Source organism: Pongo pygmaeus, chromosome X (assembly GCF_028885625.2).
Source record: "Pongo pygmaeus isolate AG05252 chromosome X, NHGRI_mPonPyg2-v2.0_pri, whole genome shotgun sequence".
Taxonomy (NCBI): Eukaryota; Metazoa; Chordata; class Mammalia; order Primates; family Hominidae; genus Pongo; species Pongo pygmaeus.
Window position 1 is genome coordinate 24,505,606 of NC_072396.2, and position 72,089 is coordinate 24,577,694.

Here is a 72,089-nt window from a genome sequence, read left to right on the forward strand (position 1 = left end):
TGTCGCCAGGCTGGAGTGCAGTGGCCCGATCTCAGCTCACTGCAACCTTCGCCTCCCGGGTTCAAGCAATTCCCCCTGCCTCAGCCTCCCAAGCAGCTGGGATTACAGGCGCATGCCACCACGCCCGGCTAATTTTTTGTATTTCAGTAGAGACTGGGTTTCGCCATGTTGGCCAAGATGGTCTCCATCTCCTGACCTTGTGATCCACCTGCCTCAGCCTCCCAAAGTGCTGGGATTACAGGCGTGAGCCACTGCTCCCGGCCTACAGTCAAATCTTAAAGCTCCAAAATGATCTCCTTTGACTCCATGTCTCACATCCAAGTCACACTGATGCAAGAGGTGGGTTCCCATGGTCTTGGGCAGCTCCCGCCCCTGTGACTTTGCAGGGCACAGCCCCCCTCCTGGCTGCCTTCATGGGCTGGTATTGAGTGTCTGCGGCTTTTCCAGGTGCATGGTGCAAGCTGACAGTGGATCTGCCATTCTGGGGTCTGGAGGACGGTGGCCGTCTTCTCACAGCTCCACTGGGCAGTGCCCCAGTGGGGACTCTGTGTGGGGGCTTCAACCCCTCATTTTCCTTCCACACTGCCCTAGCAGAGGTTCTCCATGAGGTCCCTGCCCCTGTGGCAAACTTCTGCCTGAACAGCCAGGCATTTCCATACATTCTCTGAAGTCTAGGCAGAGGTTCCCAAACCTCAGTTCTTGACTTCTGTGCGCCTGCCGGCTCAACACTACGTGGAAGCTGCCAAGGCTTGGGGCTTGCACCCTGAAGTCATGGCCCAAGCTGTACCTTGGCCCCTTTTAGCCACAGCTGGAGCAGCTAGGATGCAGGACACCAAGTCCCTAGGCTGCACACAGCAGGGGACCCTGGTCTCATGAAACCATTTTTTTCCTCCTAAGCCTCTGGGCCTGTAATGGGAGGGGCTGCCACAAAGGTCTCTGACATGCCCTGGAGACATTTTCCCCATCGTTTTTTTGGGATTTTTTGGCTCCTTGTTAATTATGCACATTTCTGCAGCCAGCTTCAATTTCTCCTCAGAAAATGAGTTTTCTTTTCTATCGCATCTTCAGGCTGCAAATTTTTCAAACTTTTATGCTTTGCTTCCCTTTAAAACTGAATGCTTTTAACACCACCCAAGTCACCTCTTGCATGCTTTGCTGCTTAGAAATTTCCTCTGCCAGATACACTAACTCATCTCCCTCAAGTTCAAAGTTCCACAGATCTCTAGGGCAGGGGCAAAATGCTGCCAGTCTCTTTGCTAAAACATAGCAAGAGTTACCTTTACTCCAGTTCCCAACAAGTTTCTCATCTCCATCTGAGACCACTTCGGCCTGAATTTCATTGTCAGCATTTTGGTCAAAGCCATTCAACAAGTCTCTAGAAAGGTCCAAACTTTCCCACATTTTCCTGTCTTCTTCTGAGCCCTTCAAACTGCTCCAACCTCTGCCTGTTACCCAGTTCCAAAGTCACTTCCACATTTACAGGTATCTTTACAGCAGCGCCCCACTCTACTGGTACCAATTTACTGTATTAGTCTGTTCTCATGCTGCTGCTAAAGACATTCCGAGACTATGTAATTTATAAAGAAAAAGAGGTTTAATGGACTCACAAATTCCATGTGGCTGGGGAGGCCACACAATCATGGTGGAGGGTGAAAGGCACATCTTCCATGGTGGCAGACAAGAGAGAATGAGAACCAAGCGAAAGAACCATCATATCTCATGGGACTTATTTACTACCAGGAGAACAGTATGAGGGAAACCACCCTCATGATTCAGTTATCTCCCACCTGGTCCTTCCCACAACACGTGGGAATTATGGGAGCTACAATTCAAGATGAGATTTGGATGGGGACACAGCCAAACCATGTAACCAGACATTGTTTTGTTTCCAACATTTGCTATTATCCACTATGCTGCAATAAACATCCTTGTCAGCCTATATCTGCAATTATTTCCTCAGGATAAAATGCCACATATGTAATTTCTGTGCAGAGAGAATGTACCTTTTTAAGGATTTTGATACTGATTACCGAGATGTACTTGAGAAGTCTACAAATTTGTTTCCAAGAGCAGTAAATAAAGGGGCCTATTTTCCCTTAGATCCTTGCTGACACTGGATATTAACATTTATTTTAATCAGACTTAGATTCTAAAAAAAGTACCTTGTTTTAATTTGCAATTTTGATTACTTTTTATTCATCATACTCATTCAATTTTTGAATTATAGTCCAAAAATGGAGTTTATACAGTTTCAGCTTTTTGGAAATTATTGAGAGTCTTAGTGTCTTGCTCTTGTGCTGTAAGGGTTAATCACAGCAGGTCTGTAGTTAGCCTGAGCTATTTGGATAAAGCTCCTGCTTGACACTGACTCCTGGTCAAAGCATGAAACATACCGATTTTTTTTTTCAGCCTGTCGCCCAGGCTGGAGTGCAGTGGCGTGATATCGGCTCACTGCAACCTCTGCCTCCCAAGTTCGAGTGATTCTCCTGCCTCAGCCTCCCAAGTAGTTGGGACTACAGGTGCCTGGCACCATACCCAGCTAATTTTTGTATTTTTAGTAGAAACGAGGTTTCACCATATTGGCCAGGCTGGTCTTGAACTCCTGACCTTGTGATCCGCCCTCCTCGGCCTCCCAAAGTCCTGGGATTACAGGCATGAGCCTCTGTGTCTGGCCAAAACATATTAATATTGTCTGTATGTAGCCATGAGCCCGAAGAGTTTTCAGGGCAGTTTGATCGAGCTTGTCAGTATTGTTTATTGATAACAATGAGATGGAAGAGTAGCACCTGGTCTTGATGTGATACTTCGCCCCCGCAACCTCCTTCTCCTCCCCAGGGTTCTGTTGGTTATACAGCAGACCTGCAAACTACAAACCACCTCCGCAAAGACATCATTTTAGTCTCCCTGGTTCTGAAATGTTCTGTGCACACATTAGTGGCCCTGGATCCAGGAGACATCTGGCCTGGCCCTACGGAGAGAACAATGGGAGCCTGCACCTGGCCTCTCCAGGCCCCTTTTGGAGTCGTCTGCTTGGTATATACCTTGACTTTCATGCTCTTGCTATAGTGGGTCCTTTCCTTGTAATAAAGCGTAGACTTGTAAGCTTTATCATTTCGGGTCCTGTGAGTCTTCTTTAGCAATTGAACCCTGTTTTTAAGTGTCACTGTTAGTGCAGCTATATAGTCTATTTTTATAATTGTTGCAAGGGCACTAGACAAAAAAAGGTTATATTGTCTGCTGTACATGCTTCTGTCCAGGAAGCTATTAAGTAAGCCTTTTTAATCGTACTACTAAGTGAGTCTCTATCCTTCATATTTTGGCTTTATAAATTTCAATGCCATTTTATTCAGGGTTTTTTTGATCTCAGATTGTACCAGTTTAAGTGTTTTAGTCTTTCATTTCTCTTAATTTGGATCTGTTTTGTATATAATGTTTTTCCTATTCTCTAACATTGATCTTTTTTTGCCACTGTTCAATTCTTTTAAATAACATATAATTGATTTTTAAAAATGCAATCTAGAAATGTTTATTTTTAAATACGAGAGTAGGTTCCATTTATATTTATCATTCTAACTACTACATTTAGTTTATTATGTTTCATCTTTTGAATAGTATTTTTAATGCTTCTTTGCCATTTCTTTTGTTTTATAATTTTTTTCTCTTATGAGTATTTTCGTTGCTTTTATCTTCTTCATTACTACGGAGAACATATATATTCCTTTTAGGACTAGTAAGTATGATTTTTTTTTTTTTTTTTTTTTTTTTGAGACAGAGTCTCCCTGTCTCCCAGGCTGGAATGCAGTGGCGCGATCTCGGCTCACTGCAAGCTCCGCCTTCCGGCTTCATGCCATTCTCCTGCCTCAGCCTCCTTAGTAGCTGGGACTACAGGCGCCCATCACCACACCCGGCTAATTTTTTTGTATTTTTAGTAGAGACGGGGTTTCACCATGTTAGCCAGGATGGTCTCGATCTCCTGACCTCGTGATCCACTCACCTCGGCCTCCCAAAGTGCTGGGATTACAGGCGTGAGCCACCGCGCCCGGCCGTAAGTATGATTTTAAGTGTTCTGTGAGTCTGGGGAAGAACACATACGAGACGTTTTGAGAGCAAGAAAGTTATCAAAGACTACTAGGTCATGGCAAAATGACTCAAGAGCCAACTTAAACAAGTTCCCACTAACCACACTTGGGATAATTTGAGCATCAATAGAGATGATTGCAGTGGGAGCCGGGCGCAGTGGCTCACACCTGTAATCCCAGCACTTTGAGAGGCCAAGGCGGACGGATCCCCTTAGGTCAGGAGTTTGAGACCAGCTGGGCCAACATGGTGAAACCCTGTCTCTACTAAAAATACAAAACTTAGCTGGGTTTGGTGGCGCCGTGCCTGTAGTCCCAGCTACTACAGAGGCTGAGGCGGGAGGATCGCTTGAACCCAGGAGGTGGAGGTTGCAGTTAGCCAAGATTGCACCATTGCACTCCAGGCTGGGCAACAGAGTGAGACTCTGGCTAAAAAAAAATAAGTAAATAAACAAAAAAAGAGATAATTGCAGTCGATTGAATCACATCAAGTAAGTGTGAGTCTGTGAGTTCATAATATTACCAGAAAAGAAACACTTATTGTTTACCTTTTGTAAAACAACATATTGTTTCCTTTAGATAAGTTTATGTCACTAACTCTATTTGGAAAACTGCTGAATAAAATATTCAAGCAGAAAAACAATAATTTTTATTGTGACATATTTGTACATATTTATGGGGTAGATGTGATCTTTTGTTACAGGCATAGAATATGTAATAATCAACTCAGGGTATTTGGGGTATCCATCACCTGAAGTATTTATCATTCTGTGTGTTGGGAACATTTCAAGTCCCCTCTTGTAGCTATTTTGAAATACACAATATACTGTTTAACTATGGTCAGCCTACTCTGCTATCAAACAGTAGAACTTATTCCTCCTATCTAATTGTATGTTTGTGCCCAATAACCAACCTCTCTTCACACCCCGACAACTACCCCTCCCATCCTCTAGTGTCTATCATTCTACTCTCAACCTCCATGAGATTGACTTTCTTAGTTCCCACATATGAGTGAGAACATGCAATATTTGTCTTTCTGTGCCTGGCTTATTTCACTTAACGTAATAACCTCCAGTCCACAAGAACAACAATAATTTTTAAAAAGTATTCTGTGGCCTATATTTCTTAAATTGTCAGAATTTTATAAATGAAATGGTAACCTTTTAGTTCCTCCTCATTTGGCTGTGTTGAGCTCACTTTTTACTTTCCTCATTCTTTGTTAATAACATCTTAGATTTAGACACAGATTATTTTTAGACTTTTAAATTTGCCTTTGAAGTCTGCACAAGTTTCTCTCCTTTTTTTTTTTTTCTTGAGACAAGGTCTCATTCTATTGCCCAGACTGCCATCTCAGCCTCCAGAGTAGCTAGGACTATAGGCGCGCACCACTACACCCAGCTAATTTTTGTATTTTTTGTAGAGACGCGGTCTTGCCATGTTGCCCAGGCTGGTCTCGAACTGCTGGGCTCAAGTGATTCTGCAGCCCACAGCCCTTCCAGTAGCTGGAATTACAGGAGCACGCCACCACACCCGGCTTAGTTTTCTTGATTTCTTGTTATTGTGGTGTATGTTTTTACTAGATTTTTTTCACGAAGTGGGCATTGATTGTACATATATACACGTATATATACGTATATACACGTATATACACATATATACGTATATACATGTATATACATATACACATATATATACGTATATATGTGTGTATATATATACATATATATACGTGTATATATATATTCCTTTTTTTTTTTTTTTTTTTGAGACAGAGTCCCGCTCTGTCGCCCAGGCTGGAGTGCAGTCGTGCGATCTCGGCTCACTGCAAGCTCCGCCTCCCGGGTTCACGGCATTCTCCTGCCTCAGCCTCCTGAGTAGCCGGGACTACAGGTGCCCGCCACAACACCCGGCTAATTTTGTTTTTGTGTTTTTAGTAGAGACGGGGTTTCACCGGGTTAGCCAGGATGATCTCGATCTCCTCACCTCGTGATGCGCCCCCCTCGACCTCCCAAAGTGCTGGGATTACAGGCGTGAGCCACCGCCCCTGGCCAATTATATGTTTTTTAATTCTAGCATCATAGCAATTCACAGGAAGGCTCAGAAGATTAGACTGGCTAGGCTCAAACCTGACTCTTAGGTAAGTTATCTCCTTCCCTGGGTTTTGGTTTTCTCATCTATAAAATGAGGATAATTCCTGTCTTATAGAGTTGTTCACGGAGTGAATGGCTCAGTATACATATAAAGCACTTAGAGGCCGGGTGCGGTGGCTCATGCCTGTAATCCTAGCACTTTGGGAGGCCGAGGCGGGCGGATCACGAGGGCAGGAGATCGAGACCATCCTGGCTAACACAGTGAAACTCCGTCTCTACTAAAAATACAAATAAATAAATAAATAAATAAATTAGCAGGGCGCGGTGGCGGGCGCCTGTAGTCCCAGCTACTCGGGAGGCTGAGGCAGGAGAATGGCGTGAACCCGGGAGGCGGAGCTTGCAGTGAGCTGAGATCGCGCCACTGCAGTCCGGCCTGGGTGAAAGAGCGAGACTCCGTCTCAAAAAATAAATAAATAAATAAATAAATAAACAAATAAAGCACTTAGAACAGTGCCTGTCACATGGTGTGTGTTTAATCTTTTTATCCTGAAATTGTGAAAGACAATTTGGCAGAGTGTATGAATCTTCAGTTACAATCTTTTTCTCCAGAAAGTCCAGCTGTTGCTCCATTTTCTTCTGAAAGCTAATGTTGCAGAGAATTCTGAAACCAAAGAGGCTCTGTTTCCTTAGAGCAGGGTGGTTAAGAGTCTGGGGTTGGACTGCCTTGGTATGAGTCCTGGCTCTCCCATTTACTGGATGTGTGACCTTGGGCCAGTTGATCTCTCCTGTAATGTGGGGCAACTCATAGACCCTCCCTTTCGTGGACCCTTTGCATTTGTTGGCCAAACCATCCTTCCTCCCTTTTAGTTGTTTGGGTTTTTTTCACTCCAACCTTTTGATTCAGGTGGGACTTCCATTCATAGCAGCTTCACCCCCTTACCAATATCTCACTGAATTCTGTTGGCCACTGTGCTGGATCTAAGTGTTGAGCATGTACCCTGAAGACAACAGGAGTCCTTCTATGGGCAAACCAGGTGGGAGGCTCTTTCTTCCTTCTGGGGTTCCTGAGCTAGGATTACGTGAACCTGGAGCTGCCTGGGCCTCACCTGGAAGCCTGTCTGCAGTAGGAGAGGCTCAGGCTACCACACAGAACCAACCGGAGCTGAGCAGCTGGAGAGCAGAGGCACCCCGACAACACGGGTTGAGTTCCTGCATCCAGCCAACTTCCAGGCCGGCGCCGCCACTTTATTGGGATGCTGTGTGGTTTAAATAAGAGAATTCGTGTAAAGCACCAAGTATGTGTCAGACACAAGGCAAGTCCTCAAGAAAAGATGATCTGTCTCCTCCTGTCATAATGATTGTAGGAGTTTTTTTCCTTGTAGTTAAAAATTGTTGGGCCTGGGGCAGTGGCTCACGCCTGTAATCCCAGCACTTTGGGAGGCCAAGGTGGGAGGATCACTTGAGGCCAGGAGTACGAACCCAGACTGGCCAATATGGTGAAACCCCGTCTCTTACTAAAAGTACAAAAATTAGCCAGCCGTGGTGGCATGTGCTTGTAGTCCCAGCTACTTGGGAGGCTGAGGCAAGAGAATTGCTTGAACCTGGGAGGCGGAGGTTGCAGGGAGCCGAGATGGCGCCAGTGCACTCCAGCCTGGGCCACAGAGCAAGACTCTGCTCAAAAATAAAAAAATAAAAAAAAAAATTGTTGCCAAATGTGTGTACGTGTAGGTAGCTGATTCTCCTGAAATGTGGTAAATTCCTTCAGTCTGCAGATACTGATCTTTCTTAAGCTTAGGAAAATTGTTTCCAAAGCTCTTTCATGATTGCATCTCTTGGCCAGGAACGGTAACTATCTGTGTGTTGGTGCCGCATTCTCTGTTCTCCATATCTGTCATCTCTCTCATAATTTTCTCTCTCCTCCACCTCCGAATGTGGGAATTCCTCAGGGCTTGGCCTTGGCGAAAGTATTAATTATGAGAGCAGTTGACTCCTTGTTCCACCCCAACCTTCCATCCAAGGGACAGGGGAGGAATCTTAAGCCACCACCTGCTGCGACCCCAGCCCCTTCCCACAGGCCACCTGAGGAATGGGTTTCTGTCTCATCCAGGTCCCCCATTGTCTTTCTAGCAGTGGTGCTGGCAGGTGTGGGTGATATAGGACTTGATGACACAGACTTTCTGCAAAGCCAGTGGGAAATGCAACAGCTCTGCAGGATCCCAGAGACCCCCGCTGTGCAGCCCAGCAGCTCCAAAAGCCGCACCTGAGAGCCTGTTGGAAACGCAGACTCTCAGGCCCTAGCCTGGACCCCTGAATCAGAACGAGCATTTCCACAACATCTGTGGGTGATTTGTGTGCACATCGAAGTTTGCGAAGCTCTGCTCTAGGATGCAGGATCAGTTTAACCTTTTTCATAAACCATTTTTTGTCTACCTACGAAGTTTTTTTTTTGAGATGGAGTCTCGCTCTGTCACCCAGACTGGAGTGCAGTGGTGTGATCTCAGCTTACTGCAACCTCCGCCTCCCAGGTTCAAGTGAGTCTTCTGCCTCGGCCTCCTAAGTAGCTGGGATTACAGGCGCATGCCACCATACCCGGCTAGTTTTTGTATTTTTAGTACAGGGTTTTACCATGTTGGCCAGGCTGGTCTTGAACTCCTTACCTCAGGTGATCCGCCTGCCTTGGCCTCCCAAAGTGCTGGGATTACATGCATGAGCTACTGCACCCAGCCTCTCGAAGTCATTCTTTACAGTGAAAACCCCCAACTCCTCACCAGACCAGATCACCTAATACTGTCTTTACTATTAATACCTATTTCATTTTCATGTGATATTTTCCCTCAATATAATGTTTTTATTTTTATTTATTTATTTTGAAACAGAGTCTCGCTCTGTTGCCCAGGCTGGAGTGCAGTGGTGCGATCTTGGCTCACTGCAAGCTCTGCCTCCCAGGTTCACCCCATTCTCCTGCCTCAGCCTCCCGAGTAGCTGGGACTACAGGCGCCCGCCACCACGCCTGGCTAAATTTTTTTGTATTTTTAGTAGAGACGGAGTTTCACTGTGTTAGCCAGGATGGTTTCGATCTCCTGACCTCGTGATCCCCCCACTTTGGCCTCCCAAAGTGCTGGGATTACAGGCGTGAGCCACCGCGCCAGGCCAAAACTCAGAAATTCTTAAGAACAATATAATGTTATCACCAAAAAGTGAGAGCTCTGTTGCCAGGGCACTTTGACATTTACTTCATTTTCATGTGATATTTTCCCTTACTCTAATGTTATTACCATGAATTGGGGGCTTCGTTGCCAGGGCACCTAGTAGTCACATATGCACAATTCAGACTTCACTGAAACCTTAATTCTACTTGGTCTCTGTTACTGGGTCCTTTGGCTTGCCTCTCCCTTGCGAGAATGCCAAGACATGACATAGTTGTGTTAGCAGCTTCTGTTTTGTTCTTCTATCTGTAAGAGTCACTGATTCGAATACTTTCCTCCAAGTTTAAAAAGTTAACTCATTTTGTTTGTACCCACAAACCTTGATATATTTTCTTTCTCCTATATTGGATCAATATTGCCCCCACAACAATAACAAAATATTACCGGCTAACATTGGTTACTGTACATCATTGACGTGGTTAATCTCACTTCATCCTCACCAGAACTCCATGAGGTAGATTGAAATATTCCTTTTGCAGATGAGGAAACTCAGGCTGGAGTAATAAGTGGGAGCTGGCTCCTTCTCTTTAGGAGACTTTACCATTCTCATGGGAAAATATTGCTTGTACCATGATGGGTGTATAGAGAATCATTATATTATTTTACTTTTGTGTTTGTTTGACTATTTCCATAAGGAAAAGGTACATAAAACCAAAATAAAGAAGCATTATCTGTAATAGTGGGCGACTGTCCAATGTGTCTCTCCTGTTCTGACCTCTCTTCTGAGCTTCATCCAGATTTATAGACCTAGGACTTTTTCGACCTCCTCACTCTTGTACACCTCACAAGCATTGGAGGCCTAATGCACCTTTCACTTGTCCGTTTTCACACTGCTGATGAAGACCTATCTGAGACTGGGCAATTTACAAAAGAAAGAGGTTTAATTGGACTTACAGTTCCACATGGCTGGGGAAGCCTCACAATCGTGGCAGAAGGCAAGGAAGACCAAGTCACGTCTTACATGGATGGCAGCAGGCAGAGAGAGAGAGCTTGTGCAGAAAAACTCCCCCTTATAATAACCATCAGATCTCGTGAGACTTACTATCACAAGAACAGCATGGGAAAGATATTTCCCATGGGAAACACCTGTCCCCATGATTCAATTACCTCCCACCAGGTCCTTCCCACAACACATGGGAATTCAAGATGAGATTTGGGTGGGGACACAGCCAAACCATATCACACCCAAACCCATACTCTTGCTATTTTCTCCCCAAATTGCTCTTCTCCCCATCTTTCCCATTTTAATTAACAGCATCATCACATGCCCTGGGCTCAAGTTGGAAATCCAGGAGTTGTTTTGGGTCTCTCCTCTCTAGCACCTCCAATATCCACTCTTATCACCACGTTCTGCCAGTCTTAACCTCCAGAACATGTCCTAACTCCATTCACTTCTTTTTGCAGTGTCAGCCACCACCATTGCCCAGGACATCATCACCCTTCACATTGCCCTGACCCCCTCAATGAGCTTCCCAATTCTATCCTTGCCTCCCTTCAGGGACCAGATGACCTTTTAAAATATAAATTGCAGCTGGGCTTAGTGGCTCACACCTGTAATCTCAGCACTTAGAGAGGCAGAGGGGGGTGGATCGATTGAGCCCAGGAGTTCGAGACCAGGCTGGGCAACATGGTAAAACCCATCTCTACAGAAAAATTAAAAAATTAGCCAGGCATGGTGGTATAAACCTGTAGTACCAGCTACTCAGGATAGTGAGGTGGGAAGATCACTTAAGCCCAAGGAGGTCAAGGCTATAGTGAGGCAGGATCGTACCACTGCACTCCAGCCTGGATGACAGAGTGAGACCCTGTCTAAAAAATAATAATAATAATAATAAGCCGGGCATGGTGGCTCACGCCTGTAATCCCAGCATTTTGGGAGGCCGAGGCAGGTGGATCACCTGAGATCAGGAGTTCGAGACCAGCCTGGCCAACATGGCAAAACCCCGTCTCTACTAAAAATACAAAAAATTAGCTGGGCATGGTGGTGGGTACCTGTAATCCCAGCTACTTGGGAGGTTGAGGCAGAGAGAATCGCTTGAACCCGGGAGGCGGAGGTTGCAGTGGAGCGCCATTGCACTCCAGTCTGGGCAACAGAGCAAGACTCCGTCTCAAAAAAATAAATAAACAATAAATAAATAAAATTAAAGTATAAATTGCATAAGGCACCTATTAGTTAGAACCCTTCAATGCCTTCCCACTTGCCTTAGAATAAAATACACACTCCTCATGGCCCCTTATGTGACCCTGGGTGTTCTGGCCTTAGTTCCTCTCCCATCTCATCTTCCATCACATTCTCTGCATTCCTTATCTCAACCAGATGCCCTGGTTCTCTTTCAGTCTCTTGGCTGCCCCAAGATTTTTTGAGACAGGGTCTTGCTCTGTCACCCAGGCTGGAGTGCTGAGGTGCCATCTCAGCTTACTGCAGCCTCAATCTCCTGGGCTCAAGGGATTTTTCCCACCTCAACCTCCCGAGTAGCTGGGACTATAAGCACGCCACCACGCCCAGCTAATTTTTTGTATTTTTAGTAGAGATGGGGTTTCACCATGTTGGCCAGGCTGCTCTCAAACTCCTGACCTCGTGATCCACCCGCCTCCACCTCCCAAAGTGCTAGGATTACAGGCGTGAGCCACTGCGCCTGGCCAAAAAAAAGTATTTCTCCAGTTACTCTCATGAAGGGAAGCCTGGGTATTCCATAAGGTGAACTATGGATCTGCTTCTCTCAGTCTAACCCCACTGGCCTTAAAATTATTTTCAAGGCAGCTCACCATTTTATATGATGTTTCAGTCAATCTCTATTTTAATCGGTTTTTATTCTTTTCCTATAAGGTCATGGGATATTTTAGTGAAAAGTTGTGAGTCATTTTAATGGGGGGCTGTAAAATCCTATTTTTTCTTATCCTCTTTTAACAAAGTAATCTGCAGATCCACAGAATATTCATGAATATGATTTTGTTTTTGCTTGACATCTGCTCTCATAGCTCTGTCAGTGAGGAATTCATCATTCCCAAAGTATTCCATATGCTTTTCCACTCTGCATTTACCCATGCAATTTCCCCTGGCACAAATCCTCTTCATTTTTGGCTGCTAGCAACTCAAGAACAGGATGTTTCGACCTTCCCCTTGTTTGGAGCCTGAGGACACTACACTGTGACTCCATGTTTCTAAGTGCAAACACTTAAATCCGAATTCTACCAAACTCTGGCAGGGCACGGTGGCTCACGCCTGTAATCCCAGCACTTTGGGAGGCCGAGGCGGGCAGATCACTCAAGCTCAGGAGTTCGAGAGCAACCCAGCCAACATAGCGAAACTCTGTCTCTACCAAAAATACAAAAATTAGCTGGGCGTGGTGGCACACGCCTGTAATCCCAGCTACTGGGAGGCTGAGACAGGAGGATCGCTTGAGTCCAGGAGGTGGAGGTTGCACTGAGCCAAGACTGTGCCACTGCACTCCAGCCTGGGCAACAGAGAGAGAGCGAGCCCATCTCAAAAAAAAAAAAAAAAAAGAAAAGAAAAAAAAGTATTTCTCACGATAGGGGGCATGGTTAGATAAATGATGGTATAACCATATTATGGAACACTAAGTAATCACTAAAAATATTATTTTCAGGTTAAGCATGGTGGTTCACGCCTGTAATCCCAGCACTCTGGGAGGCCAAGGTGGGTGGATCACCTTAGGTCAGGAGTTCGAGACCAGCCTGGCCAACGTGGAGAAACCCTGTCTCTACTAAAAATACAAAAATCAGCCAGGCGTTGTGACACATGCCTGTAGTCCTAGCTACTCTGGAGGCTGAGGCAGGAGAATCGCTTGAACCCAGGAGGCGGAGGTTGCAGTGAGCCGAGATCACACCACTGCATTCCAGCCTGGGCAACAGGGCAAGACTGTCTCAAAAAAAAATATATATATATATATATATAAATATAATTTTCATAGAAATTTTAATGACTTATGAAATTGTTTCCAATATAATGTGAAAATACAGGATAAAAAACTATAATTGCACTGATCGCAATAACACTGACCCCTCAGAGGCAGTTTTCTGGTGACTCCTAATTTTCCTGAGTGTGGGTCACACTTTGCTGTTTCTTTGTACATCCTGTTTCTTTTAGATAATATGTTGTAGCAACTCTGGACTCTGTATTAACCCACTCCCAATCCAGGTGGTGGTGGAGTTTGCTATTTTTAGATTTGTTGTTTGTGTGGTGGTCAGCCTAGACTAATTCTGTGACGTTGATTCCCCACTCACTCCCCGCCTCCAGTGTACAGCCACTGATCTCTCCGCTGTTTTCAAAATTCTTGTTTTTAAGACTGGATTCCTAGGGATCACTTCTGAGTCGGCATAGGTCAGCCAATGATTGGTCAGAAGTTGTTTAAACACCTTGAGCCAGTAAAGCTCTCACCCTCTGCTGATGAATGCGTGTGACCTGGGGAAAGCATTCAAGTCAGAGCAGTTTCCAAGTCTATTTATTCCAGTTTTGATTTTCTGTTTGCAAGGCTTCACATGCAGGGAGGGACAAGTAGCTTGTTAGGGCCCTTTTAGGTCTCTTCTTGGGTGCACATGGCCCTGCACATGATGAGCACAGCCTTCTGGACCACTAGGGATAAGTGGGATCTTATCAAGCCTATTTTGCTGTTACATTCCCAAGACCTCCCTGTTAAACAGCTCGCTGCTCTGTCTGCTTCTCTATTGCTAGCCCAAATCACTATTGAGACCTCAGGCTAGCTGCAATGTTGGCCACACTGAAATATGGGATTCTCCACACTCTATTCCAAATAGTCAGCCCCCTCCCACAGCCCTAGAACTTCTGTGACACAGAGCCTGGGGAGAAGGGAGTTGGGATGGGAGCAGCCCCAGGTTAAAACATCACAGACTCCTACTGTTCTTAGAGAGAGGTTCAGTAGATTTTCTTGAATAAACACTCCTCAATTTGTTGTATGCCTTTGGTCAACTTCCAGTCTTAATTTTTTTTTTTTTTTGACAAGTTTGTTGTTTTGTCATTGCTCTTTAGGGAGAGGATTTGCTGAGCTCCTTACTTGGCCTTCTTGGAAGCACTGCTCCTTAAACCATACGAGTCGTAAAAATTAATTATACTGGCCAGGCGTGGTGGCTTATGCCTGTAATCCCAGCACTTTGGGAGGCTGAGGTGGGAGAATCACTTGAGGCCAGTTCAAGACCAGCCTGGCCAACATGGTGAAATCCTCTCTACTAAAAATACAAAAATTAGCCAGGCGTGGTGGTGGGTGCCTGTAATTCCAGCTACTTGGGAGGCTGAGGCACAAGAATTGCTTGAACCCAGAAGGTGGAGGTTGCAGTGAGCTGAGATTGCACCACTGCACTCCAGCCTGGGGGACAGAGTGAGATTCTGTCTCAAAAAAAAAAAAAAAAAAAAAAAAAAAGTGGATGATGGAGGTAGATGATCAGAAAGCTCCAGAAGGTCAGCAAGAAGGACAAGGGTCTGAACTAGGACAGTATGGATGGAAAGGAGAGGGCAGTTGAGAGTTTAAAGTGCTAGAACTGGATGAACTAAGATGTTGGGGTTAAGTGGGAGAGAGACATTCCGAGGTTATACATGAACAATCGTAGGCAATGGTAAAGCCAGATAATACAGAGAAGATACGCGGCATGTTTTGCGGGAGTAGACAATGTATTCAGATTTGCACTTGTTCAGTTTGAAATTCCAATACAACAGTGAGAGATGTTCAGGAGATGGCTGGAACTCTGCGTTGAGAAATACAGATATGATGGGTATCAGAATAAAAGTTGTAGGCCAGGTGCAGCGGCTCACACCTGTAATCCCAACACGTTGGGAGGCCGAACGGGTGGATCATCTGAGGTCAGGAGTTCAAGACCAGCCTGTCCAACATGGTGAAACTCCGTCTCTACTAAAAATACAAAATTAGCTGGGCATGGTGGCGCATGCACCTGTAATCCCAGCTACTTGGGATGCTGAAGCAGGAGAATCACTTGAACCCAGGAGGTGGAGGCTGCCGTGAGCCAAGACTGCACCACTGCATTCCAGCCTGGCGACAGAGCAAGGCTCTGTCTCAAAAAAAAAAAAAAAAAAAAAGAGTAACAGTTGTAGATGAAGCCATAGGTACACGTATGGATGAGATAGTACGGAGTGTGTAGACTGAGATGCAAGCAGACACAAAACCCCAGGGCATTGTAATCTCTCTCATCTGAATATCTATACCATTTGTCTGTTACATATGGAATTTGTCATATGCTGCAATAAACATTTAGCTCAGTGCCTACTGTGTACAAATGCTAGATATGAGGGTACAAAGAATCAAAGATCTTTTCACCCAAGGAGACTATGATCTAGTTGTGGAGAAAGAATCATGCCCAATTATTATGCAAAATGAAGTTAAATAGAAACTGTAAGTGTGTTGAGTGTAGAAGAGGCAATTAATTCAGCGGAAGAGCTAATGCAGCTTTCAGGAGGGGAGGGAAACATTTGAGTTGGACTTTGCAAACATAAGTGGATTTTAACAAGCAGTGCAGGGGAAAGAAAGGCAAGTAATTTTAGGCTGGAAAGGAACACATGTAAAGATCACAACAGAATGGAGTGTAGGAAGTGGTGGGGAGAAAGAGGCTGGAAAGGTTGCCTGAGGCCAGGATCCAGGTGCTTGGGAATCCTGTTGAGGTTTCTTAGGTGTCCATTTGAAAGATGGCACACATGTGCTGATGTACCCAAGGCCTCCACCTAGTTCTGAATTTCAGAAATGCCTGGAAGACCAATGAATCAAAAATGCTTAAGGAAATCTAAAAATCACCAAACTAAGGCTTGAGGCTTGTAAATGCTTTTTCTCAGTTCTATATTTTCATTTTGCAAGACTGCAAAACTCTGTGTTAGCAGAACTTTAATTACTTGGCTTCATTATAAAATTTCCATTGCATATAAGAGTATAAATAATTTCACTCTAATGCTCTCATTTGAATCTGCGGCTGAAAGCACTGGCAGAAATCACATTTTCATGGCACTTCCTTGGCATGTTGAAGGAAAACAAAATGTATTCTGCTAATCAAGTCATTAGTGACTTTGAAAGTGATGGATTATATTAAAAAACAGCAAATAATCAGAGATGAAGTATATTTTAAAGATTAAAAATATTTTATTTAAACTTTTCTTCATAAACACTTTTAACATTTTTTTCAATTTAAAAACAGAATGGATAGCATAAACATGTTTGAATAGATTATATCCACGGCTTGGGAAAAATTACCTGACAAAAATGTAAAGGCTTTCAAAACAGGTATAAAAGGCAAACCTTAAATTATTCTAAGATTTTTATATCGGCCCTAGGATTATTTGACTACTGGCCCAAAATGTACCTAAAGGTCAAAATATTTTTCTATAGACAAAGTATGCCCAAGAGGTATAGGGCATATACAAGTTAGGTAGAAAATAACCTCTCCCAATCACCTCACTGGACCATTCCTTCAGAAAGCAAACACCTAATCCTTACTATGTACTGATTAATAACATTTTAAATGCAGTTGTTCCCAAAATGTAAAAAGAAAACCTAAGAATTTAAGGGAGAACAAAGCTGATGGCATTCTCCTCAATGTTACTTGTATAATATTGAAGTTATACGGTGTACTGAAAGGATATGATTTCCATGAATTTATCTATTCCAGTCTATGCCTAGTGAATATTTGACTTTATAAACTCTGGATAAACTAATTTTTAGGACTTCCATTTTTAAGATAAATCTCTTTTTAGAAGATATTTATTCCCAAACCAACTCTAAATGTAATTGAACAAACATATGATCTCTCAAAATGTTCAGAATACAAAACAAAAATCAAAAATGTATAACAGGCAAACAAGAAAACTGGCACTAGCAGTTTTACTGCCATATAGCCCTCAATTATATCTGATTTACACTATTATCTATGTTGCATTTTACTTCGGTCTAAAACCTTAAATTATGAATTCTCAAAAGAGCTAGTCTCCTCTGAGAGATAGCTTATAAACTGAAATAACAATTTATATTATAAACTGAAATGTTATGACCTACACCCACATATACATATATAAAAATAGTCCCACTGAACGTTTGACATGTTTAGATTATGCAGCTCAAATAATCTGTTATAAAATATTTTAAAGCTTAGTTTCATGTAATTAAGACAAAACTCCATTTTTACCACTTCTCCCCACATAAAGCGTGTGTCCTTTACTAAGACTCGAGCAGGCTTCCCAGAATGAGGTGTCCAAAGGTGCTGCTTTAGAAAAGATAAGTGAAGGGCTCAGTCAGTATTTCACAAATTCTAGTAACACTCACACAGAGCAGAGTAATGAGGACACAGAAAGCTGTCTCAAGAAAAGCTAATAATTCTATTAGTTAAGCTTTGCTTTTTAAAAACCAGTAGCATTTCTTCCAACACGAAACCTTCAAAGTGAGAATCTTGCATTTTAAGAAAAGGCTGTAGTGCAAGGAATTTCTTTAAAATCAAAACTTAGAAGGTCAAAGACACGGAAGAGAACAAATGGTTCTAATTAAGATGTAATTAATGAAGATCAGCTATTTTTGTGAACTCTAGCATTTAAGATATAAAGTGAAAACAACACGCATAAAGGTCATAACAGTTAAACTGTATAGATTCAAATCTTACTGAATTTTTCAAAAAACTACTTTTTTGAGCGCAATGTATATAAACAAAAACTCCAAATGAAGCACACAAAAAATAAACTTGAAAAAAATGCTATGAAAAACTTTTCCATAGTTTAGTATAACAAAAATAAATCTCTTGCAGCAATTAAACCATAATTTTAAAAGGGAATGTAAGTTAATCATGGATTTAAAATAACCTAAATTAGAACTACATATAAACAGGGAGTTTTCTCATACATTCAGAACCCAAGCAACAGCAACTATCCTTAAAGCTCAAAACTGATTACAGCTAACATCAGGTCCGACATGACTTACGTAAAGCTGAACCCAGAGTTAGTTCAAGTTAAGATTTTACGAATTCTACAAAACATGAACTTTGATCTTGGCCTCTGTCTTTAAAATGGAAGACCAAGAATACTCAAATGTTTGCCCAGATGTCACCCTAACTAGGGTCATCAAGTCATATCTAAGCAATTAAAGAGAACCACGACTATAGTGTAAAGCCTTTGATGTGGATACCTGGCCTGATGGCTCTTTCTTGGTCTTTTCTAGCAAAAGACATCAAAGAGGAAAATAATGAAGACGTTATTTTCTTTAAAGCAAAACAGCACACATACAAAGCCACTAAACTAATGTAGAAAAAAAATTAAATGGCTAACTTATTCCTAACTTTCAAAAATAATATATTTTTTTTAATGTAGAAAAAGACTTTTACCCATATTACCATGGGAAACAAGATACCAAATTTCATGTTTGGAAACTGTAAGTAAATGACAGGACTAATTAATGAAAATTTAAGTCTCATATATAAAATAAGATTATTATTGATTTCTGAAATCAATGCCAATGGTTTTTTCAAAAGCTACTTATGTACCTGACTGTTTCTTAAACCCAAATGCCTCCAATTTTGGAGTTTGAAGATCAGGTTTAATCTCATAGTATGTCTAATAACTGCCCAAAAAACCCCCAAAAACCAAAGTCTTCACATTTCCACGACTTCACACTTCCATTTTATGTTCAATGGTGGCAGCAGCAAAAAAACAAACAAACAAACAAACAAAAACAGAAAACACCAAACAAAGTGAAACTAGAAAATTTATACATCAGCAGCCATATAGAAGGCATTGCAATATTGCACCAATATTCTAAGATCTGGCAAGTTTTGCCAGTACAGATCTAGTCTGTATCAGATATAGACTACTCATGCACAAATGGCATCAATTTCAATGATCCACTCCCAGGTTATTCTTGCTTAACTTTGTCAACTATGTTTTTTCCTCTGCATTTAAAGAGTTGAAAGGTGCAGCTAATCCTAAAACACTTATTATAAATGCTTTTAAAGAGCTATTCTTGATCCATTCTGAACTTTGTGGTTACTATCCTTCATGCTAATAGCTTTCAGTAAATAAAACAAAAACTGAGGGCTTACATCCCTAGTGTCGCTGGGTATTTTGTACAAAATAAACAAGCAGATAAAACCAGTAACATTATAATTATAATTCTATTTCTTACCTCTAAGTCAAAACTGAGCTCAAATTTTGTAAGAGTTTCTACCTTCCATTCAATAACAAATGCAGCAGCCTTACTGAATGTAAAAAATGGGAGTTGCACTTACTTTTAAGGGGCCTTGATTTAGGAGTCTGGTATTACCTAAATGCTCTTTAAAAGTGCTTGCATGCTGCAGGGCCAGAACTTGTCATATACCACTCCGATTCTCACTAAAAACAGGGCAACGTTAAACAGACTGCAAAGAAAAACATTTTCAAAAAGAAAAGACATACATCGACAAAGAACACTAACATTTACTTTTGAAAATAAAATATAAAATGTTAGTTTTCATAACCATACATGTTTCAGAAATATAAGGAGTTCAAATATTACTGAATCAGTATGGACTGAAGATAGGCTACTTTGACAGCAAATGAGGACTCCAGTTATTTTAACTTACTAAAAATGTTAATATGTGAAAAGACGTTACATCTAAAATTCAACAAGTATGGCGAACTGTGTGTGCAAGTGCACTAGCTTAAAAATATAGAATCCTAACCACGCATAAAAGGGATGTGCCTTGTGTATTTATAGGTTGTATGCGAGTATGAATATGCTTTCACTAACACAATGCGGATAAGAGAAGGCAGCTTAGAAATAGTGTTTTGAATATAAAAAGTTAATTTTGTAGAAAATTTATATTTTTGCATTTTCAGCAAAAAGCCATGCAAAAAGGTCAAGAGTTTTAAACTTTTAAATAATAAAACTAAAAAGTGTAACAGACTGAAATACACTGAAATAAATCTTCAAAAAGGTTTCAGATAGAGACAGAGACTGAAATCACATCCAGTGACACTTATCGGGTCTTCTCTTAGAAGACACATGACTCCTATGCTAACATCTGAAAGAAATGTTTAAAGCAGAAAATCAATTTCCCAGATAAGTGGAGCATTCTATTCAACTGCTTCTGGAAGTAGTTTCAAGAGCTAGCACTTAGTATTAACTTATTGCATGAGTTTGAGGCCACTGAAAAGAAAAAAAGGATGCTAGCACAGAATGAAAAATTCTTACAATGTTAGACCAATGGCTTTGATAGTAAAACTGGTGAGGTTTTTCTTTATATGTTTTAATTAACTACTCTGCACAAACAAATACTTTGTTTGCCTCTTTTTTTAGGGAGGAGGATGTCATTAGTTGCAACGCCTGACCTCATCCAGTACATAGTCCGGAAAATGCAGGTTGCATACTTGTAAACCATCCAGCTTGCAGGGCATCCGAGGGTACTCATCTTCCTTCCACTTGTTTTCATCCGGATCAAAAGTGAGAATGGAATCGCTGTAATGACCATTATAACAAAGGCCTCCAAGAACCATTATTTGTTTGTCCAGCACAGTCACACCATGGCCACTTCTACCAATCGGCATGGATGCCAAGATGGTCCACTGATCAGTCTCTGGGTTGTATACTTCTGTAGAAGGGCATCCCTGAGATTCGAAAGAGGCCCTCAAGATCACACAGACGCCACCGAAGACATAAAGCTTGCCATTGTAAGAAATCATCTTGTGAAAGCATCTCGCGTAATTCATCTTGCTCTTATTCTCCCAGCAGTTGGTAACCACTTGAGTTCTCCTGGTCCGCTGTTCTATGGTCCCTTCTTTGCTGGGGTCAAACACGCACACTTGCTTGGAGGTGGAAGATGAGGTGATTCCACCAGTGATAAACAATTTGTTATTGAGCACTGTCCCCTCATGTCCATATTTGTTAACTGGATAAGGATCCACAAATTCCCACTTATCATTGGTGATGTCATATCTCTCAGTTGAATAGAAAGTCTCATCTCTGGTTCTGCCTGCTACGGCGTAAATAAACTTCCCAATAACACCTACAGCAAATTCAGAGCGTGGTACAGACATATCTGCCATCTGCAGCCAGGAGTTCTGTCTTGGGTCATACCTGAATACTTTGGAAGAAGCATGGAATTCACCATCCGGGCCCAGCTCTTCCCCGCCTAACAGGAACACAAAATTATTGACGATAGCAAGGCAGTCAGGTCGCAGAGGTACTTGTGGGCCTTCTAGCTCCCACCAGACTCTTGGTTTCTTTAAGAGAAGTATTTTACTGTTAACCATGCTATGTCCAATCATTCCTCGAAATACTGTAGTTTGCGGTTTTGCAGAACGGATGCGGCTTGACTTCATATCCAACAAAGGCTGCTGGTGAACATTCTGAAAGTAATTCAATGCTTGGTCAACTTCGTAACGGAGCTGTCGGGAGTATCTATAAAATTCTGATGTCTTAACCTAAGAACACAAGAAAAAGAATTTACCCAAAGGAAAAAGCATCAGCTGCAAACAAATTATCAAAGCTGACTAATACGATCATCTTAGGCTCACTTTACTAAAACTGCTTTTCCTGCTAAGATCACCTACTTTCTTTTGTTTTCTACAAAGCTTTTAAAAAAATCCTTTTTTTTTTTTTTTTTTTTTTGGAGATGGAGTCTTGCTCTGTTGCCCAGGCTGGAGTGCAGCTGCATGAACTCAGCTCACTGCAAGCTCCGCCTCCCAAGTTCAAGCACTTCTCTGCCTCAGCCTCCTGAGGCGCCTGCCACCACGCCCAGCTAATTTTTTTATTTTTAGTAGAGATGAGGTTTCATCATCTTTACCAGGCTGGTCTTGAACTCATGACCTTGTGATCCACCCGCCTCAGCCTCCCAAAGTGCTGGGATTACAGGCGTGAGCCACTGCACTGGGCCTCCTATGTTTTCTTAATTTACAATGATCTATGTACATTCCCAAGTTTTTAAGAGTAAACAAACAATTAGGCACCTATTATGTGAAGCCCTGGGCTACAAGTACCAGGTATGAGGACAAGTACAGGGCTTCACAGTAGAGGAAACCATATCCACAGTTTTCTTAACCACAAGTAACACCATAAAGCTGTGACTGAATCATTTGGGGAGTTAAGTTAGTGAAAATTTAAATACATGTAAAATTTCGGGGTTTTGACATAAAGACTTGGTCTGATATCAACTCCTGCAAGAATTCAGTAGTTATGTCAAACTTTTTCCTTTAATTTTTAAAATTTTAAATTATTATTACTATATATTTTTAGAGATGGGGTCTTGCTCTGTTGCCCAGGCTGGTCTTGAACTCCTGGCCTCAAGTGATCCTCCTGCCTCAGCCTCCTGAGCTGCTGGGATGACAGGTGTGAGTCACTGTGCCTGGCAAACATTTTCCTTTTTGCTTCTGGAGCTGGAGCTACCTAATTATGATGACTACCAAGATTTTATAAAGCATTTTTGGCCAGGTGCAGTGGCTCATGCCTGTCATCCGAGCACTTTGGGAGGCCAAGGTGGGAGGATCACTTGAGACTAGCCTGGGCAACAAAGCAAGACCTCATCTCTACAAAAATTAATAAAACAAAATAAAAATAAAGCACTTTTAAGTATTGTCCTAAGTGCTATAGGGAGAAACAAAAATAAGTATAAGATATGATCCGTTCCTTAAAGAACCTAGAATGTATTTAGGAAAGTGGAAACAAATACAAATTTACCAGCAGGTAAATTAGTCAGGTGACAATTAGGTATGAAGCCAAACAGCACATCTGTGAGTGCGGCAGAATTAGAGATAGAGACTATATTAAACTGGCCCAAGACATTCAAGAGATACTTTGTGGAAGATATAAGAAGTAGGGGACCAAGCAGAAAAATCCTTTGCCATAGTAAGGCAAGGATAAGAGGGTCTTAAATTTGGGTAACAGGAATTAGATAGCGTAGAGATAAAATCTACAGACAACTATGACTGATTTGAAATAGGGTGAAAGAATGAGGACTCAAATGTGATTTGAGCATTTAGACTTGAGGTGATGGAGAGAGTGTTGATTATCAATAGGGAAAGCAGGGAAGATGAGCTGGTTTGGGAGAGGTATTCAACCTCCTTGATAGGGTTCTGAGGCAGAAATGTGTAAGAGCCTGTTGGAAATCTGGGATGACAGCTTGGGAGGGAGTCAAAACCAGGTGTATATATTTATGAGCTTCCTCCCCGCCTTCCTTCTCTTCTCTTTCCTTTCCTCCTTCCTATCTTTCTTTAGCCCATTCAACTAATTTATTCCTCGCCTTAGTCCAAAACAGTGGTCAAAACAAAAGACGTCACAAATTTAAGTATTTTGAAAACTGTATTCAGTATAACTGGTTTCCTTTGTAATGTCAGGCATTTTATCATTAAAATCATTATTTTAAGAAGGGGTCCTTCCATGGGCTTCACAACATCAGCAAAGGGGTAAATAGCACAAAAAAGGCTGAGAACCCCTTGTCCAACTACATAAGAGAGAAAACTAACATTGGCCGGGCACAGTGGCTCATGCCTGTAATCTCAGCACTTTGGGAGGCCGAGGCGGGCAGATCACCTGAGCTCAGGAGTTCAAGACCAGCCTAGCCAACATGGTGAAACCCCGTCTCTACTAAAAATACAAAATTTAGCTGGGCGTGGTGGCGGGCACCTGTAATCCCAGCTACTCGGGAGGGTGAGGCAGGAGAATCGCTTGAACCTGGGAGATGGAGGTTGTAGGGAGTTGAGATCGCACCACTTCACTCCAGCCTGGGCGACAGAGCAAGATTCCGTCTCAATGGAAAAAAAAAACAAACTAAAAACTAACATTGTTACTGCACTGGGTGCTTTACATGTGCATCTCACATTAAATTATTTCTCTTGTGATAGTGCAGTAACCATCCCTGTTTTCCTGATAAGAAAACTGAGGCTCAGAATGTGAACTGATTTGCCCAAATTGTTCACGTAACTAAAACTGGTAGAGCTGTGATCTGAACCTTGAATGAGGACAATTTTACTTCAAAGCTCATGTAATTTCCAGAATGTTACAACACGGCTTCCATTATTCTTTAGAAAAATCTTTACATTATATACTCATTTATTAAAACAATAAGTTCAATGAATAAGCCTAATGACCCTTCTCAAATAAAAGACAGTAGAATTGCTCATAATAAAAAAAAAAATCAATCATATGAATCACAGTGATTGGGCATCCAGCCCAATTCTTCCTAGCAAAAATAGTAACTCTGGAAAAAAATCACAGCAAATGATGAATACTAGTAAACAAGTAACTTCAATAAAACAAATAATATAATAAAGGAAAAAAGGTGAGGACAACTTAAGTTCTTCTATTTTACTACCTTTACTTCACACATAAAAAGTTAAAGTGGGCTGGGCACGGTAGCTCACACAAACATTTTTGCATTCTTTGTTTTTTTTATGTATCTTATTTATAAACAGAAAGAGTTCTTGCCATTCAAAAAATGGTTCTCCATCAAAACGATTTTAAAAGCCCAGGAGTTCAAGACCAGCCTGGGCAACATTGTAAAACCATGTCTCTACAAAAAAATACAAAAATTAGCTGGGTAGTGGTGGCACAGGCCTGTAGTCCCAGTTAATTTGGGAGGGTGAGGTGGGAGGAGCACCTGAGCCCAGGAGGCAGAGGCTGGAGTGATCTGAGATCATGCCACCACACTCCGGCCTGGGTGACACAGGAGGACTCTGTCTCAAAAAAAACAAAACAAAAAACAGGCCGGGTGTGGTGGCTCACACCTGTAATCCCAGCACTTTTGGGAGGCCAAGGTGGGTGGATCACCTGAGGTCAGGAGTTCAAGACCAGCCTAACATGGTGAAACCCTGTCTCTACTAAAAATACAAAAATTAGCTGGACATGGTGGCAGGTACATGTAACTCCAGCTACTCAAGAGGCTGAGGCAGGAGAATCACTTGAACCTGGGAGGCGGAGGTTGCAGTGAGCTGAGATTGCGCCATTGCACTCCAGCCTGGGTAATAAGAGCAAAACTCCATCTCAAAAAAAAAAAAAAAAAAAAAAAGCCCGAGTGTGGTGGCACATGCCTGTAACCCCCAGCTACTTGGGAGGCTGAAGCAGAAGAATCGCTTGAACCTGGGAGGTGGAGGCTGCAGTGAGCCAAGATCATGCCATTGCACTGCAGCCTAGGCAACAACAGGGTGACAGAGCAAGACTCCATCTCGAAAAAACAACAAAAACCTGAAAAAAACAAACAAACAAAAAACAAAACTGAGTATTTTCCATTCATTTCTTCTATAAATTGCCTAATAGTGTGCCTTACCGATTTTTCTCATCTTTTTCTTATTGAGTTGTAGAAGCTGAAGGGCAATACTCTGAAAATCAGCAAGAATCATAAACCTCAAATTAAATATTTAAGTGCCTACTGTGCACAGCCAGTGGTCTGAGAGCTACACAGGTTTTCAAGTAACAGAATCCTGTCCAGCATGGTAATTAAGCACCACATCTGGTGATTAAGGATCCAATTTACGAAATTTCTGACTTTGGCATTCATGAGCTGTGGCAATCTTGGGCACATAGCTCAATATCTTTAAGCCCATATCCTCAACTGTATTATTGGGATAACACATTCATAACCCTATGATAGAAGTGAGAGTACTTGAAAAGGATTTAGTATGGTGCCTGTCATGTGCCAGTGTGCAAAAAGTATCAGCTATTATTAGCTATTATTAATGACCAGGGGACATTTGCGAAAGTGTCACTCAGCTTAAATCAGTGCATCTCATGACATGCTTTTGTCTGTGTAAAAATTTAGTCTTTCAGAAGATCGAGGAGAAATGAGAGAAACTGTTACTTTGGACCTAATCCTCACTGGTGAAACATGATTGGTAATGTGCAAATGGGAGGAAGCTTTAGAGAAAGAAGCCATGTTGTTTGGAGATCAAGAAACAAAGGAAGGAGAATGCTGCACATATTGGATAGGCAGATTTCAAGTTTTTCAAAGGAAAATTAGGATCAATTCCAAGATCAGAAACTGTGTAAGGAAGCTCAAGAAGGCTTGGAAGCTCTCAAAAACATAACGCTGACTGCATAATTACAAAATACACTGATAAGAGGAAGAAAAGGGGAATGTATCTAAAAAATCTGATGCGCTGCACAGAGAGCTTTCTGGAATTCAGATGTTAAAAAACCACTTACAACAGATGGTAAAAATTGGGCACATAAAACAAGTATTATAACGAGTGAAATAGAGCTACAAGAATATAGTGAATAAGGCTAAAGCCTCAGGATGAACTGTGACTTGACGAAGTAAGAGATGTGGAATAAATGGCATTTTATAGGTTAAAGGAAGAGTGAAGCCCACCCCAATCCCATGGGGTGGTTAATGTAATATTAACAAATAACAAAGAGAAACAACCCTACTCCTATTTGATTTCCATTCTTAGCTAATGTCTTATTCTTTCTAATCTGAAGATTAAATACAATTACTAAGAAGAAACTTAAATCCAAGATGGTTGAGAACAAAAAGAAAAACTAGCTAGTTATTCTCAGCAAGTTCAAGTCATTCGATCTCACAAATAATGTCCTGGGATCCTGAGGCTTCGTAGATAAGGCTGCTTAATTGCTTTCTGCAATCTGTGTGGAATTGCCATGAATGGGAGAGGACTAGAAGCCAGACAGATTCCTGAACTACAGACTGGTTAGCCTGAGGTAGATCCTGTATTGTTGAAAAATAGCCCACCAAAACAAAAAAGCACCCCACACTTGGAGGCAGCATGAACTCACTGGGTAATGCCAAGGCTGACTCAGTTTCCTGTTTAATTTTTGATGATGTAACAGCACTGGTAGAGAATGAGAGAACCTACGACTTCAGCAAAGTAATCAACAAGGTCTAATCATAAAGAAAAGAGAAACACCAGGGACCCATGAACCACATGAAATTGCAGCAATAATTGTGTGTTAATGCATTTGGAGGGTAGGGTGAGGTGACTGAAGTTCACAGTTTTTATGAAGTGCTCCAGGGACCCACGAACTCCAAATGTAAAGCTTCGACTGACTATCCTCAATATGAACTAAAGTGATATGGCAGCTGTAGGAACAAAACTATAAACTAAATTAAAAGGACAGACAATCCTGGTAGGGCACGGTGGCTCACACCTGTAATCTCAGCACTTTGGGAGGTCGAGGCGGGCAAATCACTTGAGCTCAGGAGTTTGAGACCAGCCTGGGCAACATGGCGAAATCCCGTCTCTACAATAATAATAATAATAATAAAAATACAAAAAATACCTAGGCGTGGTGGCATGCACCTGTGGTCCCAGCTACTCGGGAGGATGAAGTGGGAGAATCGAATAGCTTGAGCCCAGGTTGAGGTTGTGTGAGCCATGACAGTGCCACTGCACTCCAGCCTGGGCAACAGAGTGAGACCTTGTCTCAAAAAAAAACAAGAAAATAGGCAAGCCCACCCTCTCTATTCAGGTAAAACCACAACCAAGACAGTGTTAAGTTATATCACTATACTATTAAACACTGACAAAGTGGACCACATCTGGAAGACAGTGAAGTGATCCAAAGGGAGAATGGTCAAATGGGTGAGGAATGTTTCAACACAAGAGAAGACTCAGAAAGATGGCAACTATTTTCAGGACCAGTAAGTGGAAGTTAAGAGGAAGATTTTATGCCAATGTAAGAAAAAGTTCTGTGGTAAGAACTGTCAAGAGAATGGATGCTCATTGTATTATTGTTTCTAAGAGCACAAAACCTGGGATAACTCCAATCACCTATCAATAAGACATTGCTTGGATACACTCTGGTATATACCATATGCAGCTGTGAAAAAGAGTGAGGTTAATCCATATGCACTAACAGATATTCAAAATGTTAAATGAGAAAACTGCAGAACAGTATGTGGCTCATCTTTTCATAGAGAAGGCACTTCTCCCATCCTTCATTTCTCACATAACAGTTTAACTATCTGTGTATCAGGTACTCTCAAAGAGGTATGGAAAGAATGACATTTCTTTCATGTTCTGAATTACTTTCCTTTGCCTTTCATAGGATTAAATAGCTGTCATGTTTTAAAGCTTGGAAAGAATGTTACTACTTTTCTTGCTCTGATACTTTAAAAAAACTGTATAATGAAAAACATTTTGTCTTATTCTGAATATATCATATAATTATATATAATTTCAGTGGTCTGAAAAAAATTTTTTTAAATTTACTGATTATTTAATAAAATAGAGATTGGGTCTCACTATATTACCCAGTCTGGTCTTAAAATCCTGAGCTGAAGTGATCTTCCCACCTCAGCCTTCCAAAGTGCTGGGATTACAAGCATGAGCCACCATGCGCAGCCTGAAAATGTAAATTGGCCATTTCCTCTAAACATCTTTTACTTTAATTGTGTGTGCATGTATGATATAGTTGACAATGAAGTATGAGAAATGATTAATTTTGAATACAGTTCCTGTAAATATGTATACACACACACGCATATATACACACACACAAATATATAAAGTTGGAGAAATAACTAGCCATTACAGCTGGGCAAAAATTTTATGTTTCTCCATTCACTGTCAAAATGTTATATCATAGTGAAACCCAGTCTCCACTAAAAATACAAAAATTATCCGGACATGTTGGTGTGCGCCTGTAGTCCCAGTTACTCAGGAGGCTGAGGCAGGAGAATCGCTTGAACTGAGAAGGCGGAGGTTGTGGTGAGCCAAGATCACGCCACTGCACTCCAGCCTGGGCAACAGAGCGAGACTCTGTCTCAAAAAAAAAAAAAGCTGGCTAAAAGCCTAAAATAATTCTAGACTGTAGCCAGTTAGAGTACTTTTTTTTTTAATTCCAGATTTTTTAATCAAATAAAGGTAGTAAACTCTGTGGAAATCCCTATTTTAATTATATTGCAAGTTACATTTTAATTCTCTCAAAATTAAAGACAGTATATACAAATTACCTTTAAAACTTAAGAATTTGAATACCATGTGGCCAGGCTGGTCTTGAACTCCTGACATCGTGATCTGCCTGCCTCAGCCTTCCGAAGTACTGGGATTACAGGCGTGAGCCACCGTACCCAGCCTAGCCAGCCAATTTAAGATACACTTTTTGGAAAAAAAAAAAAAAAATTTTTTTTTTGAGACGGATTTCACTTGTTGCCCAAGCTGGAGTGCAATGGTGCGATCTTGGCTCACTGCAACCTCCACCTCCTGGGTTCAAGCGATTCTCCTGCCTGTCTCCCGAGTAGTTGGGATTACAGGCACATGCCACCATGCCCGGCTAATTTTTTGTATTTTTAGTAGAAATGGGATTTCACCATGTTAGCCAGGCTGGTCTCGAACTCCTAACCTCAGGTGATCTGCCTGCCTCGGCCTCCCAAAATGCTGGGATTACAGGCATGAGCCACCACACCTGGCCACAAAATAATTTTTAAAATATCCAATATGCTTATATTAAATCAAAGAAACAAAATACCTTTTATTAGTTTATCTATCAGAAGGGGTGGGAGTGGGGGAGCAATTCCTGAACTTAAGATGGTGCCCAGCCCTATAAAAGAGGTTACCTGTGTGAACAGGCACCTCTCTGGCCCTTTCTACATCCAAAAAATGCTAACCTAATCGCTCGAATGACAAGTACAAGGAGGTATCAAGACTGAGTCTTGTTTGTCAGTTTTATCATCTCCTCTCCACCATGATGCAATCTTCCCAAGTAGTTACTATCGTGGTGCTTTAATGCTAAAACAAACCATAACAGGCTGGGCATGGTGGCTCACGCCTATAATCTCAACACTTTGGGAGGCCAGGCAGGCGGATCAGGAGATCGAGACCATCTTGGCTAACACGGTGAAACCTCATCTCTACTAAAAATACAAAAAATTAGCCGGGCACAGTGGCGGGCGCCTGTAATCCCAGCTACTCGGGAGGCTGAGGCAGGAGAATGGCATGAACCTGGGAGGCAGAGCTTGCAGTGAGCCGAGATAGTGCCACTGCAGTCCGGCCTGGGCGAAAGAGCGAGACTCCGTCTCAAAAAAAAAAAAAAAAAAAAATAGAATCAGCAAGTAAGATTGAACTTTTACATTCCAATTTTCAGTAGGTTCCTGTCTGTCTAATACACTCCCCAAGATACTATCTTTCCTAAGGCCCTAATAGTAGTCAACACCTAGATTACAGGCACTCTTCAGGAATCTGTGAACCTGGAGTGAATGCAAGTCAAAGGTAGAAAATAAGAGCACTCTACATCTATACATAAAAGGCAGAAAACTTCAGAGGAGAAAAACACCTTGCGTGATTTCTAAAGAACTGCACATGCGTTAATTACAATCTTCCAAAGTCCATGGGGTTGGGGAGGAAGGGTTGGCAAAAAGGAGTCTGATGCAGAAAAAGACATTAATTGAGAAAGTACACTTAACCCACTGACCTAGTTTCTAACAGAAAACCTGCTTATCTCTATGCTTTCACTCCAAGAGGTGAGTTCATTGTTAATTTAAGCAATTTCAAGTTCTAGCTGCGTATTATCTGGTATCTGAAGGAGATTTAAAACTTTTTCAAAAACAACTCAAGCTTATTAGAAATTTTGATCAAACTTCACATTTGAAATAGAGGTTACTATCTTTAAAAAAGTTGGCCCGGCCAGGTATGGTGGCTCACACCTGTAATCCCAGCACTTTGGGAGGCTGAGGCGGGCGGATCACGAGGTCAGGAGATCGAGACCAGCCTGGCCAACATGGTGAAACCCCGTCTCTACTAAAAATACAAAAATTAGCTGGGCATAGTGGTGCGTGCCTGTAACCCCAGCTACTTGGGAGGCTGAGGCAGGAGAATCACTTGAACCAGGGAGCTGGAGGTTGTGGTGAGCAGAGATTGCGCCACTGCACTCCAGCCTGTGAGACTCCATCTCAAAATAAATAAATAAATAAATAAATAATAAAAAAAGTTTGTTACTGTCAAACACAGCACTGCTTATATTTCTCACATACTTCTAAAACTGAGGGCTTATATTTCTCATGTACTTCCAAAACTGAGGGTCAGAGGGAAATTTCTACTTCTCTAGATTTATCTGGCTCTAGCTGAAGTCATTAGATATAAATGAACTGTTTTTTTCCAAAGAGTTTTTGGCTAAATTATGGTAACCCTGCAGGTGATGGTTTCCTGAACGGAAATTTTGCATTGGTCAAGTGCTGGATTAGTTAAAACATGTTCCAATGCCTAAGTGAAGGAATTCTGGAGGGGCATACAGCACCTACAGTTTACATAGATGTGGCTTTGCCCAGGCAATTTCATTTACCAAATGGGTTGTGCCTCAATTAACCAGAACAGCATACCACCTAAGCATGAGATTATATTAAGGACAATAAATGTCCTTATGTGTCATAGGCTATTGTTAATACTATATAGATCAACTATGCTCATAGAGAAAATATGTGGAAGATTACCAGTGTTTTGTGAAGACCAGTTGTGGGAGCTACTACATTCCAAGTAATGTGTACTTTGGATGCCTAATTTGTCATTTTGAATTCTGTCAGTTTCAAGGTGAGTCCAGGACACCTTATCCCCATTTTAAAATGTAGCTTTTAAAGCCACAAATTCAGCTTGGGCAACATGGCAAAACCCCATGTCTACAAAAAATTAGCCAGGCATGGTCATGTGCACCTGTAGTCCAAGCTACTTGGGAGGCTGAGGTGGGAGGATCACTTGAGCCCAGGTGACAGAGCGAGAACCTGTCTCAAAAAAACAAAAAAAACTAATTCTGCTCCCTAAATTAGATATATTTTTAAAATGTTAAAAAAGCTTTTCCAGCCAGGCACAGTGGCTCACACCTGTAATTCCAGCACTTTGGGAGGTCGAGGTGGATGGATCATTTGAGGTCAGGAGTTCAAGACTAGCCTGGCCAACGTAAAACCCCGTCTCTACTAAAAATACAAAAATTAGTTGGGTGTGGTGGTGCACGCCTGTAATCCCAGCTACTAGGGATGCTGAGACAGGAGAATTCCTTGAACCCAGGAGGCGGAGGTTGCAGTGAGCGGAGATCACACCACTGCACTCCAGCCTGGGTGACAGAGTGAGACTCCATCTCAAAAATATACATAAATAAATAAATAAATAAAAAGCTTTTCTGAGGCATTAATTTTTACAGATGCTTAGATTTTCCAAAATAGTGAAGTCATCTTTATCAGCTATCAAAATTATCTGAAAGCTGTGAATATTCTTTTTTTTTTTTTTTTGAGACGGAGTCTCATTCTGTCACCCAGGCTGGAGTGCAGTGGCGCAATCTCGACTCACTGCAAGCTCCGCCTCCTGGGTTCACGCCATTCTCCTGCCTCAGCCTCCCAAGTACCTCGGACTACAGGCGCCCGCTACCACACCCGGCTACTTTTTTGTATTTTTTAGTAGAGATGGGGTTTCACCGTGTTAGCCAGGATGGTCTCGATCTCCTGACCTTGTGATCTGCCTGCCTTGGCCTCCCAAAGTGCTGGGATTACAGGCGTGAGCCACCACACCCGGCCCAAAGTTGTAAATATTCTTATAATAAATTATCTGTAAGTTACAGAAATCCAGTTTTGGGGGGATATACTGAATTACATTTAACAGAATGGGGAAAAAAGTACATTAGGGGGTCTGACTATCATGAGCCAGGTTATAAAATAAAATATTTGGAATAAGCATGACGGCTTTATTTAAAGCAGAATACTTCTATATAATCTACTTCCTTAATAGCCAATGAAAACTGAACTATAAAATCCTAAATACAAAGCTGAACTAATGTGTTTTTTCTCTTTATCGGATTTAAAATAGATTTCTTTCCCTTTGAGAAATTGAAAGATTTTATGATTATGTAAGATACTGTATCTTACATATTAATATAATTTCTAAGGGGATCATTGGGATGCTGAATCTTACCTTATGCATATTTATAATACTGAACATACCCTAGGTTCAAAAATATTAAAATGTCACTGTACTAGAAAATCAACATATGGGTATTTTAATGAATAATTTAACAATTTTGCTTTAAAAATCTTTTATGTACAAAAAAGTCAAGTATAGGCTGGGCGCAGTGGCTCATCCCTGTAATCCCAGCACTTTGGGGGGCCGAGGTGGGCAGATCACTTGAGGTCAGGAGTTTGAGACCAGCCTGGCCAACATGGCAAAATCCCGTCTCTACTAAAAACACAAAAATTAGCAGGGCGTGATGGCACACACCTGTAATTCCAGCTACTCGGGAGGCTGAGACAGGAGAATCGCTTGAACCCGGGAGGCGGAGGTTGCAGTGAGCCAACATCACCCCACTGCACTCCAGCCTAGGAGACAGAGCGAGACTCGCCTCAAAAAAAAAAAAAGAAGAAGAAAGAAGAAAGAAATATATACATAGGTCGGGCGCGGTGGCTCACGCCTGTAATCCCAGCACTTTGGGAGGCCAAGGCGGGCGGATCACAAGGTCAGGAGATCGAGACCATCCCGGCTAACACGGTGAAACCCCGTCTCTACTAAAAATACAAAAAATTAGCGGGGCCTGGTGGTGGGAGCCTGTAGTCCCAGCTACTCGGGAGGCTGAGGCAGGAGAATGGCGTGAACCCAGCAGGTGGAGCTTGCAGTGAGCTGAGATCGCGCCACTGTACTCCAGCCTGGGAGACAGAGCGAGACTCTCTCAAAAAATAATAATAATAATAATAATAAATAAATAAATAAATAAATAAAAGTATAATATGCATTTTGCCAAATATACATTTACTTCATAAAATGTTTTCAATAAAACAATCATTGTTTTTTAAAAACCAAAGACCAAAGAAAGCAGTTGAAACTATTTAAATCTTCACATCACTGAAATTCAGAATGACAAATGTCAGGCCTTATCTGTTAACATGTGCAAAGACCATCAGAGCTAGTAAAAATACATGCCACAGACATTTGCATAAGTAAAAACTGAAACTGTAGTCTAGTTTTAAAACTAGGAATCCACTATAGATCAAATGAGTCATAAAAATCCTTAAATAACTATGTCAGAAGGACAAGATCCTTAAAATTTCAATTTCTTTGATTATTTCAGTGAAAACCCAAGATTTGTGCTTTCATATCAAAGTTTTCCCACACTTTATATATATTTTTCAGTGCCATTAAATTTCCTAGGCTATGTTTTCTTTTTTTTGGATGGGGTGGGGTAGGGGATTGAGGGGAACAGGTTCTCACTTTATCGCCCAGGCTGGAATGCAGTGAGTGGCACAACCGTGGCTCACTGCAACCTCGACCTCCTGGGCTCAAGCAATCCCTCCTACCTCAAACTCCCCAGTAGCTGAGACTCCAGGTATGTGCCACCACACCCAATTAATTTTTAAATTTTTTGTAGAGATAGGTTTGCCTACGTTGCCTAGGCTGTTCCCCAACTCCTGGGCTCAAATAATCCTCCTGCCTAGGATTCCCAAAGTGCTGGGATTATAGGCATAAGCCACCCTTCCTGGCCCTTCGGCTATGTTTTGCTCATGTAAACACCTTAGAATTTTTACAACTCTGTAACATACACTTTCCCTTAGGCTATGTTTTGTTAATACAAACAGCTTAGAATTTTCATAGCTCTTTAACAACTTCTGAATGATCCAGGCTGGGCCACAGGTTAACAGCATGCTTCCTGCACTTTAGGGTCTTCTCCCTATTCTATTAGCTGTAACAGGAAGTCCCAGATTGGGAAGCAGCTGCCCTGGCTTTCAGTCTGGACAGTGCCACTTGGTCTGGAATAAGATCCTTAACCTTTCTGTGCCTGTTTCCTTATCTACAAAATGGGGATAGCATGTAGATGCATGGCCGGGCGCCGTGGCTCACGCCTGTAATCCCAACACTTTGGGAGGCCGAGGCGGGCAGATCATGAGGTCAGGAGATCAAGACCATCCTGGCTAACACAATGAAACCCCGTCTCTACTAAAAAAAAAAAAAAAAAAAGCAAAAAAATTAGCCAGGCATGGTGGCGGACGCCTGTAGTCCCAGCTACTCGGGAGGCTGGGGCAGGAGAATGGCGTGAACCTGAGAGGCGAAGCTTGCAATGAGCCAAGATCGCGCCACTGCACTCCAGCCTGGGCAACAGAGTGAGACTCCATCTCAAAAAAACAAACAAAAAACAAAACAAAACATGTAGATGCTACCTATATGTACAGTAAGAGCACTTAGTGCATGACCTAGCGCGCGTGTGTGTGTGTGTGGGAGTGTGCGCGCGCGTGCGCAGTGTTCAGATATACAGTATTGTGTGTGTGTGTGTGTGCGTGCGCGCGCGCGCGGTGTTCAGATAGACAGTATTGTGTGTGTGTGTGTGTGTGTGTGTGTGTGCACGCACGCGCGCAGTGTTCAGATAGACAATATTGCTGCCTCTAAGGAACTCAGGAAATTTGGAAGCCTTGGCCTCTTCGATGATGTCCCACAGAATACTCAGTACAAAAATTAAGACAATCTGGCCAGGCATGGTTGCTCACATCTATAATCCCAGCACTCTGGGAGGCCGAGGCAGGAGGATCACTTGAGGCCAGCTCAAGACCAGCCTGGACAACACTGAGACCCTATCTCTACAAAAAAAATGTTAAATATTAAAAAAGAAAAAAGTATACTAAAAAAAGAAAAAAAAAGTTAAGACAATCTTATCTTCACCTAAGGAGAAAATCCAGTAGAGGACTATATAGATACTGCAGAAGGATAAACCCAAAGATTTCAGCACAGCTAGAGGACATGACTTGTGTCCCTAGAACGAATGGGGTCTTTTCTTTGGGTTGAGGCAGAATGCCCCCTTCCCTACACTATTAAGTCACTGCTCAAATCTGTTACTACAAAAGGAAGAATTAAGAATCTCCACACACAAAAAATTAGCCAGGCGTGGTGGTGGGTAACTGTAATCCCAGCTACTCGGGAGGCTGAGGCAAGAAAATTGCTGGAACCCAGGAGGTGGAGGCTGCAGTGAGCTGAGATCGCAGCACTGCACTCCAGGGCCACAGTGAGACTCCTCTCAAAACAAAACAAAATATACAAAAACAAAACAAAATAGGATTCCCCAGGGAAAAAGAGCAATAAAAACAATAGAAAAAAAATCAAAACATCAGAGACAAATGATTTACATAATTGATGTGGGGCTGATTATCACTAAACAAAAAATAAAAGAAATATATTCTTGGCCGGGTGGGGTGGCTCACGCCTGTAATCCCAGCACTTTGGGAGGCCGAGGCGGGTAGATCATGAGGTCAGGAGTTCGAGACCAGCCTGGCCAAGATGGTGAAACCCTGTCTCTACTAAAACACAAAAATTAGCCAGGCACAGTGGCGGACACCTGTAATTCCAGCTACTTGGGAGGCTGAGGCAAGAGAATCGCTTGAACCCGGGAGGGCAGAGTTTGCAGTGAGCCGAGATCGCGCCACTGTACTCCAGCCTGGGCAACACAGCAAGACTCTGTCCCCCCCAAAAAAAAAAAATATATATATATATATATTCTTTAGTTTCAATTATTTTTGCCACATCAATACTTTCTGAGAATAAAAGATAAAAATCCACAAAACTGAATTCTCAGTTTCACAGCATTTTGGAGGAAAAAAAATATGTCAGGCTGCTGTTATTCAAAGGTGCAAATGGGTTTATTTTTCAAATGGTGTAGACAACCCTCCTTTGCAGATACTTTATTTTTATAACCAGGTCTAATAACTAAAGCTGAGGAACTATTTAACATGAAAAGTGACCGACCAAGTTTTCAGTGTGCTTTCTAGAAAAAAGAGAAGATGCAAGAAGTAAACACAGCCCCAGAGGTAACCATGTGATTAGAAACCAATTAAGTTAAGCAATTACTAAAAGTGCTCTATGACCTTTGGGCAAGAAAGGATCACAAGTGAAACTCTGATATGAAAATGAAAATGCTTACATGCAAAAAAAGGCCAAGGCTATTTCAGAGAAAGACTATTTTTAAGAGAACTATTTGCATGGTAAAATGTGCCCAGGGATGGTTGATCAATGTAGATAGAACAGTTATAGTCTACTTGTTTAGAAATGCCAAAATGATGTTTTTAGACATATAACATGTTTTCATTGTCAAATTTAGTTAGTATTCACAGTAAAACGGGGAAAACCAGAAGGTAAGAGCAGGGAAGAAAATCACCATTAGGGTCTATTGGTTTTCAAGAGCTATTTTGTACGTCCTTGCTATATTTTAGAGGAATAAGAAACTCTATTAATCATGCAGAACTCTTCTCAATGCCAATTTCTGCATGTATTACTTAAATTTATTTTTAAAAAGAGATCTAGCCTGACTCGGTTCCGATTTAATTTGTGAAATGAAAAGCTACAGCAAACATGTAATATTTTGCATAAATCATGCTTCAACTTTAAAAGTACTTTTAAAATAAAACTATTCTACTACCTACGTGGTTTATCTTTCACCCACAAAATGTATTTTACAAAACCTAAATGCACAACGAATCAGGCTTCTTATACATAAAGTACTCTTATGTTATTCATTCTTGAATAACATAAGAAATAACAAAATGAAGTTATTCATTCTTGGCTCCTAAGTCTGTGAATCTTATCTATAAAGACATACACTGCCTTAACTAAATGATGAGTACTGTCTATTGCTTTCAAACGCACTAACCTTCTCAAAAACGCTGGTTGGGGTCATCAAGCAAAACCGGATATTCTGAATGATGGTATCGGTATGTCTCCAGCGTCTTCTATCATGCCGCAGCCAAGACTGCACAGCCTCGTACAGCTCTATCTCTGGGAACCTGCTCAGATGATCATTATCCAAGTAAGACATGAGCTTCTCAAAGCTCAGATAGGACAGAAAGTCAGGCCTAGACATGAGTGGCACAAAGTTGTCTAGCAGAAAGGCGTCCAACTTCTCCCTGACTCCCTCGATGTTTACGCCGAAATCATCTAAGAGTCTCATAATTTCTGCACAATTTTCTAGGCAGATCTTTGCTAAGAGAAAAGAGCAGCAGAACTTCACCACTTCTATAAGTTGAACATACATGGCAGCCTGAAGAATCTCATGAACGGTATTCATACTCAGCTCTATAGTTCCGTAGTACATAAATTGCAGGACATGGCTGAAACCAGTAGCTGTTAGACCTTTTAAATGAATTTTGTCCTGATCTCGTTCCCTCATGTCTGCAGTAAACATAATTCTGAAGTAATCACTCTGGGTGGCCAAGAGTGCTTTATGGGCCTGGAACTGATGATCTTCAATAACCAGAGTGACATCAAGAAGCAATCCCTCCTCATACAGTGCTCTGAACCCAGCAGAGACACTGGTGTCATGGATGGAGGAACAGAATCCTTCCACGTCCCCTGCCATGAATCACCTGGAAAAAAAGTAATCAAAGACAACAATGTTAAACACTTCCATGCATTCAGAAGAAAATACTAACTTAAGAGTTTTAACAATTTTTGCTATTATCTCAATTCTACTAAGTCCAAAATGTACAAGTCCTTTGGGAGAAGACAATCTAAAGGTTTGCAGACTAATGTTTTTGGCTTCCCTACCTAAGGAAAAGAATCTATTAAAGATACATCAATAGTTCATGCCTATAAACCCAGCACTTTGGGAGGCCAAGGCAGGAAGATCGCTTGAGCCCAGGAGTTGGAGACCAGCCTAGGCAAGATGGCAAATCCCTGTCTCTACAAAATAATAACAATAAAAAAAAAAAAAGTAGCTGGGCATGGTGGCACATTGCCAGCAGCCCCAGCTTCTTCAGAGGCTGAGGTGGGAGAATCCCTTGAGCCCACAAGTTTCAGGCTACAGTGAGCTATGATAGCACCACTGCACTCCAGCCTGGGCAACACAGCAAGACTCTATCTCTTAAAAATATATATGTTGGCTGGTCGCGGTGGCTCACACCTGTAATCCCAGCACTTTGGGAGGCCAAAGTGGGTGGATCACCTGAGGTCAGGAGTTCAAGACCAGCCTGATCAATATAGTGAAACTCCAACTCTATTAAAAGTACAAAAAGTAGCTAGGTGTGGTGGCATGCACCTATAGTCCCAGCTACTCGGCAGGCTAAGACAGGAGAATCGCTTGAACCCGGGAGACGGAGGTTGCAGTGAGCCAAGATCATGCCACTACACACCAGCCAGCCTGGGAGACAGCGAGACTCCATTTCAAAAAAAAAAAAATGCATATATACACGTATATATACGTGTATATATGTTTGTACACGTATATGTATACATATATGTCAAACAATGGTAAATTGTTATCTTACAAATAATATATGCCTATTCCATTGATTTCATATTGTTCATCAAATATACTTTAAACAGGTTCCAAAATTAGCAACATAAAAAGTATTTCACAGCCAAATACTAAATTATGAGAAAAGGGACAAAAATGAAACTAAAAAGTATACCTGAAAACTTCTAGAAATTTACCTAATGGAAATATTCAAATAAATAGCCAAGTTGTACATATAAGGTTTTTCTATCTAGGCTTATTATTTAAAAATCAGAAACTTCAAAAGTCCATTAACAAATTATTAAAACATGATACAGTCCTACAATAAATTAACAATTTAAAATGATGTCAACGGTTTAACTATTTTTACAAAGAATATTTATCAGATATTGTATGAAAAAAAAGTGACTGCAGTATACTGAGTATACCTTCGAAAACTAAATACACATGTATTTGTTAGATGAGAAAAAGCCTGGAGAAATATATACGAAAATAATGTCCCTGGGTAGTAGGTTTTCAGGAGAGGCTTTCTTTTCATTTACCTCATTACCCTTACTTTGAAAAACAATAATGATGTAATGCTTATATATTTAAAAATACAAATATATAATTTTAAAGGAAATTAAACCAAATCTTTCCATATCAGAGAAATGAAGGTAAAATCGCAGAAAACTATAATTAGATCTCTTAAATACAGCGGAATAAACTAATTCAGTCTATTTTTTTGTTTTCGGAGTCTTGCTCTGTCATCCAGACTGGAGTGCAGTGGCACAATCTCGGCTCACCGCAACCTCCGCCTCCTGGTTCAAGCGATTCTCGTGCCTCAGCCTCCCAAGTAGCTGGGACTACAGGCACCTGCCACATGCCCAGCTAATTTTTCTATTTTTAGTGAAGACGCGTTTCGCCATGTTGGCTAGGCTGGTCTCAAACTCCTGACCTCAGGTGATCCGTCTGACTCGGCCTCCCAAAGTGGTGGGGTTACAGGCATGAGCCACTGCGCCTGGCCACTAATTCAGTCTACTGGGTTATTTATGAAGCAAATTAATTTTCTCCTTTTCACATACCCCCACCCCAGGCCATCTATCTTTTTAATTCTCATCCTTACACAGCTCCCAGCTTCCTCCCCAATGACCCATCCTCCATCCCTGAATTCTCTCCCAAACCTTTCCACTGTGCCCTGTGGAACCTTACTTCAACATAAACAAACTCCCCTACATGCTCAGGTTGGTCACAGAAAGTTCCCTCCTCAACCTGATTTAAATGAGACATAGTTTTCCTAAAAGTCACAGCTTCCAGGCCTCCTGCCTCCAACCTCTATCTCTACTCTCACGCATGTTAGAAAAAAAACAAAACAAAACTTTTAGAGCTTACAGCCCTACTTTCCAAGACTTCTTTCTCTTAGCTTTCTATTGTTCTTTTTCTAAAACTTGGCCTTTTGCTCAGATAAAAATCCATCTTCTGTCACCCCGTCACTTCCATACACATCTTCTGATCAATCACTCTCAAACATTTGATGAAGACTTCAACACCTGGGCCAGGCATGGTGGCTCACACCTGTAATCCCAGCACTTTGGGAGGCTGAGGCAGGCGGATCACTTGAGGTCAGGAGTTCAAGACCAGCCTGGGCAACATGGTAAAACCCTGTCTCTACTAAAAATACAAAAATTAAAGGCCGGGCATGGTGGCTCATGCCTGTAATCCCAACACTTTGGGAGGCCGAGATGGGCGGATCACTTGAAGGTCAGGAGTTTGAGACCAGCCTGGCCAACATGGTGAAACCCCATCTCTACTAAAAATATAAAAATTAACTGGGCGTGGTGGCGGGCACCTGTAATCCCAGCTACTCGGGAGGCTGAGGCAGGAGAATCGCTTGAACCCGGGAGGCAGAGGTTGCAGTGAGCTGAGATTGCACCACTGCACTCCAGCCTGGGCGACAAGAGTGAAACTCCGTCTCAAAATAAATAAAATAAAATACAAAACAAATACAAAAATTAGCCGCACATGGTAGCGGGCGCCTGTAGTCCTAGCTACTCCAGAGGCTGAGACAGGAGAAATCTCCTGAACCCAGGAGGCGGAGGTCACAGTGAGCCAAGACTGCACCACTGCACTGCAGCCTGGGCGACAGAGCAAGATTCCATTTAAAAAAAAAAGCCGGGCTCAGTGGCTCACGCCCATAATCCCAACACTTTGGGAGGCTGAGGAGGGCGTATCACCTGAGGTCAGGAGTTCAAGACCAGCCTGGCCAACATGGAGAAACCTCGTCTCTACTAAAAATACAAAAATTAGCCGGGCGTGGTGGCTGGCACATGTAATCCCAGCTACTTGGGTGGCTGAGGCAGGAGAATCGCTGGAACCCGGGAGACGGAGGCTGCAGTGAGCAAAGACCACGCCACTGCACTCTAGCCTGGGCGACAGAGCAAGACTCCATCTCAAAAAAAAAAAAAAAAAGACTTCAACACCTGGCTAAGTCATCTTTCACACATAAGATCAGCCATCCAAAAACTGTAAGTCAAAACTCCCTGACCATCTCAACTCCTACAACCTCCCCACTTATTCCATTGCAAACCCTACTCCCACCCCACTTGGACTTGTTCCTGATCCAGAACTGGTCTACATCTGAAATCTTAACTGTCAACTTCCTACTTAACCTTCCTACTCTTTCACTTGGTCTATCATCTCCTAACTTTACCTCTGTCCTTCTCCAGCTTAGACCTTCCCATATCAGAGCAACCACTTTCTTACCAGGGCCTTCATTTCCCTTAACTCTCTGCCTGTCCTCCATCCCTGCCCTGCTAAACAAAAACTATGCCAACTGGTCCTTTAATCTTGGGCCAATCTTCAGTGCCTCTCAGCAGTTTCGTCCACCGAACAGTTGTGAGGCATTCCCTGCTGGTACAACACTGATGCACTATGAAAGATGTCCCCAAACTAAGGACAACAGATATGGACAAATCTCTGGGATACTACAGCCATTTTTTAAGCACTTTCTAGAATACCTCATGACTTGGAATCATATGTTGCAGCTATTTTCTAGAACACGATCTACAAACCACACTAGCCTAAAAGAGCACTAAGGATGTGGCAGCCAACATCTACGGCTCTGAATTTCCACCAGTGACACTGCTGGGACCCAATCTCCCAAGTTCTGTCCTTCCCCTGGTTAGGTATTCAGATGGACCCCGAGCCCTCCAGAGAAGCGGCGGGCACTGCAATCAACTGCTGTCACTTGCTCTACCTCCTTCTTTAGGGAGGCTGTCACTGCCAGTGTCACCACTCTGTCAATGCCTTCCCATTTCATTTACTAAAAGGAAGAGCCCTTTTGTGTGCCAGGTACTGTGTTAGGTATGGAGGTAAGTGCCATTTGGGAATCCCTCTGTACTCTGGGTTTGGCTGAGCCCTCAGTTGCCAAGTAGGAAAAGGTGGCATCTATGTACACACTAAAAAGACGCCACTTCTCCACTCTCATGAATAAACTATCACTAGATTTACTACTTTGTTTCATCAATATGTTGTCCATGATACCCTTTATTCAACTTCCTGGCAGATTAACCCATTTATTCAATAGTTATCCCAGCCCAAAGTCATCTCAAAAAAAAAAAGAAAAAAGAAAAAAGAAAAAAGAAAAACCCTTGTTAATAAATAAGAAAAGGCAGGCATGGTGACTCATGCCTATAATCCCAGCACTACGGGAGGCTGAGGTAGGAGGACTGCTTGAGGCCAGAAGTTCGGGACCAGCCTCGGCAACATAGTGAGACACTGTCTCTTTAAAAAAAAAAAAAAAAAAAGGGCCGGGCGCCATGGCTCACGCCTGTAATCCCAGCACTTTGGGAGGCCAAGGTAGGCGGATCACGAAGTCAGGAGTTCCAGGCCAGCGTGGCCAACATGGTGAAACCCCATCTCTACTAAAAATACAAAAATTAGCCAAGCATGGTGGCGCATGCCTATAACCCCAACTACTTGGGAGGCTGAGGCACAAGAATTGCTTGAACCTGGGAGGTGGAGGTTGCAGTGAGCCAAGATCGTGCCACTGCACTCCAGCCTGGGCAACAGAGCAAGACTCTGTCTCAAAAAAAAAAAAAAAAAAAAAAATCAGCTGGGCATGGTGGCTCACATCTGTAGTCCTGGCTACTCGGGAGGCTGAGGTGAGAGAATCACCTGAGCCCAGGAAGTTGAGGCTGCAGTGAGCCATGATTATGCCACTGCATTCCAGCCTGGATGACACAGTGAGACCCTTCTCAAAAAAAGAAAAAAAGAAAAAGAGTCTAAAAGGATAGAATGCCAAAAACATTAAAAACGGTAGAGTAGGCCAGGTGCGGTGGCTCACGTCTGTAATCCCAGCATTTTGGGAGACCAAGGTAGGCAGATTGCTTGAGGTCAGAGTTCAAGACCAGCCTGGCCAACATGGCGAAACCCTGTCTCTACTAAAAATACAAAAATTAGCTGGGTGTGGTGGCGGGTACCTGTAATCCCAGCTACTCAGGTGGGGGGAGGCTGAGGCAGGGGAATTGCTTGAACCTGGGAGGTGGAGGTTGCAGTGAGCTGAGATCGTGCCACTGCACTCCAGCCTGGACGACAGAGGAAGACCCTGTCTCAAAAAAATAAAAAATAAAAAATGGTAGAGTATCAGGTAGTTTTACTTTTATCCCTTCCTATTTGCTAATCTGTTTTCTCTAATCTATTTCCAATGAAAGTGTATTATCTCTTTAAAAGGCCCTAATTGGTCCAATTCAGAGGTTACATCCTAGTCCCCATTTCCCTGGATCCTTCTGTAGCATAAATTATGCTCAGCTCATCACACTCTCAGCTCTATGACACTGTGCTCCTGATTCTCTTCCTAGTCCTGGGCTGCTCATTTCTCAATCTCCTTCATGGGCTCACTTTTCTTGAGCTACCCTTTAAACATCGGTATTCCCTAGGATGCTGTTCTTGCCTCTTTTCTCATCTAAACACTGTGTCTCCCTAAATGAGCTCACCTAATCCATGGCTTCTACTTATATGTACTTTCACCAATACCTGGATAATCTCTGTCCAGATCTCCATCCTTACTCCAGTCCATATACATGTGGAATCAACTGCCTAGTAGACACTTCTGGGTGCTCCACTTTGGGATGATCCCATTTTGACATCTCAAAATCAACATGTCTAAACAATCAGTTCTATTCTGCCCCCACATCAGATTTTTAAGTATTCCCTATCTTCTCAAGAGGCATTTGAGGTGCCTCTTTCTTCCCTTCTGTCCCCTAATCTACCTTTAAGTCCTATTGATTCTACCACATTAAAGGTTCACTTATCTAAGACAGCAAAGTATGTAAAAGATGAAATTAATAACAAATTTTTATTAGTACTCCATTAATTGAAAGCTATATCATTTCATTTGGAAAGGTAGAACACAAGAGGGCTATCTATAATTTGGAAAAAATATATATTCTGGAAACTGTAATCAATGCTTGGCAAAACAACTTTACTAATACATTTAAGATAAAAGTAAGCTACAAGTTTGTCTTGTTTATCTGAATTATTGATTTAGTTTTTAGAGACAGGGTCTTGCTATGTTTCCCAGGCTGGAGTGCAGTAGCTATTCACAGGCATGATCATGGTACACAACAGTCTTGAACTGCTGGGCTCAAGCAATCCTCCTACCTCAATCTCCTGAGTAGGCACACCAGTGCACCCAGCTTAGAAAAAAATTTTTTTTTTGAGACAAAGTCTCACTCTGTTGCCCAGGCTGGAGTGCAGTGGTGCGATCTCTGCTCACTGCAACCTCCACCTTCTGGGTTCAAGTGATTCTCCTACCTCAGCCTGCCAAGTAGCTGGGATTAGAGATACGCGCCACCAGACTCGGCTAATTTTTTTTTATTTTTAGTAGAGAAGGAGTTTCGTCATGTTGGCCAGCTGGTCTCGAACTCCTGACCTCGAGAGATCTGCCTGCCTCGGCCTCCCAAAGTGCTGGGATTACAGGCGTAAGCCACCAGGCCCAGGCTTGAATTATTTTTAAAGGTAAAATTAATGAGCTTAGAATTTTCCTACATACACAAATGCATACTGGGAACAAAAGGAATCTCGTACAGTGTAGTGTTCGAATAACCATTCTAAGAAGGCTATCAACATCACACTAATTATCAGTTTTCAAAATATTTAGAATAGGGCTGGGTGTGGGGCTCACGCCTGTTAATCCCACACTTTGGGAGGCCAAGGCGGGAGGACTGCTTGAGCCCAGGAGTTTGAGACAAGCCTAAGCAACAGAGCGAGTCCCCATCTCTAGAAAAAAAAGTAATAATAATAGAAAAAAACAATTAGAATTAAAAACAACAAATTAAACTGGATGAAAAATTTGATATTACATTTTTTTTTCAGGATCATTATGGTCACCAACGATCACTCTGCCTTGTCAAGCTGTATTGGTCTGCAGGGAGCGGTGGCTTGTGCCCGTAATCCAAGCAACTCAGGAGGCTGAGGCAGAAGGAGCACTTGAAAGACCAGCCTGAGAAACATAGACCCCATTGCTAACAAAATTAAAAAAAAAAAAATCAGCTGGGCATGGTGGCATGCACCTACAGTCTCAGCTACTCAGGAGGCTAAGGCAGGAATTTCAGGCTACAGTGAGCCATGATCATGCCACTGCTCTCCAGCCTGGGCAGTAGAACAAGACCCCAACTCTGAAAGAAAAGATTTATTGGTCACATTTAATGAAGATTTAATAATAGAAGGCTGGAAATTAGTGTTCATATACTTGAGAGTAAACTGCTTTGTGTTTCATTAATCTGTTATTTTGACAATGCCTAAAAATACCATATTTCACTTCATGTCAAAAGTCACCCTCTCTATTCAACTATTTCAAGTAGTTAATCACTACCTGAAAAGGTCTAAAACAGCTAATATTCACGTTTCTGAAAAATACTCCATCTAAAGGAAATTTATAAAAGGAGAAACTATGCTTTCTCAAAAAAACAAAAAAACAACCAACAATCAAAGTTCCAGATACTTACTATGATGGAAATATTATAAGGCAGAGAAGCAGTGAGGGAAAAAAGAGAAGGAGGAGGAGGAGGATTGGTAAACTGTGAGTCAGAAGACCCCAAAGACATATGTAAAGACAGCTCCTGTCTGAGTACACAGCACTCTCCTCTGGGCACCCAGCCTGCTGAGAGGGATTCCTAGCAGGCAGCCTCCCACTCTGTGATCCTGGCCACAGTCACTCATGGTCATATAGGAGTGGGAAATATGAATCAAGATGAACAGAAACTTAGCAAAGGCGAGGGAAAGAGAAACAAAGATACAAAGAGAGAGACGTGTATTGACTGTGTATGACTGAAACTGGAACATGTCAAAGAGCAACTGTGGGCACCCACTTCTGTCTGCCATGTGGGCTGAAGATCAGAGAAAGGCAGTCAACTGAGAAAGAATAAAGCCAAAAGGAGGACAGGCAGTGCTCCTGAATGCCTCGTTCTCCCAGTTGCTAAGCCCAGTTCTATGTCTGCCCTTGGGTTCTGAGAGAACCTTACATTCTTAGAATAAATTCTTCCTCTTTACTACCTTAGATTGATTTTTCCTACTTATAACCAAGGGTCCTAACTAGTAGTTTTAGAACAGAAATATCTGTAAGTTACTCAAATTTTCTTGGCCTTCTCTCTGCATCTGTAAAAACAAGAGCACTAGACATGATCTCTAAAATATTTTTAGTCCTAAAATTCTCATTCTTTTTATATGATTTTGTAAATATGCAATACACTAAACACACATGCCAGTTAAATAAACTATAGCTACTTTTAAAGTCTCAGCAACGCATTTGTGAAGTTTACCTGATCTAAACAGACTTTTAAAACTCATCTGCGATAACCGAGACATATGCAGTAACTTATTTTCTACCTAAAAAGCTTAGTGCATTTATCAATAAGACTAACAACTTTAGAGCAGCAGTACTTTACACTTTTATGGTAAGCGTGTATTAAGCAGAAAACAGTGAAACACTCAGTGATTAAGTGACCAACATGATAGTCTCTAGATGGTAGTAGTAAGTAAGGGTATAGGTCTGGAGTCAGATACCTAGGTTTGAAGCGTGGTTCTACCTCTTATTAGCTCTGTGACATTGGGGCAAGCTACTCAGCCTCTCTGTGCTCTAAAATGTAAAATCTGGTCGGACTCGATGGCTCACGCCCGTAATCCCAACAGTCTGGGAGGCCAAGGTGGGCAGATCACCTGAGGTCAGGAGTTCCAGACCAGCCTAGCCAATGTGGTGAAACCCCGTCTCTATTACAAATACAAAAATTAGCTGGGCATGGTAGCTGGCACCTGTAATCCCAGCTACTTGGGAGGCTGAGGCAGGAGAATCGCTTGAACCTGGGAGGCGGAGGTTGCAGTGAGCCGAGATCGGGCCACTGCACCCCAGCCTGGGCAACAAGAGTGAAACTCTTTCTCAAATTAATTAATTAGTTAATTAATTTAAAAAGTATAAAATCTAAAACTTTAAAATTGGGGTACTTCAGGCCAGGCACGGTGGCTCACGCTTGTAATCTCAGCACTTTGGGAGGCCAAGGCGGGCAGATCATGAGGTCAGGAGATCGAGACCATCCTGGCTAACATGGTGAAACCCCGTCTCTACTAAAAATACAAAAAATTAGCTGGGCGTGGTGGCAGGAGCCTGTAGTCCCAGCTACTTGGGAGGCTGAGGCAGGAGAATGGCGTGAACCCAGGAGGCAGAGCTTGCAGTGAGCTGAGATGGTGCCACTGCACTCCAGCCTGGGTGACAGAGCGAGACTCCGTGTCAAAAAAAAAAAAAAAAAAAAAAAAGGGGGTATTTGGCCAGGTGCAGTGGCTCCTGCCTGTAATCCCAGCATATTGGGAAGCCGAGGCAGATGGATCACTTGAGGTCAGGAGTTCGAGACCAGCTGGCCAACATAGCAAAACCCCATCTCTACTATAAATAAAAAAAAAATTGGCTAGGTGTTGTGGCTCACGCCTGTAATCCCAGCTACTCGGGAGGTTGAGGTGGGAGAATCACTTGAACCCAGGAGGTGCAGGTTGCAGTGAGCAGAGATGGCACCATTGCACTCCAGCCTGGGCAACAGAGTGAGACCATGTCTCAAAAAAAAAATTGGGGTACTAATATTAATAAGAACCTACCTTACAGGTTGCTGCGATAATTAAATAAGTTAATGGATGTAAAGCACTTAGAACGGTGCATGGACCTTAAGTGCACTGTAACATTAAGGCTTATTATCATGCCCCATTGTGTGGTACTACTACACCCAAAATAGTAAGCCTGATCTAGTTAACTTTGAAGAAACCCCCCAGCCCACCTTCTGAGTATAGTTTCTCAAGACTCAGGACCCAGGTCAACTCTAACTCCACAGATGAAGACAGTAATAATGTCCACGGGTGAACTGACTTTTTATTCAAGGTCATAGAACTAGTAGTTAGAAATAAAGTTAAAACTAGATTCTAGCCCGGGCAACATATCAAAACCCCGTCTATACAAAAATTAGCTGGGCGTGGTAGTGTGTGCCTGTAGTCTCAGCTACTTGGGAGGCTGAGGCAGGAAGATTGCTTGAGCCCAGGAGGCAGAGGTTGCAGTGAGCTGAGATGGCGCCATTGCACTCCAGCCTGGGCAACAGAGTAAGAGCATGTCTCAAAAAAAAAAAAAAAAAAAAAAAGATTAGATTCTATTTGCAAAAAAATACAAAATAGTGTGGTCGGAAAGAGCAAAACCTCTGAAATCAGAGTGCTTACTAGTACTTACTGTGTGACCTAGAGAAATTTTGTTAACTTCCTAATCTTGGTTTCCATCCATACATTACTAATAATCATCATCATCTTATTATCAAGTTAGGATGGTGAATAAATGAATAAGTGACAACCTTCAATCTCCTCTCTACCGACCCCATGCCTCCCTAGGGTTTATCATAATGCACATTTATAACAGATTAGGGTCAGGCGCAGTGGCTCACGTCTGTAATCCCACCACTTTGGGAGGCTGAGATGGGCATATCGTTTGAGCCCGGGAGTTCGAGGCCAGCCTGGACAATGTGGCAAAACCCCATCTCTACTAAAAACACAAAAATCAGTCAGACATGGTGGTGTGTGACTGTAGTCCCAGCTACTCAGGAGGCTGAGGTCAGAGGATAAACTGAGCCCGGGAGGCCGAGGCTGCAATGAGCTATAATCCACCACTGAACTTCAGCCTGGGCAACAGAATGAGACCATGTCTCCAAAAAAAAAAAAAAAATTTTTGTACATAATTCTTTAACTGGGTACAGCGGCCTCATGCCTGTAATCCCAACATTTTGGGAGGCAAGGCACGAAGATCACTTGATCCAGTTCAAGACCAGCCTGGGCAACGTGGCCAGACCTCTTCTCTACAAAAAAAAATTTTTTTTTAAATAGCAGAGCTTGGTGGCGTGCTCCTGTGGCCCCAGCTACTTGGGAGGCTGAGGCAGGAAAATCGCTTGCGCTGAGGATGTCGAGGCTGCAGTGAACCACGATGAAGCCACTGCATTCCAGCCTGGGCGACAGAACAAGGCCCTGTCTCTAAAAAGAAATCTAAGCACAGAATTATATCAATTTAAGGAAGAAAACTATTGTAAGAACTACTTTGCAATGGCAGAGACAGCCGCGGCAGCAGCAGCGTGTTCAACAAGAAGTGCGTAGCCCCACTCTCCCAAAAGAAAAAAATGAATCACTGTAAAACACAAAAACCTTAAATAAGAACTCTTTAAATTAATGAGAGCTGGAGGAAAAATTTAAGAGGCTTTGAAGAAAAACATTTACTGACAAAATGTTCAATGTACAAAAATTCTGTATCCTTACTTTTCATATATAGGTTTATCAACACTTTATACATGGCCTTCAGAATTTCAAATAGTAGGTTTTTTTTTTTTTCAAGAGGGGAACCAATTAGACCAAATGACAAGGCATACTTATACTACCAGGAAAGAAATACTGAAGAATGTGTCTTGTTTCATAAACTTGGTACTGACTAAATAAAAGAAAGCCTCACATTTTTGTGCCTAAGAATGATTAGTATAGGGATTCTCAAAGCCTGATCTGGGGACAAGTGAATCCAGTTGTCCTAAAAGATCCCAGTCCCCACTAAAGGGGCTTCCCAATGTCAAAATTATTATCAAAACAATTTTTTTAAAGTTATTGGTCAGCCGGGCACAGTGGCTCACATCCGTGATCCTAGCACCTTGGGAGGTAGAACGGTGGGCTGATCACTTGAGCTCAGGAGTTCAAAACCAGCCTGGTCAATATGGTGAAACCCTATCTCTACTAAAAAATACAAAACTTAGCCAGGGGTGGTGGCATGTGCGTCTGATCCCAGCTACTCAGGAGGGTGAGGCACGAGAATTGCTTGAACCCAGGAGGTGGAGGTTGCAGTGAGCCAAGATTGCGCCACCATACTCCAGCCTGGGCGACAGAGCAAGACTTCTTCTCAAAATAAATACATAAATAAAGAATAGTTATTTGTCTTTTTAACTTTCATTCTGTTTTCCAGAGGTTTACACATGGTATGTGATATTGCAACAGACTGAATACAGAAGCTGATGAGAAGCCCATTGGCTTTTATTAAGCCAGATATTAAAGAGATTTGTAAAAATTTAAAACAATGCTACTCTTTTCACCAAGTTCTTAACTGTTTTAGAAAAGTTATTTTTCATAAAAAAAAGTTATTTAGGTTACCATGTAATAAAATTAATTTTTATTTGTTTGTTTATTTTTTGAGACAGTCTCACTCTGCACCCAGGCTGGAGTGCAATGGCATGATCTCTGCAACCTCTGCCTCCGGGTTTCAAGCGATTCCCCTGCCTCAGCCTCCTGAGTAGCTGGGATTACAGGAGCCCACCACCACGCCCGGCTCATTTTTGTATTTTTAGTAGACATGGGGTTTCACCATGTTGCCCAGGCTGGTCTCGAACTCCTGGCCTCAAGCGATCCACCCACCTCGGCCTCTCAAAGTGCTGGGATTGCAGGTGTGAGCCACCAAGCCCAGCCCCCACTAATTTTTAAGAGTACAAATAAGTACAAAGAAGTCCTGAGACCACAGGCTTGAGAACAACTGACAGTATGAGATAAGTGACAACACACACACACACACACGTGCATGCACAAACCTCAACCTCTTCCTACCTCTGCCCTGAAAGACTATTACTGCTATTTATATCACAGAATTTTTGAACACTTCAAACTCTCTAGTGACCAGTAAAAAAAAGAAGTTTGGTGGGGGTAAAACTGGACAGGAAATTAAAGGCAAAGAAATTAAATGCTTCCTTTTCAGTTATAAGGCTGCCATTCTGATGTGAAGGCAAAATTATAGGCAATTAATTAAAAGACATTTCAATATTAACCTCTATGTTTATGCCATAAGCAATAATTTATTGCTTTCACATTCCTTCCACAGCTGCTTGAAAATTCATACAAAAGCTTAAGGTATTCAATGCAAAAGCTAGATTCTCAGAGGTTGATATAATATACTTATCCTCAATGAAAAATTTAAATGATTTCATACTATCTTCAGCCCCAAACTGTTCTCCTACCAAAATTGATGCCTATGCAGAAAATGCCACAGTTGCACATCGAAAAGAGAATGCAAAGGCTTACTACGGGTAAAAACAGAATTAATTTCTGAGTCATAACATTTCTCACTTCTGTAACCTATAAAGTAAAAAATGTAAATTTGACAATCTCAAAGCAGCCAACTTCTCAACATACCAATATAAAAGAAAAGACAAATTTAAAGACAGACTTTTTAGCTCTATTAGCGGTCACTTTACTCTCAATACACTACTCAAATTGAAAACTCACTTTAATATGGGAGGAGAGGTTGTGTAAGTTAACTTTAATTTGTTTAATACTGGAAATTCTTTCTTGTCATCAAAATATTTTTATAACTCAGTACCAAACTGCAAATGACCATTTAACTAAGCTATTAGGAGGGCCCTGGGTCCTCCAGCCTCCAGACTGGCACCAAATTACTTCACTTTTCAGGTATGTTTAGCATTTCGTCATCCTATAATACAAGAAGCCTTATAAGAAAAAATAAGCCCTGCTTGAATGCTATTTTTCATCAGAAGACTTTAATTTAATGCTTCTCTGCTTATTCCACACTATGACTAGAAGTAGTCCAAGAGTGATGTCATGGAAAACAGCTTCCCTAACCTTTAGAGATTGGATCCAGTGAGAATTCTAGGAAAAGCCTCTATTGGGGAATAAAACCCCAAATCTTCTAAGTTCTATTCTAACATGAAATCACAAATACTGTAATGTCAGCCTTTTAGTTCCTCGTAAGAATTATACAACCAAACTAAATATTTTGGAAGGTCTTGCTGTTATGATACAGATTTCCTGCAAATCATTAGTCTATGATATACATCATTAACTAAATTCAAAGATCTTATCAGAGACAAAGGGTATTTTTTTCTATCCATTCTTATGTTTCAGTGATTCAGCCTGATGAGCTTTAAGGGTCTTACGTTAAAAATAGAAAACCTGACAACATATTTTGCCTTTCCTAATTTCTTGTTTCCAAAGTTAAAATTTCAAATTCTGAAAAGGCCTTCCACTTTTGGACCAGCAGCAATACAACATATACCCTTGGCAGAGATGAACTATGAGAGCCTTTCCAATGATTCTTAAAATGGCAATAATAATAATCTTATATTACTATCTCCCTTGGTGCTGCTGTTCCTTGAAAACCAGCTACACTCCCAACTTAAGGCCTCTCTACACCCTGTTCCCTCTGCCTGGATCACACTATCCCCAGATATATAAGGTTCCCTTAGGGTCTTTTGTGTCATTTCAGTGAGGCCTTCCTCAAACACCCTCTTTTAAAGTTGCAAAACCCCATCTACCCCATCTGCCCCATCAACCTGACAATCCCCATGCCCCTCCACTTTATTTTTCTCTGCAGTATATTAAATGGCAATACAGGCTATCCATTTTACTTAAGTTTCCTTTCTGCTTCAATTTGTCGGTTTTGCTTCATTGACTGTTGTATCTCCAGCACCTAAAACAGTGCTTGGCACATAAGTACTTAATAAATATTTGTTGGAAAGACAGATAAGTTTAATTCTCGCAACCTTCCATGTTTTGTATTCATCCCTGACTTAAAGATGAGAACATCAAAGCTCACAGAGGTTAAGTAACTTGCCCAAGGCTATAATTATTAGTAAGTTGTGAAGTTGGGGTCCGCCTGACTTCAGAGCCTCCCTGAATAAACACTGTTCTACAATGCCTCACCCATGGCTCCATCTTTCATTTCTCTTCAATAAAAAAAAAGCACCACATGAGCTATAGCACTCCAATTCAGAGAAAATAGATGCTAATAAAGTAATCCACCTCCTCTAAGCTAAAGATTCATTCTCCTCACAGTTAACATTATTCACTCTCAAAACATTTGCACTGGGAAAGGCCAGGCTTGACAACAGGCCACCTACATCATTTGCGGGGACTCTTGTTCAAAATCAGGGAAAAATGTTGTTAAAAGGCTGGGCGATGGCCGGGCGCGGTGGCTCATGTCTGTAATCCCAGCACTTTGGGAGGCCGAGGCGGGCGGATCACTTCAGGTTAGGAGTTCGAGACCAGCCTGGCTAACATGGTGAAACCCCGTGTCTACTAAAAATACAAAAATTAGCCGAGCATGGTGACGCGCATCTGTAATCCCAACTACTTGGGAAGCTGAGGCAGGAGAATCGCTTGAACCCGGGAGGCGGAGGTTGCAGTGAGCAGAGATCGCACCACTGCACTCCACCCTGGGAGACAGAGCAAGACTGTTGTCTCAAAAGAAAAAAAAAAAAAGGCTGGGCACGGCGGCTCCCGCCTGTAATTCCAGCGCTTTGGGAAGCCAAGGCGGGTGGATCATTTGAGTCCAGAAGTTCGAGACCAGCATGGCCAACATGGTGAAACCCCGTCTCTACTAAAAGTACAAAAATTAGCCGGGCTTGGTGGCGCGCGCCTATAATCCCAGCTACTTAGTAGGCTGAGACCCAAGAATCGCTTGAGGCCGGGAGGTAGAGGTTCCAATGAGCGGGGATCGCACCACTCCACTCCAGCCTGGGCGACAAAACAAGACTCTGTCTTTAAAAAATAAAAAAGTCGTTAAAGGTAGTAAAATGTAAAGCTTTTTCAAAACTTTCTTCTGTATCTCTCAACTGTTTCGCGGTTTTTTTGAGACGGAGTTTTGCTCTCGTCGCCCAGGCTGGAGTGCAGCGACGCCATCTTGGATCACCACAACTTCCGCCTCCCGGGTTCAGGCGATTCTCCCGCCTCAGCCTCCCGAGTAGCTGGGAATAGAGTAGCTGGGATTACCGGCGCCCGCCACCACGCCCGGCTAATTTTGTATTTTTAGAAGAGACGGGGTTTCTCCACGTTGGTTAGGCTGGTCGCAAACTCGCGACCCTCAGGTGATCCGCCCGCCTCGGCCTCCCAAAGTGCTGGGATTACAGGCCTGAGCCACCGCTCCCGGCTCTCACGGTGTTTTTTAAATTTGATGTTTAATGTCGTTCTGAGTAAAGGAAAATTAAAAATTTAAATTAGCATGAATTTTACCATTCACCCTTATACTGTGCAATCCCAGTTTTACATGCAGATTATTAAACCAAGTGTGGGGCCCTTCTGAACATCCATGAAGCCAAGCCTGCCCTGGTCAAGGTTAGGTTTCCGAGATAACCCGACTCGAGGTGGAGAGAGGGTCAAATCTTGAAATTCCCAATAAAGCAATGATTTGTCAAAATTTTATCTTCAAGATAAGTGATAAATCCAATCTATAAAACCAGCCACTTTGAAGTAGGCTCCTCCATTTACTATGTAAATCCTGCCCAACTTCTATTATTCTGCCTTTTTACAAAACACAAAAGCATACTCTGAAAGACAACTGGTATTGGACTAGAGGATTATAAATTTAATAAAACATCTAACTACTCACAACCATTTGTTAGCTAAAAATAACAATATACCCAAAAATGCTTCTCTTTCACTTTTTGTGGACCATTTAAGCCAAACCATACTATATTTTTGATATGCCAAGTAAAAATGATCCATACTGATCTGTTACACATATAAATCCTGGCAAAATAAATTCAATTTTCAAACCACAAATATTTACTATCCTATTCTTTCCCCAAATTAATCAGCAATGAAGAGTGCAAGTTAACATCCTCTACCACTGATAAACTGTGAGTCTAAGCACCTACTACGTGTTGTGATGATTAAAAATAAGAATCAAATTATGTAATTACATTAAGTGCTAAAAAGTTGAAATGTTCTATACATTTCTAGATCTATTAAGGATTACTGAAACATGAATGCACTGATAAGCTCTTCAAAACCAATTTTTCAAATTAGTAGAAGTATTCAAGCATCCTGCTCCCTAGATATGAAAAACAGGCATTAAAATTAGGGCATATATGTCTACAAGGCATTTTCTAAATTACCATTTAATCAGATTAACAAAGGCAAACAAATTCGGAAAATAGAAAAGACTAACAAATCTAAGGTGTTAAATATTTGGAGTAAGAAAAGGGGCCTAAAGCGGCCTAGAACGATGAAAAGCAAAGCCCCTACGGTAACGTTACGTTTGAATTAAAGAATACCGTTATTTAAATAAGCAGTTAGCACTTCGTAGGAGGAAGGCCAAGCAACGTGACTATTATAGATCTACGGATTCATAGCACTGCTTTACTATTATTCCGTACTTATTTATAATATAGAAATAAAGAGGCAGCAACAGTTAGCCACTACATTAACCACTCTACCAAAGGTTACTTAAAAAACGGCCTTGCAGTCTTACAACATTCTACAGTTAAGGATTATTTTCACATATATGACCTCATATAGTCCTCTCAACCCTGCGATGTTGGTAGTACCGACTATATTTCATAGATAAGAAACCGAGGCTCAGTACGCGATTTTTCCTCAGAGTCACCCAAGTCGAACCCAGACCTTCCGATTCCTAGTTTTATGCCTCGCATTTTGCATAGTTCTATTTCAGGCATAAATTGAATTGTTAAAGGGAAGGAACGGGTTAGGCAAAAAATAATCATGGTACCTGCAGCTGTGTGCTGCAAAAAATGGCTGAATTATGCTTCTTCCTTTTTCTTTCTCGCTCTCTCTGGAAAAAAAAAAATTACATTTCAAACAATTTAAGTAAACTCGAAGACAAATGAGGTCCCGGCGTCTACCAAATGTTTGACTCGGGTCCGTGCAGAGAGGGCCGGCGAATTCGTGCCTAGCTCGGGGCCGCGGGCGAAGCCCGGGCTCCGCAGGCCAGCGGCCAGGGGCGGCTACGTACCTCGGGGAGTCCTGTCCAGCCTCTAGTGGACGGCAGTCTGCATCAGGAAGAACCGGGCCAGCGGGCCGATGGGTGGGCGGTCGGGCGCCGGGACGGCACTCGGCAGGCTCCTCGGACGTCTACGAGCGGCCGCTCCCGGCACGAGCCGGGTCGCTCCGGCGGGGCACGAGCGTGCTCGCCTGCAGCCCCCTCTGGATAAGTCCTGGGAAAGAAGACAGCGCTGAGTCGCGAAACCAGACAGTCGGGCTCCGCACGAGGCGGCGCGGCGTCGGGGCCCGGACCGACCTTGCCAACGCCGGGGGCCTCACAGCACCCGACGGGGCTCGGCGGGAGGGCCGACTGGGGCCGCGGGCGGGGAAAAGGGCTGGGGGGAGCAGCAGGCAGAGACAGAAGCACCAGCTGAGGCAGCGTCGAGGACGGCGTCTCTGGGCTTCTGCCCCGAAGCGCGCCGAGCCTCGGGATCACCCACGCCGGGGGTGGAGGAAGGCGGGAAAGGGGCGGAGAAGGGGCGGGGCGTGCGGGGCCACCAGCCGGGGGCCGCTCCGGGCCGCGCGCCCCCTGCGGGCCGCGGGAGCCGCCCGGGGCCCGCCCAGGGAGGCGGGGCTGGCCGGCGGGGGGCCCCGTGCGCTGTCGCCTTGACGCGGAAGTCCGCCACGCTGGGAAGAGAGGGCGGAGGGTGGGAAGCCGTTGGGGGCGGGGAGCTGGCCCGGGAGGCCCCCCCCTCGGCCCCTGCTGCCGCCCCGAGGGGGCCAGCCCGTGGCCTGGCGGGTGTTTACCTTCCCCGTGGTCGAGCGCCAATGCCGCCATCTTTCAGCCCAAAACGCGTCACTTCCGGCGCCACGGGAGCGGGAGCGGGTGTGGGAACGGGGGGGGAAGGGGGGGCGGGGAAGGCTGTCCCGCGCCCGCGGCGCCCCGCGTCCCGGCTGCCGGCCCGCCACGCCAGCGGTTTCCCACCGAGGAAAACAGGCGACCGGGCGTCGCGGCCCCGGACTGGGCCCGACGCAGCTTCCCCCGCGGCGCCGCCGTCGGGGCTGAGGACACTCAGCTGTCCTCGTCCCCTTGCAGCGGTCTCTCTCCGCCTGCACGAGCGATGGGCCCCGAGCCACTGCGGTGCGCCCACCCTCGACAAGTTGAGGGCTAGGAAGGCAGGAAAGTGTCTTTTTGCATCTTGGCCACGGTGGGGGTGGGGGAATCGGGGACAACGTGGAGGGAGCTTTTCCATAGCTACCTGTTATAAAAGTGACTAGATCTGCGCCAAATGACATCATTTTTGTAAGGCAACTTGCAGAGGACTATTGCGTCACTGTCCACTTGGCTTACTGCACAACAATTACACGTTTCAGAAATGGATTTCCCAGGGGTGGGAAAATTCATAAAAAATTGCATGTCTGCACCACCCGGAGATAATGCCGGATTTAAAAAAGCTGTTCTGTCTCTACTTGCGTCAAAATAATCAAGAACGAACATTCAGAGGGCAGTGATTTTTGTTGTTCGTTTTTTAACACATCAGCTATAGAATTCTGGCTAGTACTTTTTAAATATTACCTTTTCTTGACAAGAATATAAAACTAGACTATAGGACTGTTTTGTAAATTTATTATGGCATGTCTTTCTGGGAAAAGTGTAGATGACGGAAATACACAGTTGGAAGCCCGTGGTTCCACAATTAACCTTAAATTAGGGCATCCATTGACCATAGCAGATCCTAAACTGAGGTATTTCGGCTTCCCCCACCCCCACCCCCCGCCGCCATTTTCTCTCTAGACCAATATCCCGATGAACTTTCCGTGAGAGGTGTCGCTAAAAGCGATCATTATCTCTTTCTAGCAAACTTGAACATGCCATCTTTCCCAAGAGGCCAAAATAGCACACGGTGTACTGTTTTGCTGAAGTAGACTACTTCGTGGGAGAGATAACAGAATCACTTCAATCTTTTGGAAATAAGCTTCCTTATTCCGATTTAAACTATAACAAGCTTTAAAAAAACTGTAAGACACTGAAATTCCCAAGTTGTTCACACTTTCTATCTTTTCCAATAGCTCCTTTAAGATATTTCTGTTCATTATTTAAAAATCCCTGCTTGCTGTATTTGTATCTATTACTACATGACAAATTACCTCAGAATTTCACATTAAAACAAATTTTTAAAAATTAAATCATAAAATAAACTTTAAAAATGCATACATTCCACTTCTGAATATTTAAATTTTCATGCATTATTCCCGAACATCTAAACGCTGAATTTGGATTTTTGTACATTAACTAACATTTTAAGCTATACATTACTATGTGGCACTGACCTGTCTAAAGAGAGGCTTCTGTTCTTGATTCAAGCAAGAGCTGAAACGTTTCTGCGCTCTGCGTACCAGGTATAAATGTAGTGAGTGATGTCATAAGCCATTGTGTGATCACCATGCTCCCCGTCCTTCCTTATTTTGACATTGCAAGGTCTCATATGTGGAATTTCAAATGTGCTTTTTTGGATATTTATGTAATTTCTAAAACTGGGCTGTGTCTTTCAATCAATCTATACGTTTACTATATGAACCCCTCCCCAAGTTATTTTCAATCAATGATGCCTCTTTCACTCTTATTTCTTATTTTTATGTTATTATTTTTTTTGAGACGGTCTCACTCTCGGCCAGGCTGGAGGGCAGAGGCATGATCTCAGCTCACTGCAGCCTTGACCTCCCGGGCTCAAGCGATCCTTCCACCTCAGCCTCCCGAATGGCTAGGACCACAGGCGTGCCCCACCATGCTCGGCTAACTTTTCTTTTCTTGTTTTGTTTGTTTGTTTTGTTTTTGTTTGTTTGCTTGTTTTTTTCTGAGATGGAGTCTGTCGCTCAGGCTGGGGTGCAGTGGATCTCGACCCACTGCAACCTCCGCCTCCCGGGTTCAAGCGATTCTCCTGCCTCAGCCTCCCGAGTAGCTGGGATTACAGGTGCTCGCCACCGTGCCCGGCTAATTTTTGTATTTTTAGTAGAGACGGGGTTTCACTGTGTTGGCTAGGCTGGTCTCAAACCCCTGACCTCATGATCTGCCCGCCTCGGCCTCCCAAAGTGCTGGGATTACAAGCGTGAGCCACTGCACTCCAGCTCAGGCGACAGAGCAAAAACTCCGTCTCAAAAAAAAAAAAAAAAAAAAAGAAAAGAAAATATATTTTAACTTTCCCCACTAATTTCTGGACTGTAATGGGAGTTGTTAAATACCTTGAGAGTATCCTTTCACACTGGTAGAGTCCCACAGAGGTAGATGGAAGCTGTCTTTTCTTAGCCCTCTAGCCTAAGTATTTGAGAATACACATTTCTCAATAGCTATCTATTTAGCAGCTAGCGAGGTCGGAAGCATGCTAGAGGCTTGGGGCTGGGAGTGCTGATGGAGTTGGAATGAGGTTCCTCCCCAGGGGTTCTGAGGATTTAGGATACTGCATACCCTCCTCCTCCCTCCTGTTTTTGTTTTTTAAGAAATTGAGGCCGGGCGTGGTGGCTCACGCCTGTAATTTCAGCACTTTGGGAGGCCGAGGCGGGCGGATCATTAGAGGTCAGGAGTTGGAAACCAGCCTGACGAACATAGTGAAACCCCGTCTCTATTAAAAATACAAAAAATTAGCTGGCATGGTGGTGCGGGCCTGCGGTCCCAGCTACTCAGGAGGCTGAGGTAGGAGTATGGCTTGAGCCCAGGAGGCAGAGGTTGCAGTGAGTCGAGATTGCACCACTGCACTCCAGCCTGGGCAACGGAACTAGACGCTGTCTCAAAAAAAAAAAAGAAGAAAAGAAAAGTTGAGGCTTTTCAGAAATTCCCAGTCTGCGGTAGATGTCTTGGTAATCACTTTTCTTTTTACTTTTTTTTTTTTTTTTGAGACAGAGTCTCCCTCTATCGTCCAGGCTGGAGTGCAGTGGCGTGATTGGCTCACTGCAACCTCTGCCTCCCAGGTTCAAGTGATTCTCCCGCCTCAGCCTCCCAAGTAGCTAGGACTACAGGCACACACCACCACGCCCGGCTAAATTTTGTAACTTTAATAGAGATGGGTTTTCCCATGTTGACCAGGCTGGTCTCGAACTCCTGACCTCAAGTAATCCATCCACCTCGGCCTCCCAAAGTGCTGGGATTACAGGCGTGATCCACTGCACCCAGCCACCCCATGATCTTTCCACTGTACTATGTAATTATATTAACATAGTAAATGATCTTCACATTGTTGTATTTTTATTCCTACTTAATTCCACAGATTGTTGGTTTGCAATCTACTACACTATTTATTTATTCATTCCATACGTATTTGTAAGTGCCTAGTACATGCCAAGTCTTGTTCTACCCACTGGGGATCCATCAGTGAATGAAACATATGAAAACTCTAGCCCTTGTACGGATTACATGTGTCAGGTAATAAAATAAATAAGCAAATTATGTGGCCTGTTAGAATGTGGTAAATGTGGCCAGGTGCGGTGGCTTACGCCTGTAATCCCAGCACTTTGAGAGGCTGAGGTGGGTGGATTACTTGAGGTCAGGAGTTCGAGACCAGCCTGGCCAACATGGGAAACCCCATCTCTACTAAAAATACGAAGAAATTAGCCAGGCGTGGTGGCGCATGCCTGTAATCCCAGCTACTTGGGAGATTGAAGCGGGAGAAGTGCTTGAACTCGGGAGACTGGGCGAAAGAGGGAGACTCTGCCTCAAAAAATATATATATTATTTTCATAGAAGTTTTAATGACTTATGAAATTGTTTCTAATATAATCTTATGTGAAAATGCAGGACAAAAAAACTATAATTGCACTGATCGCAGTAACACTGAACCCTCAGGGGTAGTTTTCTGTTGACTCCTTATTTTCCTGAGTGTGGGTCACACTTTGCTGTTTCTTTGTACATCCTGTTTCTTTTAGATAATATGTTGTAGCAACTCTGGACTCTGTATTAACCCACTCCCAATCCAGGTGGTGGTGGAGTTTGCTATTTTTAGATTTGTTGTTTGTGTGGTGGTCAGCCTAGACTAATTCTGTGACGTCTATTCCCCAAATCAGAATGTGATAAATGCTATGGAAAATAACAGAGCTGGGGAGGGGTGTTCCAGTTTTAACCGGGATGATCAAAGTAGGAGGTATCATTTGAGCCTTGCCTTGAATGAAATTAGGGACCAGAGTGTATAAAACCTGGTAGGCAATTGTAAGGTCTTTGGCCTGTGAGAAATTGGTAACCACTGGAAGGTTTTGTGAAGAGGACCAATGTGATATGACACTCAGGCTGCTATGTAAATAACAGAATTTAGGTGGACTAGGGCAGAAGCAGGGAGATGGGTTAGGAGACTATTCCGATAATGGAATGGAATGGAGGCTACAGTGGAGATGGTGAGAAGTGCTTAGACTTTGCAAATATTCTGGAGGAAGAGCCAACAGGATTTCCTGGAGGTAGGGATAAAGGAAAAGAGAGGAGTCATGGATAACATCAAGGTTTTCCGTCCTGAGCAACTGGAAGGATGGAATTGTCATTTCCTGACATCACAAAGACCTCAGGAGGATCAGTTTTGAAGGGAGTGGGGAGGAAGGAAAAGCTGCAAGGACTGGACCCAGAGGTGTGCCTGGGCCAGGGAGCCATCCTGGAGAACAGAGGGAACTGGTTCTAGGAGATCAGACAAGAGTGTGGAATGCTACAAGCTAGAGAGAAAGTTACTGGAAGTTGCTAAACATTCACTATCAATAAAAGATGTAATGAATATTGCCATTTTAATGGAATATGTTTACCTTGAAACATGGTGTAGACAATGCCCCCTTGTAAATGAAAACCTTAAAAAGAAAGTCATCATCTTTGTGCTCCTTATGAACCAATGAAAAATAACATTATGCTTCAGCTTCAGTTATGAGATTATCAAGGGGCTGAGTGTACAGTGAGGACTGGGCTTTGCGGCACAGCAATGTGAGGGAGTCATCCGGGAGAAGACACAGGACTGTCAAGGAGACAGAGAAGGAGTAGCCAGTGAGATAAGAGTAAGACAAAGAGTGTGCTATGCTAAGCCAGATAGAAAAGTACTGTAATTGCTAAACATCCACTATCAATGAAAGATTAAACGAATGTCACCATTTTAACTAAATCTATTTACTTTGAAATGCAAGGTAGACAATGCCTCTTAGTAAATGAAAATGTTAAAAGGAGTAACATACCCCCTTTCCCAAAATTAATCATTTAAAAAAAAGGTTTTTTTTTAAGAGATGACGTATCCCTCTGTAGCCCAGGTTGGAGTGCAATGGTGTGATCATAGTGATCACAGCTTACTGCAGCCTCGAACTCCTGAGCTCGAGGGATCCTCCTGCCTCAGTCTCCTGAGTAGCTCAAAATACAGGCTTGAGCCACCGTGCCCAGCAAAATCAATCACTTTTAAGTTCTTTATGAACCAATGAAAAATAACTATGCTTTAGAAGCCTCAAGATACGAGCCACATATTTGGTTTTTTGTTTTGTTTTTTTGTTTGTTTTTTTTTTTGAGATGGAGTGTCGCTCTTGTTGCCCAGGCTGGAGTGCAATGGTGTAGTCTCGGCTCACTGCAACCTCCGCCTCCTGGGTTCAAGCGATTCTCTTGCTTCAGCCTCCCAAGTAGCTGGGATTACAGGCACCCGCCACCACGCCCGGCTTATTTTTTGTATTTTTCGTAGAGACAGGGTTTCACCACGTTGGCCAAGCTGGTCTCGAACTCCTGACCTCAGGTGATCTGCCCGCCTTGGCTTCCCAAAGTGCTGGGATTACAGGCGTGAGCCACCGCACCCAGCCCAAGCTACATATTCTTAAGTACTGCATTTCAGTAGATGTGTACCCAAACATGCACACATTCTAAGTGTGAGTGCCAGAATCGAGGTGAGTAGCAGGAATAAAGAGCTGCTACATGGTGTTGTATGACGAAAGAAGTGGAAAAAGAAAACAGAAAGAAAAAAAAACCTCCAGCAACTACTGTTGCCAGCAGCACAACTTCAGGGTTTGGGGACTGTGGTTAAGGATAGAGACAAGATTGAATGTAGGCTCTGAGGTTATTTATCGATTCTAAAACTAAGTTCTTAAAAAACGCAGTGATGGCTGGGTGCGGTGGCTCACGCCTGTAATCCCAGCAGTTTGGGAGGCCGAAGCAGGCGGATCATGAGGTCAGCAGTTCGAGACTAGCCTGGCCAACATGGTGAAACCCCGTCTCTATTAAAAATACAAAAATTAGCCAGATGTGGTGGCGGGCACCTGTAAACCCAGCTACTCAGGAGGCTGAGGCAGGAGAATCGCTTGAACACGGGAGGCAGAGGTTGCAGTGACCTGAAATCATGCCATTGCACTTCAGCTTGGGAGACAGAGCGAGACTCCGTCTAAAAACAAAACAAAAAACAAAACAAAAACAAAAACAAAAAAACGCGGTGGCTCACGCTTGTAATCCCAGCACTTTGGGAGGCGGGCGGATCACTTGAGGTCAGGAGTTCAAGACTAGCCTGGCGAACATGGTGAAACCCCGTTTCTACTAAAATTACAAAAAAATTGGCCAGGCGTGGTGGCAGGCACCTGTAATCCCAGCTACTCAGGAGGCTGAGGCAGGAGAATTGCTTGAACCCAGGAAGCGGAAGTTGCAGTGAATCGAGATCACACCATTGCACTCCAGCCTGGGCGACAGAGCAAGACTCCGTCTCAAAAAAAATTAAAATTAAAATTAAAAAAACTAAAAAACAGGCTGGGTGCAGTGGCTCACGCTTGTAATCCTAGCACTTTGGGAGGCCGAGGGGGGCGAATGGCTTGAGCCTAGGAGTTTGAGACGAGCCTGGCAACATAGGGAGACCCCATCTCTACAAGAAATACAAAAATTAGCCCAGCGTGGTGCTGTGAACTTGTGGTTCCAGCTACCCAAGAGGCTGAAGTGGGAGGATCGCTTGAGCCCGGGAGGTCAAGGCTGCAGTGAGCCGTGATTGCACCACTGTACTCCAACCTGGGTGACAGAGTGAGACTCAGACTCAAAAAACAAAACAAAACAAACAAATAAATAAAAACCTAGTGATCGCAAAACTATCTCTGAGACAGAATTTCTTTCTAGATACAGGGCAGAGAGGGACTTTAGGTAAGTCAATTCTGGCCTCCTCAGCTTTGTGTGTGGGTAGTGGAAGAGAAAGCAGGGGTATAGTTTCACACATAAACGTCTGGGCACAGGCCTGGACAAAAGGAGGGGTGAATTTCATGCTGTCTTAGGGACTTAGAAGAAGAGGCAGCACTGTCTTGGTGAGGGAGGTGAGAATGTTAAGCATAGGTGAGGCAGGCAGGATAGCCCTCTGGGATTGGAGGTTTTTTTGTTTTTTGTTTTTTTGTTTTTTTGTTTGTTTGTTTTTTTTTTGAGACGGAGTCTCACTCTGTTGCCCAGGCTGGAGTGAATGGTGCGATCTCGGCTCACTGCAAGCTCCGCCTCCCGGGTTCACGCCATTCTACTGCCTCAGCCTCCCGAGTAGCTGGGACTACAGGCGCCCACCACCGCGCCCGACTAATTTTTTTTTTTTTTTTTTTTTTTGTATTTTTAGTAGAGACAGAGTTTCACCGTGTTAGCCAGGATGGTCTCTATTTCCTGACCTCGTGATCCACCCGCCTCGGGCCTCCCAAAGTGCTAGGATTACGGACGTGAGCCACCGCGCCCGTCCAGAGGTGTCAATATTGTCAAGATGATGGTTCTTCCCAATTGATCTACAGATTCAAAACAATTCCTATTAAAAATCCAGCAGGATGGCCGGGCACGGTGGCTCACGCCTGTAATCCCAACACTTTGGGAGGCCGAGGTGGGCGGATCACGAGGTCAGGAGATCGAGAACATCTGGCTAACACGGTGAAACCCCGTCTCTACTAAAAATACAAACATTAGCCGGGCGTGGTGGCCGGTGCCTGTAGTCCCAGCTACTCGGGAGGCTGAGGCAGGAGAATAGCGTGAACCCGGGAGGCGGAGCTTGCAGTGAGCCGAGATCGCACGACTGCACTCCAGCCTGGGCGACAGAGCGAGACTCCGTCTCAAACAAAAACAAAAACAAAAACAACCCAGCAGGAGAGCAGGGTAAAACTTAATTGGGTGTGATGGCACATGCCTGTAGTCCCAGCTACTCAGAAGGCTAAGGCGGGAGGATCCCTTAAACCCTGGAGTTCAAGGCCAGCCTGGCGGGAACATAGCGTGACCCTGTCTTAAAAATTAAATGGGTACAGGGTTTCAGTTTTGCAAGATGAAAAGGTTCTAGAGAGCGGTTGCACAACAATGCACATATAACTAACACTACTGGCCGGGCGCCACGGCTCACGCTTGTAATCCCAGCACTTTGGGAGGCTGAGGCAGGCGGATCACGAGGTCAGGAGTTTGACACCAGCCTGGCCAACACAGTGAAACCCTATCTCTACTAAAAATACAAAAATTAACTGGGCATGGTGCCAGATGCCTGTAATCCCAGCTACTCGGGAGGCTGAGGCAGGAGAATCGCTTGAATCTGGGAAGCCGAGGTTGCAGTGAGATCATGCCACTGCACTCCAGCCTGGACGACAGAGCCAGACTCCGTCAAAAAAAAAAAAAAAAAAAAAAAACCTAACACTACGTACAATTAAAAATGGTTATGATGGTAAATTTTTACCACAATACAAGAAAATCCAGCAGGCTTTTTTCTTTTTTTTTGGAATAACAAATGTTTATTCAAAAATGGATAAGTAATACATAATCACCCTTCATCCCTTAATGCCTCTTCCTCTCCTTTTGCAGAGGAGACACAGATGGGTAACGTAGGGGCATGGGAAGTGGAGGAGGACACAGGAATGGCCCACCACCTTCTCTTCCCCGTCTCCCAAGATGACAGCTTATAGAGTGGAGGAGGCAAACCGGTCCCCTCAATGTACCAGATGGTCACCTACAGCACCAGCTCCAGATGGCCACGTGGCTGCAGCTGGGCTCAATGAAACTCTGTGACAACCAGAACATACCTGCTTTGGGATTAGAGGGAGGGTAAAGCCATGCAGGCAGGATATTTACCGTCCCTACTCTAAGCAGAGTCCAAGCAGTGAGCCCCTTGTTTCCAGTACCTGAAAAACCAGGTCCTACTGCCTGCTGGATGCTCTCTTGGGCCAGGAAGGGTAAAGTGTGGGAGGAATGTCTTCCAGCTGCTAATGAGAAGTCTGCACCCACTTGAAGGGGTTAAGAGAATAAAAAGCAGCATTCTTTAAAGAACTGGAAGTGGAGCACCACCAGGCCCCTTCCTTGGACTTTCCCGGCCTGGGCAACCTCAGAGCTTGCAGACTGAAGCTGGGTTCAAACCCTGGGTCCTTCCTGCCTGACAGACTGACCTCTGGAAACATGAGTCTCTGGGTTTTTCTTCACTGAGCTAGCCTCAAGCAAGTCTTGGGAGCTCTGAAACATGAATCTCTGGGTTTTTCTTCACGGGGCTAGCCTCAAGCAAATCTTCAGAGCTCTGAGTGTCTCCGGCATGCGCCTTTCCCAGCACTTGCTACTGATTCTGCAGAGCTCCCAGAACGCTGCTCCCCAACTGGCTCCAGCTCTGCCAGCCTGGATTCCCTTCACTCCCAACAAACCAGCAGGGGACCACTCAGTGACACCAGGGGCAACACTGGCCTGGTCATTCAGGGACTGCCCCTGGGCTCCATAGTTTTGTCCCAACTGCCTCCAGCAGGCTTTTTTATAGAAATTCACAAGCTGATCCTAAAACAGATATGGAAATGCAAAGGCCCCAAAAATAGCCAAATAATTTTGAAAAAGAACATGGTTAAAGGACTACTTCCCAATTTCAAAATGTGGTATAAAATTACAAAAATCAAAACAGTGTGATACTGGTATAAGGATAGACTTATAGATCAATGGAACAGAATTGACAGTCCAGAAATAAACTCTTTTTTTTTTTTTTGAGACGAAGTCTCGCTCTGTCACCCAGGCTGGAGTGCAGTGGCCCGATCTCAGCTCACTGCAAGCTCCGCCTCCCGGGTTCACACGATTCTCCTGCCTCAGCCTCCCGAGTACCTGGGACTACAGGCGCCCGCCACCACGCCTGGCTAATTTTTTTGTACTTTTAGTACAGACAGGGTTTCACCGTGTTAGCCAGGCTAGTCTCGATCTCCTGACCTCGTGATCCGCCCGCCTCGGCCTCCCAAAGTGCTGGGATTACAGGCGTGAGCCACCGCACCAGGCCACTAAACTCTTTTTTTAATGGTCCATTTATTTTTGACAAAGGTGCTAAAACAATTCAATAGGGAAAGGGTAGTCTTTTCAACAAATAGTGCTGGGACAACTGGATATCCACAGGCAAAAAGAAAGATGGACTTAAACCTTCACCTCGGCCGGGTGCAGTGGCTCACACCTGTAATCCCGGCACTTTGGGAGGCCAAAGTGGGCGGATCACCTGAGGTCGGGAGTTCCAGACCAGCCTGGCCAACATGGTGAAACCCTGTCTCTACTAAAAAAAATACAAAAATTAGCTGGGCGTGATGATGCACGTCTGTAATCCCAGCTAGTCAGGAGGCTGAGGTAGGAGAATCGCTTGAACCCGGGAGGTGGAGGTTGCAGTGAGCTGAGGTCGCGCCACTGCACTGCAGCCTGGGCAACAGAGCCAGGCTCCATCTCAAAAAAAAAAAAAAAAACTCACCTCAAACCATACACAAAAATTAAGTCAAAATGGATCACATACCTAAATGTAAGAGCTAAAACTATAAACCTTTAAGAAGAAAATATAAAAGTAAACCTTTGTGACCTTGGGTTAGGCAAAGTGTTCTTTTTTTTTTTTTTTTTTTGAGATGGAGTCTGGCACTGTTGTCCAGGCTGGAGTGCAGTGGCACAATCTCAGCTCACTGCAACCTCTGCCTCCCGGGTTCAAGAGATTCTCCTGCCTCAGCCTCTCGAGTAGCTGGCATTACAGGCGCCTGCCACCACGCCTGGCTAATTTTTTGTATTTTTAATAGAGACTGGGTTTCACTATGTTGGCCAGGCTGGTCTCAAACTCCTGACGTCGTGATCTGCCCGCCTCAGCCTCCCAAAGTGCTGGGATTACAGGTGTGAACCACTGCACCTGGCCCAAAGTGTTCTTATATATGACACGAAAAGCATGATCCATAAAAAAGAAAATAAATATATAAATTGACTTCATGAAAGTTAAAAACTTTTACTCTTCAAAGACACAAGTAAGAAAATGAAAAGACAAACTACAGACTGAGAGAAAACATTTACAAATCAAATATCTGATAAAGGACTTGTATCCAGAATATTAAAAAAAATCCAGAATATTAAAAAAAAAGCCTCTTGCAACCCAATATTAAGGAGATAAATAACCCAATTTAAAAACGGGCTTGGTGCGGTGGTTCATGCCTGTAATCCCAACACTTTGGGAGGCTGAAGTGGGAGGACTGTTTGAGCTCCAGAGTTCAGGACCAGCCCGGGCAACATAGTGAGACCCTGTTTCTATTTCAAAAAAAAATTAAATTTTTCAAAAAAAAAAATGGGCACCCAGCTGGGTGCAGTAGTTCACACCTGTAATCCCAGCACTTTGGGAGGCTGAAGTGGGAGGACTGTTTGAGCTCCAGAGTTCAGGACCAGCCCAGGCAACATAGTGAGACCCTGTTTCTATTTCAAAAAAAATTTAAATTTTTCAAAAAAAAAATGGGCACCCAGCTGGGTGCAGTAGCTCACACCTGTAATCCCAGCACTTTGGGAGGCTGAGGCAGGTGGATCACTTGAACCCAGGAGTTTGAGACCAGCCTGGGCAACATACTGAGACCTTGTCTCTACAAAAAATTTAAAAATTAGCCAGGCATGGGGGCACACATCTGTGATCCCAGTTGAGATCCCTACTTGAGAGGCTGAGGTAGGAGGATCACTTGAGCCTAGGAGGTTGAGGCTGCAGTGAGCCATGATTATGCCACTGCACTCCAGCCTGGGTGACAGAGTGAAACTCTGTCTCCAAAAAAACGAAAAAAAGAAAGAAAGAAAGAAAAAAAAAGGGCACTAGCCTGGGCAATACAGCAAGATCCCATCTCTACAAAAAAAATCCAAAATTGCCTGGGCATGGTGGCATGCCTCTGTACTCCCAGCTACTTGTGAGGCTGAAGCGGGAGGATCTTTTGAGCCCAGGACTTCAAGCTGCAGTGAGCTATGATTGCACCTCTGCACTCCAGCCTGGATGACAGAACTCCCAGCTACTTGTGAAGCTGAAGTAGGAGGATCATTTGAGCCCAAGAGTTTAAGGCTGCAGTGAACTATGATTGCTGCATTCCAGCCTGGATGACAGAGCAAGGCCCTTTCTCTAAAAAGAAAATAAATAAAAATAAAAGTAGGCAAAATATTTGAATAGCCATTTTACCAAAGAAGAGATATGAATGGCTTAATGAGTATATGAAAAGATACTGAACATCCATTAGTCATTAAAGAAATGCAAATTGAAACCACACCGAACTGGCATGGTGGCTCATGCCTATAATCTCAGCACTGTGGGAGGCCAAGGCAGGAGGATTGCTTGAGGCCAGGATTTTGAGACCAGCCAGGGCAACACTGCAAGACCCCATCTTTCCTTTAAAAAAGAAAAAAAGCTGGGCGAGGTGGCTCACACCTGTAATCCCAGCACTTTGGGAGGCCAAGGCGGGCGGATCTCGAGGTCAGGAGATCGAGACCATCCTGGCTAACACGGTGAAACTCCGTCTCCACTAAAAAATACAAAAAATTAGCCAGGCATGGTGGCGGGCGCCTGCCTGTAGTCCCAGGTACTCGGGAGGCTGAGGCAGGAGAATGGCGTGAACCCGGGAGGCAGAGCTTGCAGTGAGCCAAGATCGTGCTACTGCACTCCAGCGTGGGCGAAAGAGCGAAGACTCCGTCTCAAAAAGAAAATAATAATAATAATAATAAAAACCATAGCCACTAGAACGACTATAGTAAACAAAGAGACAATTACAAATGTTGGTGAGGGGCCAGGCACAGTGACTCACGCCTGTAATCCCAACACTTTGGGAGGCTGAAGCAGGCAGATCACCTGAAGTCAGGAGTTCGAGACCAACCCGGCCAACATAGTGAAACCAAGTCTGTACTAAAAATACAAAAAAAAAAAAAAATTAGCCGGGAATGGTGGTGCACACCCGTAATCCCAGCTACTCGGGAGGCAGGAGAATCACTTGAACCCGGGAGATGGAGGCTGGAGTATGCTGAGATTGCACCACTGCACTCCAGCCTGGGCAACAGAGCAAGACTCTGTCTGAAAAACAAAACAAAACAAAAAACAAGAGTGGATGAGGATGTGGAGAAACTGGAGCCTTCTTCATATACTGCTGGTGGGAATGTAAAACAATACAGCCATTTTGGGAAACAACTGAAATGTTTCTCAAACTTTTTTTTTTTTTTTTTTTTTTGAGACGGAGTCTCACTCTGTCTCCTAGGCAGGAGTGCAATGGTGCAATCTTGTCTCACTGCAACCTCCACCTCCGGGGTTCAAGCAGTTCTTCCGCCTCAGCCTCCTGAGTAGCTGGGACTACAGACGCCCACCACCACACCTGGCTAATTTTTTCGTTTTTAGTAGAGACGGGGTTTCACCATGTTGGCCAGGCTGGTCTTAAACTCCTGACCTCCGGTGATCCACCTGCCTCGGCCTCCCAAAGTGCTGGGATTACACGGGTGAGCCATCGCTCCTGGCCTGTTTCTCAAACTATTAAACCTAGATTTACCATAGGACTCAGCAATTGTACAACTAGATATTTACCAATAGAAATGACAATATGTTGTCATAAAAACTTGTACACAAATTTTCATTCTCAGAATTATTCACAATAGCCAAAAAGTGAAAACAATCCAAATATCTATTCAACTCGTGAATGGATCAATAAAATGTGATATGAAATTTTATTCAACATCATGTTCATACATGCTATAACATGGATGAACCTCAAAATCATTATGCTAAATAAAATAAGTCAGACACAAAAGACCACATATTATATGATTCCATTTAAACGAAATGTCTAGAAAAGGCAAATCTTTAGAGAAAGAAAGTCCATTAGTAATTGCCTGGGACTGGAGATGGGAACAGGGTTTGAATGAACATAGATGCAAAGGATTTATTTGGGGTGATGGAAATGTTCCAAATCTGGATTGTTGCCATGGTTGCACAACTCTGTAAACTCACTAAAAATCATGGAATTGTGTATTTAAAATTGGTGAATTTTATTTTATTTATGTTTTGAGACTCAGTCTCACTCTGTTGCCCAGGCTGGAGTGCAGTGGCGCGATCTCAGCTCACGACAACCTCCACTTCCCAGGTTCAAGCGATTCTCCTGCCTCAGCCTCCCAAGGAGCTGGGATTACACTCCCGCCCCACTTTG

General features: G+C 43.1%; 1 protein-coding gene across 2 annotated transcripts; it reads right to left on the minus strand.

Moving 5' to 3' along the window:
* Nucleotides 1-16,463: 16,463 nt before the first annotated feature.
* Nucleotides 16,464-59,110, minus strand: KLHL15 (kelch like family member 15). 2 transcript variants are annotated; one of them, XM_054472454.2, is made up of 4 exons: nucleotides 59,064-59,110; nucleotides 56,764-56,965; nucleotides 37,902-38,613; nucleotides 16,464-21,781 (listed from the first exon to the last, which is right to left on the minus strand). In XM_054472454.2, the coding sequence occupies exons 3-4, from the start codon at nucleotides 38,604-38,606 to the stop codon at nucleotides 20,672-20,674; spliced, it is 1,815 nt and encodes a 604-aa protein (XP_054328429.1). In that variant the 5' UTR covers nucleotides 38,607-38,613; nucleotides 56,764-56,965; nucleotides 59,064-59,110; the 3' UTR covers nucleotides 16,464-20,671. The 2 variants fall into 2 exon arrangements, with proteins under 2 accessions (XP_054328429.1, XP_054328431.1); XM_054472456.2 differs by lacking the exon at nucleotides 59,064-59,110 and adding an exon at nucleotides 57,540-57,667.
* Nucleotides 59,111-72,089: the final 12,979 nt, after the last annotated feature.

What these genes read in the sequence shown, in the direction of transcription:
- KLHL15 (XM_054472454.2), bottom strand. Translation starts at nt 38,606, where the DNA reads ATGGCAGGGGACGTGGAAGGATTCTGTTCCTCCATCCATGACACCAGT. An exon ending in CAACCAGCGTTTTTGAGAAG is followed by an intron (nt 21,782 to 37,901) that starts GTTAGTGCGTTT and finishes TTGTGTTCTTAG; the next exon opens with GTTAAGACATCAGAATTTTA.